Source organism: Malaclemys terrapin, chromosome 1 (genome assembly GCF_027887155.1).
Source record: "Malaclemys terrapin pileata isolate rMalTer1 chromosome 1, rMalTer1.hap1, whole genome shotgun sequence".
Taxonomy (NCBI): domain Eukaryota; kingdom Metazoa; phylum Chordata; order Testudines; family Emydidae; genus Malaclemys; species Malaclemys terrapin.
In genome coordinates this window covers 4,461,620-4,532,162 of record NC_071505.1, presented here as the reverse complement: position 1 = coordinate 4,532,162, position 70,543 = coordinate 4,461,620, and the positions used below count along the sequence as shown (strand labels likewise).

At 49.4% G+C, this 70,543-nt stretch overlaps 2 protein-coding genes and 1 non-coding gene across 4 annotated transcripts; 2 read left to right on the top strand and 1 right to left on the bottom strand.

Moving 5' to 3' along the window:
- The first annotated feature begins 4,058 nt into the window (after window positions 1-4,058).
- On the top strand, window positions 4,059-4,130 carry TRNAP-AGG (transfer RNA proline (anticodon AGG)). The gene has a single exon. It is a non-coding gene; the product is annotated as a tRNA-Pro (tRNA).
- A 1,225-nt stretch (window positions 4,131-5,355) lies between these two features.
- On the top strand, window positions 5,356-12,450 carry OPN1SW (opsin 1, short wave sensitive). The gene is made up of 5 exons (XM_054011285.1): window positions 5,356-5,701; window positions 7,319-7,487; window positions 8,192-8,357; window positions 9,868-10,107; window positions 12,169-12,450. Exons 1-5 carry the CDS (start codon window positions 5,356-5,358, stop codon window positions 12,289-12,291), a joined length of 1,044 nt encoding a protein of 347 aa, XP_053867260.1. The 3' UTR covers window positions 12,292-12,450.
- Window positions 12,451-20,305: 7,855 nt separating this feature from the next.
- Window positions 20,306-55,228, bottom strand: CALU (calumenin). 2 transcript variants are annotated; one of them, XM_054011117.1, is made up of 7 exons: window positions 55,154-55,228; window positions 44,192-44,429; window positions 37,018-37,211; window positions 29,497-29,663; window positions 25,112-25,172; window positions 23,946-24,145; window positions 20,306-23,107 (listed from the first exon to the last, which is right to left on the bottom strand). In XM_054011117.1, exons 2-7 carry the CDS (start codon window positions 44,410-44,412, stop codon window positions 23,003-23,005), a joined length of 948 nt encoding a protein of 315 aa, XP_053867092.1. In that variant the 5' UTR covers window positions 44,413-44,429; window positions 55,154-55,228; the 3' UTR covers window positions 20,306-23,002. The 2 variants fall into 2 exon arrangements, with proteins under 2 accessions (XP_053867092.1, XP_053867164.1); XM_054011189.1 differs by lacking the exon at window positions 37,018-37,211 and adding an exon at window positions 36,754-36,947.
- Between the last annotated feature and the right edge of the window lie 15,315 nt (window positions 55,229-70,543).

Here is a 70,543-nt window from a genome sequence, read left to right as displayed (position 1 = left end):
TTGGCCTGGAACACAGTCAATATCCTCGCACCAAAGGCGTCATTTACATCAAAAACCTGCAGCCGTGTGGGGAGAGGGAGACTAACTGGCTGTTGAAAGCAACATTTCTCATAGCCTAGTAGATAGTAAAGGCTAAAGAGTAGATCTGAAGTCTCCCTAGCTTGGTAAGCCATAGCCCGGAGCTGGAGAAAGGAGACTTTTGTGCTCTGGCAGACCAGGTACCAGCTCCTGCCGACGTTCTCATGTGAACACTGACACACACATGGCTAGGACCAGTCTGGCTCAATGAGAGATTCATAGACGTTAAGGTTAGAAGGGACCATCATAGTCATCTAGTCGGACCTCCTGCACCTCGCAGACCACAGAACCTCCCCCACCCACTCCTGTAACAGACCCCTCACCTCTGGCTGAGTTCCTGACGTCCTCAAATCATGGTTTAAAGGCTTCAAGTTACAGGGAATCCCCCATTTACACTGGTTTAAACCTGCAGTGACCCGTGCCCCATGCGGCAGAGGTATTAGAGTTATGAGAATGTGCTGAGACGTTATGGCAGGCCTGTGAGTTGCTGCCAGCATTAATCTCACCTGTAACATCTGTCTCCCGTATCGTCAGGTCATCTTTGAGCGTTTGCATTGTGAGCCTCTGTGCCAGCGTAACTCAGCAGAGGAGAGAGGCGTTAACCCATGTGAAATGCTGGTCTCCAGCAGACGGTGTTCTGCCCTGCCCCACGAGGAGACCCAGCGACGCCAGACAGATGATAGTGGAACGTTAAAGAGGACGAAAGATTGTGTTGTTTACTCTGCTCCCTCCCCCCATGAAGAGGAGACGTGTAAGTGAATCCCTCCCCTCAGCTGAGTTTGCAACGCGAAGTAGCATGGGGGGAAGGGAATAAAAACCCCTAACAAGGAGGAACTGGAGCTCATTGCTGCTTGGGCTCCTCTGGAGCTCAGGTTTCTAGGCATAAGCAAGGGATCCCCAGCTGCTTAGGCTGGGTTTGCCCTCAAGGACATACAGAGCTCGCTTATTACAGAAGCTTCTAGTACTCTGTGAAACTTCAGACTGGAACTCATTTGTGTATCTACCTGCTTTAACCTTGTAAATCACTTTCCTGTTTCCTTTCCCTAATTAATAAATCTCAAGACCATTTACTGTAGGATTGGCTACAAGCATTGTCTTTGGTGTGAGATCTGAGGTGCCACTGACCTGGGGCGAGCGACTGGGAGTAACCCAAATATTGCTGTGATCTTTGATGTAAGGGATCATCTATCACAAAAAGAAGCTCACTGGGGTGGCCAGACAGATCAGCATACCCCCAGGGACTGTCTGTGACCCTACGTGAGGGAGTTTACACTTGATAATTGGTGAAACCGAAGTATAGAACTCACCACCAAATTGGGGTTTGTGGGCTGGTTCTTAACAGTCTGCGCTGAGGTTGGGACTCGTGCCCTTGAGCCATTATGGGACATTTTGACAACTTTAATTATAGGCTCCATATACACAGAGAATAATTTGTGCTTTTGGTTTCCAGCGATGTTCAGAGCTTGTTGGTGTAGGGATGTGATTCTTGCTTACGGTGCCAGCAGGCTGCGTCTCTCTCCCTCCTGACCAGGGTTTTTCAGGCTGCAAAGTTCCACACTTACATTGTAATATCCCCAGCAAGCCAGACTGCCTGAAAGGCCGGTGTCTGCACTTTGCTCTCTCCCCAAAGGCTAGTGTATTGGCTGCGGTTATGTTACACCCGACTCTTCGAAGCAGCCCCATTTATTCTTAGGGTGAAAGCGTTACAGAGAAGTCTCATGGAGACAGACCCTGGAGAGACCTGGCCACTCCGCAGGGACCAATGCACCTCCCGAGCCTTCGCAGTGACTCACACGGCATTGTCACACCAGTCGGGGGCGTTAGGCAGCAGGCGCAGGGCACAGGGGCCTTCGGTTGGCATGGTTAGAGCATGGCCCAAGTCCATCTGGCCAGCCCAGAGCCCAGCCAAGCTGCGGTGAACGCCGTGGTCCAGCTCTGTCTGTCTCAGTCTGACCTCCTTGGGCAGGTCCCAGATGAGAGCCCCGTCTCCCTGCAGCCGCTGGCTCTTACCTGGCACCTCACCCCTTCCCAGGCCTTTGCGCTCCAGCTGGGGTCTTTGCTCAGCTCCCTGCTGAGGGGCTGGGAAATCCATCTTCCTTGGGAGCGCTGGCTGCCAGGGGCCAATGTCCTGCTAACTGGATTTGCCAGTGACTTCTCGGATCCTCCACTGATACAGGGTTGGCCTCGGACAGTCCTTTTTAATGAACCATCCCAGCTCAGACAGCTGGGCGACATGCACGCCTAGGCCTCGTAGCCTGCCCTGTGAGCAAACAGTCCTTCTGCCCCCCGCCCCCGTGCTGGGTAGTCAAGCACAATATAGGGGAAACCGAGGCACATATCGGCTTAATAACAATATTACAGTAAATTCCCACTTTGTCCCAACACCCGACCCACTGCCCGAAAACCTCCCATTGCCCCCAGCTGGGACCTGGTTAGTTGTCTAGGGGTCAGCACTGCTGCTGCCCCAGTGATCTTGCCCCGTCCGTGCAGTGAGCACATTGAGACGGATGAGGGAAGGTCACACCTCTTCCTACCCAACGCCGCTCCCTTACCAGCCGCTGCGAACCGAGGGGAACGTGGCAGCTGGGCACAAGCGCCAATATCTCTGAGATCTGGGTGTGTTCTGCTCTCGGGGTGGGCTGACCGGGAGCGGGGCTGCAATCCACCCCTGGGCACCTGGCTTCCCTCCCCCAGCTGTAGAATGGGCTCGTGTGCTGTACCCAGGGCACAATCCAGACCAAGGAGCAGCTGTGTCACCCCTGCCCTGTAACCTGGGGCGCTCTTTACACCGCGTTGCTGCTGTGGCCTCCAGTCCTGCACCGCTCCCGCATGCGAGTCACTCCCAGCGACGTCTGTGTGTGATCTGCAGCCAGTCACAGCCCGGCTCTTCCCAGCCTGGGTTATCCTGCAGGGTGACCCAACACACCCCCAGGCCTCAGATTTCCCCCAGAAATGTACGTCCTGCACTGCCAGCCCACGCCTGGGCAGTACAAGTATCTGAAGCCTATTATTACTGAAAGGGCCAATATCCCAGCTTTTAAATAGATATCCAGACAGTTCAGCGTAACACACTGGATTAGCTACAACAACAAACCAAGTGTATTAGCTACAAAGAGAGCGATTTTCAGTGAGGCCCAGCAAGGAGGGGTAAGAGTCAGACACGGTCGCAAGAAACATAAAGATAAAACAGTTACAGGTGCCCAACTTCACAAACTCTATTAGAGTCAAAGCAAAGTTGTCTGGCCAGGTGCCTCCAGCAGTCTCCCTGACCAACCCCTAGAGGTCAGGACGCCGCCTCCTGCAGAGTCCAGCAACCGCTTCCTTTGTCTTTTCCGGTGCAGAGAATGCGATGGGCGGGGGGAGAGAGAGGGGCGTCTGCCCCTCCTTTTCATAGTCCTGTCCCCCCAGCTCCAGCTGGGAGCCTGACGACAGGCCGCCCGTGAGGACGGGAACCCTACGCCGCTTCTTTCTGAGGGACTGGTCTGACCGCTCCCCAGACTTCTCTGGAAAACCTGCTTTTAGTCCTGATTTCTGCTTGTGTCTATAGCGTCACACGTCAGGCTGCTCCATGTACTTCGCCAGGATTTACTCATCAGCAAATGCTGAGTTTTTAAACGCCTCCCAAGGCATTCCTCAGGGTGTGAGCACAGGGTGTATTCTGTCACAGCTCCCCACTCGCAGCGTGGCCCATGGCAAACACAGCATTGTTCTAAAGGGAGACGCAAGCAACGGGCCCCTTATGCAGCCGGGGACTGGTTTTGTGGGGGCTCTGGTTTGCTTGAAGTGGCTTGACTCAGGGTCTAGGGGATATTGTGTCTGAGCCACCCACGGTGTAAACTGTAAGTGCTGTAAAGTCAGGGCCGAGGAGCCGGGGAAAGAACCGTTCCGCTGCTTGAACCTCAGAGGCCACATGGGCTTGTGGTTTCCAGCACTGCCGAGGTCTCCTCTAAGACAACATCTGGCAGAAACATTTCCCAGCTGGCTTGTTGGTCTAGGGGTATGATTCTCGCTTAGGGTGCGAGAGGTCCCGGGTTCAAATCCCGGACAAGCCCACTTTTGATGGCTGGGGGGATCTGCCAGAACGAAGCGATTTCCCCCAAGAAAGCTTGGTGAAAAGGGGGAAGTTTATTGCCTAAAATCCACGGCAGAGCCCAGCCTGGCTGCCAAGCCACATCCCAGCTGGACGCGTTCGATTAACATTCCCCCGTTGCACTTTCCTGATGCTCAATAGAGCCAAATGTTTTGGGGTCTCCTCCTGCCTGGCCAACCTTAGAGCAAAAGCCACGGGTGGCCCTTGGAGTCTCTCAGGGTCTCCCCCAAGCTCCTTCCCCCATGTTGCTCTGACACCCCACACTGCGGGCAGCTGGTTTCCATCGCCGGCTCCGCTACCGTTTCTATTCGGCTGCCAAAGCCGAGCTGATCTCCTGGGTGGGAATGTTTCAGCTGGTGCCAGTTAACACGCAAAGGAGAGGCGACCCCGTAAGCCGTGATGTGGCCTTGGAAGCCAGGTTTGGGCACTGCTGTGCTATCCCTGGGTATCATAAGGGCCCTGCCGCACCGGGCAGCTGCATGCCCCCGTCACGTCCCTGCCGCGCTGGGCAACCACATGCCCCCGTCACGTCCCTGCCGCGCTGTTCCTCTCCCCACACTCCGTTTTGGTGCCACACACAGTGTGGCCAAGCCTGCAGCGGTCTGGGCACGTGCCGAGCCCGGCGGGACGGGAGCGGAGGGGAAAGACGGCAACGGGAAATGTAGGCTCCAAATCTCTCCTGCCGCGAGACCCCGGCGGTGCCACAGACCCCAAAGGGAAGGGCTGGGACAGGGTCCGAGTGGGAACGCGCTGGGGTGCACGGGGCAGGACGCCCCTGCGGGGCTGCTCCGTCTCCTGGCGGAAAGGAGGGGGGCAGGTGACAGCCGCCCACTGGGATGCCTCTGGATTCACGGCCCCATGACCCACCACCCTGAGGCCCTTCCACCCAGCCCCACTGAACAGGAGCAGGCTGCCAGCCGCCCCCTGCCCTTTCACCCCCCGGAATCCCCTAGAGTCCACACAATCGGCTCTCAGCTGCGCGGCCAACAAGATTACCCTCTCAGGGGGCTTAGGGGACAGGAGGTAAGGGGCTTAGAGCCCCTAATCCCAAACTTTGTCCGTAGGAAGCTCAGGCTTAATGCCTGATCCCCCCATGAGCCCTTAAGTGGCTTGTCCCCCTGGGGATTGTATATTAGAAGGGGGGAGGGAGCCGGGGCAGGCTCCGTGCAGCGCTCCCGGCCGGCAGGATGTCGGGGGAAGAAGACTTTTACCTCTTTGAGAACGTCTCCTCGGTGGGGCCCTGGGACGGGCCCCAGTACCACATCGCCCCACTCTGGGCCTTCTACTTCCAGACGGCCTTCATGGGCTTCGTGTTCTTTGCCGGCGTGCCCCTCAACGTCATCGTCCTCGTGGTCACCATCAAGTACAAGAAGCTGCGGCAGCCGCTCAACTACATCCTGGTCAACATCTGCCTGGGGGGCTTCATCTTCTGTTCCTTCTCCGTCTTCATGGTCTTCATCTCCAGCTCCCAGGGCTACTTCATCTTCGGGCGGCAGGCCTGCGCCCTGGAGGCCTTCCTAGGCTCCGTCGCAGGTAACGCAGGGAGAGGGCCTCGTGGGCGAGCCGGGAGGGGGTCCCAGAAGCTGAGGGCTGTGGGGTGGGCTCAGAGGGGTTGCCGGGGGGGCACTGTGGGGCATCCGTGAAGCCAGAGCCGTTTGCACCAGCTGAGGATCTGCCTCTAGTTTTTATTTGTTTCCCTCCTTCCCCGGCCTGGGCCACAAAGGGGCCACGCTCCGCAGCGGGGGCTGCTCTGGGGACGAGGAAGATCCGAGCAGAGGCAGGAAGCGCTGGGCAGCCCAGGGGTGAAGATTCAAGCACACAGCTGCTCTGGGCTATCGGCACCCGTGATCACAAGCCTCTGACTGCCAGGAGCTGGGAATGGGCGACAGGGGATGGGTCACTTAATGATTCCCTGTTCTGTTCATTCCCTCTGGGGCACCTGGCACTGGCCGCTGTCGGCAGACAGGAGACTGGGCTGGATGGACCTTTGGTCTGACCCAGTCCAGACGTTCTTATGTACCTGTGAGCACAATTAGGTAGCTGATTTCTTTTAACGCTCAGGCCCGAGTAGAACAGAATGGGGGTGGGCCGTCCCCGGGGGAAATCAAGAGCAACAGTGAGGGACGTTGGCGGGAAGTGAGCGGGGATCGGGCCCCCAGGCTTAGAGTGTTGGGCCAACCTTCTGTGGTTCCCCTGGGATGCCCGCATGACCTGCGGCTACGGGTGGAGCTGGGAACTGGGAGCGGGGTAGGAGAAGAGAGCAGGCACCCCCATATTCCCAGGGAAGCCCCAGGGCGGGCAGGCCTCTTCAGCCATCCTGTCGCTGTCCTTTACTGCATCTTCTCTGGTCCCCTGCAGTGCCAGGCATCAGAGCGGGCGCAAGCTCCGGATGCATGGCAGTGTCATAGCTTCCGAAGGGCCCAGCACCCGCGAGGGGCGATTTCCCACTGCCTTCCCCGGCGGCTGGACAGAGCCAGTCCAGGGGGAGCCCTGGGCAGCCAGGCTGCAGCGCTGGGAGGGGCGCTGCGCTAGGCTGCAGAAGACCAGGTGACCGTGGCAGCCTCGCAGATCCAGTTGCAGGATCGGGGCCGGAGATTTTCACCTTCCTTCACAAACTGGTCCCTGGGGTGACCAGGCTGCTGTCACTGCTGGCTTCGCTCCGAAGCCAAACCCGGAGACTTTGCCGCGTTCCCCGGGTCTGGCGGATGCTCCACAATCCAGGGGGATGAGGCGAAGGGGGACAAAATGACTTTCTAGGCAGCCTCTGCTGCGACCCGTCCCCAGACAAACTCACCCGGCTCCCTAGCCCCGCTGAGAGGCGAGAGGAGTTTCCGTCAGCTGTTTCCCCGGGTTGCTCTGCCTGCAACAAATGCATGTGGAGAAAGGGCCGTTCCCCTGCCCCCCACCAGTGTCCAGAAGCGTCTCTGGCGGGGAAGCAGGGGGTCTGGCTAATGGGGAAACAAGAAACATGGGGCAGAGGTTCAACAGGCCAGCTCCACATCGGCTGAGCTGCTCTCAGCATCCCGCCCCAGGAACCCAGGACGCCAGCGAGGTGGGTTCGGGGGTCCCTGGGCGCAGGGCGGGGCTGAGGGCGCACAGGGATGCTGGGCTCTGGGGCTGTATGAGTTAATCTCCCTGTGCCTTCCCCAGGCCTGGTCACCGGGTGGTCCCTGGCCTTCCTGGCCTTTGAGCGCTACATCGTCATCTGCAAACCCTTCGGGAACTTCCGCTTCAGCTCCAAGCACGCCCTGATGGCGGTGGCGGCCACCTGGGTCATCGGCATCGGCGTCTCCATCCCGCCCTACTTCGGGTGGAGCCGGTAGGAGCCGGGGTGGGGGCTGGGGGCCGGGGCGTCCGAGAGGAGAGAGGGAGCTCCCCCCGCCAGCCGCCCCAGTGTGCCCTGGGCCTGCCTCTTTCCAGTCCCTTTGCCCAGCCTCGTGGCATCGCCTGGCAAACGCCCCTGCCAAGAGGGAGCAGATGTTTGGGGGCCTCCCTAGCCCCATGGCAGAGTGCCTGGCAGGCTGACCCACTAGCCAGCTCTGCAGGGAGCTGGTGGTGTGCAAAGCCTCTCGCTCTGAACGGGTTCAGAAGCAGCTTTGCCAACCGCCAGCTTGGCACCCCGATGCCAGCGTGGGGGCTGGGCTATTTGCTCTGATCTCTCGGCTCAAGCTCGGGCTGGGCAGGGCACGCGCCGGCCCCAGAAGCGTTCCTGACCTGAGAGGTCAGGAGCCGCCAGGCCTCAAAATCTCGTCATTCTGAGTCCTCTCTTGCTCGCACATGGCTGGAGTAGCCAGGCTCACGATCGGCCGGGGAGCAAGGAACCCTCTCCCACCTGCCGGTGCAATAGCTGTGCTGCCGAGAGCAGAGGGGCTGCTTTCTGCTGGGGAACGAGCCACGCCAAACGGGGCGGGGGGTGGTTGGCCCTGCCTATAACCCCGGCCCTGGCCAGCGGAGGTGTTGGGCTGTGCCGGCTGCACAAGGCCGAGCGAGCTCTGGGGAAGTGCTGTGCCCTCCGTCTTGCAGGTTCATCCCCGAAGGCCTGCAGTGCTCGTGCGGCCCGGACTGGTACACGGTGGGGACCAAGTACAGGAGCGAATATTACACCTGGTTCCTCTTCATCTTCTGCTTCATCGTGCCCTTCTCGCTCATCTGCTTCTCCTACTCCCAGCTGCTGGGCGCCCTCCGAGCCGTAAGTACCCGCTGCACAGAGACAGGACGTGGAGAGCCAGGTCATGCTGCCAGTTCCCAGGGCACCTGTCTGCTTGCAAGTGTGTGGTGTGCATGAGACTGGAGGGCTGCACACTGGTGAGTGTGCGGTGTGCGTGAGATGGGAGGATTGCACGCTGGTGAGTGTGCGGTGTGAGTGTGAGATGGGAGGGTTCACGCTGACGAGTGTGCAGTATGCATGTGACAGGAGGGTTGCACGCTGGCAAGTGTGCGTGTGAGACAGGAGGGTTGCACGCTGGCGAGTGTGCAGTGTGCGCATGAGATGGAAGGGTTGCATGCTGGCAAGTGTGCAGTGTGTGCGTGAGACGGAGGGGTGCACGCTGGTGAGTGTGCAGTGTGCGCGTGAGACGAGAGGGTTGCACGCTGGTGAGTGTGTGGTGTGCGTGAGACGGGAGGGTTGCACACTGGCGAGTGTGCGGTGTGTGCGTGAGATGGGAGGGTTGCACACTGGCGAGTGTGCGGTGTGTGTGTGTGTGAGACCGGAGGGTGGCACGCTGGTGAGTGTGCGGTGTGTGTGTGAGATGGGAAGGTTGCACGCTGGCGAGTGTGCGGTGTGTGTGAGAGACGGGAGGGTTGCACTCTGATGAGTGTGCGGTGTGTGTGTGTGAGACGGGAGGGTTGCACTCTGGTGAGTGTGCGGTGTGTGTGCGTGAGACGGGAGGGTTGCACGCTGGTGAGTGTGCGGTGTGTGTGTGAGATGGGAAGGTTGCACGCTGGTGAGTGTGCGGTGTGTGTGTGAGACGGGAGGGTTGCACGCTGGTGAGTGTGCGGTGTGTGTGTGAGACGGGAGGGTTGCACGCTGGCGAGTATGCAGTGTGTGTGTGTGAGACCGGAGGGTTGCACGCTGATGTGTGTGATTGCTTGGCAGCTCTGACAGTCTGAATGGGTTGATATTTTGCCTCTAGCTGTCTCTGATGTTAGAAAATGCTGGTCCGTCTAGTGAGGAGCGTGCCAAAGAGGCTCCCAGACAGACGGACGGAAGGGTGTCCTCTACAGAGCCCCCGCCACCGGGCCAGTTCAGAGTTGCTTGTCTAACACCCATGGCTGCAGGGACCGGTCCGTGGGCTTGGTCTGTAACATAGTCAGGGCCTGCTGCCCCCACAGGGAGAGCGGCTCATGCCAGTGGCTGCAAGCAGCCTGCTCTCAGGCTGGGGCTCGAAGGCAGGGCCCCATCCCAAGGACCCGAGGGAGCGTGCCTTTCTGGTAACTAAATCCAGGGTGGACGGGGCGCTGTGACTCCTGGAGGAATCCCCCGGGTACGACTTCTCCCCGTTGGAGTCGGAGCTGGGGCCAGGCGAGCGGCAGGGAGGGAAATCAGACCTGCCACGAGGGGGCGAGGGACCGTCCGGCAGATCCAACCCTGATTCAGCAGCCCCCGCTCTCCAGAGCTACCCCGATGGAGGAGGGGGCTAGGGAAGGGGTGCCTGGGAACCTGCCGCTCATGCCCGGGGCCCCTGGTGGGTTGCCTGCAGGTAGCGGCCCAGCAGCAAGAATCGGCCACCACCCAGAAGGCGGAGCGGGAGGTGTCCCGCATGGTGGTGGTGATGGTGGGCTCCTTCTGCGTCTGTTGGGTGCCCTACGCGGCCATGGCCATGTACATAGTGAACAACCGCAACCACGGCCTCGACTTGCGCCTCGTCACCGTCCCTGCCTTCTTCTCCAAGAGCTCCTGTGTCTATAACCCCATCATCTACTGCTTCATGAACAAACAGGTGAGCGTTCCCTTCCTTGGCGTGCGCCACGGACCAGGCCTGCCCCGGCCCAAGTCCCGTGGGGTCCCTGAGAGCGGGGTCTGGAGCAGCCCAAGTCCCTTCCCAGGCGCAGCCAGGATCGGAGCTGGAGAAGTGGGTGGTTGCCCGGAGAGGTGCATGGAGCCTGCCCTGGCAGTCACTGGGTCATGATATGAACCACGGGCCCGACCTCCGGCCTGGCTGAGAGCACGGGCAGGGCAATGGGGCTGTGCTGACGCCAGGTTCTGCTCGGGTCCCTGCTCTGAGTCCCCAGGAAATGGCTGGGGAGGGCTAGGGGGCAGAGGGCCTGGCCAGCACTGTGCCTGGGCGGAGAGCAGAGGGCAGGCAGAGGGTCTGCACCTAGGAGTCAGAGTTTAAGGCCAAAAGGGCCCGTTAGTTTATCTAGTGTGAGGCCATCACCAGCCCCCAGACGCCCTCCGGGGAGCCAACGACTTCAGTCCTCAGGTGACTCAACTGTCGTGAGCCACGGGCAGAAAACAGGGGAGACTGAGGCCTGGTCTACATGACAAAGTGAGGTCGGCTTAGCCACGTTGCTCAGGGCTGTGAAAAATGCCATGCCTTGTGCGAGGTAACTAAGCCGGTGTCAGCCCTGGTGTAGACAGTGCTAGGCCGCCGGTAGAAATTCCTCCATCAACCTAGCTGCCACCTCTCAGAGAGGTGGATTTACCCAAGCTGATTAGGCGTGAGCTGCCCAGGCGATGCCAGCAGGAGACCCCGCCCCCTGCTGCTGAGGAAGGTGAGCCCCCCCCCCCCCACACACACACAGGTCCCTGCCAATCTGTGGGGAAATTCCTTCCCCATCCCAACTCTGGGGTCAGCTGAGGATTAGCCAGACCCACCGGGCGGGCACTGAGAGAGAGGGTTCTCGGCAGCACGGGCCTACCCTGCCCGGTCTGCTGCTGGCAATGCAAAGACTCCCCAGGGGTCCATGCGTGTGGGCACTTCCTTGTGGAGCCCGCGAGCCGAGGCCAGAGGGCTAGCAGCAGCCGCCTGGCCTGGATGGAGGGCAGCGCAGCAGAACCCAGCCCCCCTTCAGGATGCTCCAACCCACAGCCAGGAGCAAGTGCTCTACAAAACGGCGTCCCTGTGGGGTGGGAGGGGGGAGGAAGGGGCCTGCGAAGTCCTGCTGCGACCCTTTGATGCTGTGACGGTGCTGCCCGTGGGAGCCGGCTGAGGTCACTCAATCAGGGTGAACTGCAAACAAAACAGGGCAGACCAACCCCAAACGCTGGTGGATATTCCAATATTAGATTTACCTGCACAAAACAGCTCCTGTAGTACCTCACTGGTTACTCAGAGTCCAAACAACGCAGTTCCCTTAAAGTGCCCAGCCTCAGGCCTCCGTCCAGACACACGTCAGATATGATGATTATTGAAAATCTTATCTCATCATATAAAAGAAAAGGTTCTTCCAACCCCAAAGGATCAGCCACATACCCAGGTCCAATTATAACTTAGATCTTACCCAAAATACACACTAATAACCAATTCTTATTAACGAAACTAACATTTATTAAAAAAGAAAAGAGAGAGAGAGTTGGTTAAAAGATCAATATACAGACAGACTTGAATTCAATTCTTGAGGTTTAGATACAGCAGAGATGCATTTGTAGTTGTCAAAAATCCTTTTAGAAATAGTCCAGAGGTTATAGTCCAATGTCCACGTTCAGGGTGACTCCAGTCAGTGACTGGGGATCTCAATCCATATTGTTCAGGGTTCCCCCTCTTGAAACCCAAAGCAGATCTGAGATGCAGCAGGATCGTGTCCCAGGGTCTTTATACATTTCCTGCAGCCTCTTGGCCTGAGAAAACAATAGGCTCAACTTTCCGTCTCCCAAACATCCTGGCAATTAGCACAGGGTAATTTATCCACGCATAACGTCACAGGAGCAGGTCTGCTGGGGGGGGGGGGGGGGCAGATGTGATTGGGGGGGCTGGACGGAAGCATCCTGCGGGCAGATGCAGCCCGGGGGGCTCCAGCCGGTCTGACGGTGCAGGGGGGTGGCGCTCTCTCCCCTACAGTTCCGCGCCTGCATCATGGAGACGGTGTGTGGGAAACCCATCACAGATGAGTCCGACGTGTCCAGCTCCGCCCAGAAAACCGAGGTCTCGTCCGTGTCCACCAGCCAGGTCAGCCCCAGCTGAGGAGACTGCGGCATCTCACGGAGCCCTTCCCAAGGGGAGCAGGCACCGGGCTCCAGCGCGGGCTCCGAGAGGAAGCCCTGAGGCCTCACAGCCCAGCCCCATGGCTGCGCCTCCGACACTGAACTATAAATTTCAATTGGTGAGCAGGCCTACGCTCACCGACCCCTGATGGGAGGACGGATCCAACCGGCTGGTGAAAGCAACCCCACGCTGCCCCTGGGGGCGCCATGCAGCCCCCCATTGACCCTCCACAGCTGCTGCCCCCCAGGCTGAGTCTGCCCCTGGCACCGGCAGCACAGGGGCAGGCTGAGTGGTGAGAGGGGGGCAGGGCAGCTTTGCCTTCTCCTATCTTCCCCCCGTCGGGTCTGCTGACCGGCCGTCACCGCTCCTTCGTCCAAGCATGGCCCGGGACTGCTGACCCAAAGGAGACAGCCCCAGCTGGGAACCAGCACCCAGTGCTTGGGAGGGGGAGTGGGGCAGAGGAAGGGTAGAGAGGCAGCGTGTGTCAGTGGTTAGAGCTGGGGTGGGCTGTGCATCAGGACTCCTGGGTTCTATCCCCGGCTCTACAAGGTGAGTGGGGTACACAAGAGGAGTGGGGTTTAGTGGTTAGAGCAGGGGGGGCTGGGAGCCAGGACTCCTGGGTTCTATCCCCAGCTCTGGGAGGGGAGTAGGGTCTAGTGGTTTATGGGGAGGGGAGGTTGGGTGTCAGGACTCCTGGGTTCTATCCCCGGTTCTGCCACTGACTGACTGTGTGAAAGTCCCTTGCACTTTCTGGGGCTCAGCTGAGAAATGGGCGGATGGAGCCGACACCCCTCACATTGGTGAGGTCACCCCCTGGCTGTCAGGTGCTTTGAAATCCCTCGCTGAGCGGTGCTAGCGTTGAGCAAGGCACCAGCGGTGCTGTGAGGGCAGCCGAGAGGGTACCTTGCAGTGGCAATTTCCTGCTCCCCTTCAGGAGCCAAGCCCGTGATTCCAGGGACAGGCAGCATCCTCTGGCCAGCGCTCTAGGGCCCATTCCACCACTGCACCCCCTTTCCCCCCTCTCCCTATGGAAATCAGAGCAATGTGGGGCTGGAAGGGCCCTCGAGAGGTCACCTAGTCCAGCCCCCTGCACGGAGGCAGGACCAGGTAATCCGAGATCGTCCCTGACAGGTGTTTGTCCAACCAGTTCTTAGAAACATCCAGTGACAAGGAACCCACAACCTCCCTTCCAGAGCTGAACTACCTAGGGAGGTGGTGGAATCTCCTTCCTTAGAGGTTTTTAAGGCCCGGCTTGACAAAGCCCTGGCTGGGATGATTTAGTTGGGGTTGGTCCTGCTTTGAGCAGGGGGTTGGACTAGATGATCTCCTGAGGTCCCTTCCAACACGAATCTTCTAGGATTCTATGAACACCCTGAAAGTTAGGAAGTTTCTCCTAATATCTAACCTGAATCTCCCTTGCTGCCGATTAAGCCCATTACATCTTGTCCTGCCATCAGCAGACACAGAGAACAACAATCCCCATCCTCTTTATAACAGCCCTCATAGCTGAAGTCTGTACCAGGTCCCCCATCAGCCATGGGCAATGCTTCCCCAGGCTTCCCCTGCCATGTGGTCCCAGGTCTGCAGAGCCATCCCCTCTGCTCTCCCAAAAACTCAACAGAAAGGGGCTCCAGGAGCAGGGTCCGGGCGCCATGTCCCTCCCGGCCTTCCCCAGCCCTTTGTCAGCATCCTCCCATTCCAATAGAAAAGGCAGATGAGAAAGTGAAAGAAGTAGATCCAACCTCTTGTTCTAGCCCAAAAAGCCCAGAGGCCAAAAGGGTGGGATTGACATAGTCTTCCGCCCCCTCCCCTAGGCGCCTGGGACACCAGCGTGAGCCCCCCCCCGGGCTCCCTTCGACTGAGAATCATCCCCACTTCCTGAGTTGCCCCTGAATTTGTCCTGCTCAGCCTGAGTGCCAGAGAATTGAGGGCCCCGTCTTACCCCACTGAATTCAGCGGGGCTTGCAACAGGCTTGGAGGGCTGGGATCTGCCCCTCAGCCCGGGTTAATTCATTTGCATGCTAAGGAGCCAGAAGACAGGAGTGTAGCAAAAAAACTCATCTGAGCGGAGGTCGGAAGTCCAAGCTGCCACCTCTTTGCTGTGACTGACCCCTTCGAGGTGGCTGTGAAGGTCTGAGCACCCCGCCCCCATTAGTGGATTTCCCCTCACCAACTCCCTGAGAGGTGGGGCGGTCCCTGCACAGGTGGGAACAGCCCCAGAGCGACTCGGCCAAGGTCACGCAGGGCATGGGTAGCAGAGCCGGGTCTCGAACCCAGCTCTGGCATCCCAGCGCAGTGCCTTAACCACAAGCTCCGCCCCCAACACAACCCCCCTCCCAGGTGGCGAGGGGTGTCAGCAGGCGTAAGGGAGTGTCAGGCGCCCAGAGACCACAGTGAGGGGCACAGCATGGGAAAAGAGGCTAGACAGACACAGACCTTCCAGCCGCGCCGAGACTGGCCCCGGAGCTGTGTTCGGGGCAGTATTTATACCCCCTGCTGGGAGGTGGGGAGAGAGGATGGAGGAGGCTACACCCAGGCACGGTCTAGGAGAGAGTGAGACAAGCTAGGCTCGGGAGGGAGCTAACCCTCAGGGGATAGAGAGGGTACCATGGGGCTGGCGGGGAGCCCTGGCTCGCTCTCTCTGTGTCTCTGTTGTACTCCCCGAGGCAGCTCTGGGGCAGGCGGGACTCAGCCCCCCAACACCCCTGGGCAGTGCATCCATTTCAATAGCTCGACCACTGCCCCCAGATCAGTTGCAATCACTAGATCTCCCCACACCCCGGTCCTTCTAACTCACTGGACACAGACATGGGGAGAGGGGTTTTCTAAAAACCCCAGGCCCAAGCCCACCTCCTTCCAGAGGCCCATTGGTCCTGTCTGTTCTCGGGGGACGTTCCGCACCCCCCAGCACTTCTGGGGAGGCGTGTGCCATCCTGAGCTAGGCTCGCAGTGCCTCTCCCTGCAGTCCAGCAGGGCTGGGCGCATGTGGTTTATAAAACACCTGGGGACCCCGGGCAATCAAAAGCCCTGCGTGCACGGGAGGGCAGCTTCTCGGCTCCATTCCCTCCTGCCGTTGGTGGGGTCAACACCAGTAGCTTCCCCACCTGGCCCTCTGCGAGACTCCGCCAAAGCACGAACCTCTCGGCAGTCCCACTCATTACACGGAGGAACATCCATTATCTTACAACGCTGGGGTCTGGGCTCTGAAATCCAAAGTATTTCCTTCTACAACGAGCGATTAACCTCAAGCCCTGGACGCTGCGGGCTTGGGGACAGTCCCAGAGCAGTCCTCCCAACATACGTTTGTATTTAAATGTACAGAGCATGCGCAATCCCTGCAAAAACCTGCATCACAACTTGTACATTTGCCTTGTATTCATCCTTGTAGCGCAGGGTAATACTCCAGCGGCCCGACGTAGGAGTGGTTCTGACAATAAAATAATGCGAATGGGCTGAACGCAACCCGGTGGTGGTGAGCCGTTTTGTACCCGCAGTAACTGGGAGGGCGCTCCCAGGGCTACCTGTTCCCATGCGATGGACCGGTGGTGACTCCCAGACCAGGATTAGGTGGGCCTGGCCCCGTTTCCAATGGCTTCGGTCTGGGCAGCCTGCTCACTTGCAGACCTGCACCTGTGTGTACAGTTAAATCCACGAACTTCTCCATTAACGCACCATCAGGTTAAAAAAGGCAAATGATCCTTCCCCAAGAACGCGTGTGGCTTCAGCACGATCTCGCATTCCTGTGTTCGCAGATCACAGCACACTTAAGGTCTGGCCTGCAGCCGGAGCCAACGGTCAGCCCCAAACAAAATCCAAGCCTGTGATGGCTTCGGTATTTGCCTCGTGCAATCGCTGCTTTCAAGGGCGCTCACCTTAACCAGAGGGCTGCCTGCCCCTCTTGGCAGCCATATGCTTTGCGTTTCCTGGGGGTAACAAACCTTCACACGTTAACAGAGCCCGGGGCAGGGCCTGTTACTTCTTCAACCTCGCTAACGTTGCTACAAATCATCCCAGCAATGCCATTTGGACTACCAGGGTTCCAGGGCCAGCCCTAACCCACGGCTGGGCCGGCTCCCTACGGAAGAATTACAGAAGTTCAAACCCCCTAAGGCCAAACGCTTCCTTTCCCCCAGAGCTGAGCAGAACGTGAAGCCGAGCCCCAGATTTAAAGAGACGGGGAGGTGGAATTATAAAACGCCTGCATTTACCTAGCGTTCTATCTAGGCACTTATAAGCCTTTCTTCACCGTCGTGTCTGACCTCCTCACAAGCGCTAATGGATTTTGTCCTCACCCCCACCCCCTCCCTGAAGTAGGGAGGCATTATCCCCAATTTAAAGATGGGGAACTGAGGCACAGGGTGGGTGAAGTGACTTCTCCAAACTCAGGTTCAGAAGCCAGGAACTGAACTCATCCCAGTGCAGTGCCCTGATCACTAGACCCTCCTTCCTAGCATCAGGCAGGACAAACGCTACCTTTCAAAAGAGCAGGGAAAGGATATGACAGCGCCCAGGGTTCCAGCCAGCTGTGTGAAAGGGCTGCTAACGAGGAGGCATGCAGACCAACTCGTTAACAGCGACTGCGGCTTCCAGTTTAATTGGCTCACACTTCCTCTGTTGGTGGGACATCAGATCAGTGTGGACGTCAGATCCCACTCGGGCCTTTTCGATGAGTTTGGATCCAGTTAGCGACACGGTCGGGTCTAAATCAAGTTTGGGCTCAAAACCCATGCTCAATACTCGGCTAGTAACCATAGCGATTTACCACATCAGCCTTGGTCTTCCTCAGAGACGAGACGCCTCTTCTGAGTGTGGGCTGGGCTCCTTAGCCAGGCTGACCGGGCCTTCCCGCCATGTTCGCTGGGGGCAGGGCATCACGGTTGGCATGTCCTCTGTGCCCTGCCGAGGCCCTGCTTTCCCAGCAGCACCGAATGTCTGGCTGCACAAACGTAGCTGAGGCCTGTTTTCAGCGGTGATGTAAAACACGCCTTGCCCCCAAGCTGAGTTGGTGTAAAGGACTCGGATGAGGGCATCTCAAAGAAGTTACCTTAAGTCCTCAGCCCGGAGGAATCCTATGGAGCTGGGACATATAGACCCTTCCCCCAGGGAAATACGTACATTACACCAGGGCACCATATCGAGAGAACGTCAAGCATTCATACATAACAGCCATACTGGGTCACAGCAATGGTCCATCTAGCCCAGGAACCTCTCACCAGTACCAGGTGCTTCAGAGGGAATTAACAGACCTAGGCAATTGAATGGTCCATCATCCCCTGTTGTCCACTCCCAGCTTCTGGCTGTCAGAGGCTTAGGAACACCCAGAACATGGGGTTGCATCCCTGCCCAGCCTGGCTAATAGCCATTGCTGGACCTGTCCTCCAGCATTCATAATGGCCTTTGCAACATCCCCTAGCAACCAGTTCCAAAGACTGACTGTGTTGTGGAAATAAGTTATTTTGTTTGTTTTAAACCTGCTGCCTATTCATTTCATTTAGTGACCCTTAGTTCTTCTATCAGGAGCAAATAACACTTTCTTATTCACTTTCTCCACACCAGGCAGGATTTTATAGACCTCGATCATATCCCCCCTTAGTCGTCTGTTTTCCAAGCTTAACAGTCAGAGTCTTTTAAATCTCTCCTCCCACGGAAGCTGTTCCAGCCCCCTAAGCATTTTTGTTCCTTTTCCATTTCTAAAATATCTTATCTTTTTGGAGATGGGGCAACCAGAGCTGCACACAGTATTCAAGGTGTAGGCGTACCATGGATTTATATAGTGACATCATGATATTTTCTAATTCTCTCTCCCTTTCCTAATGATTCCTAACAGCGTCAGCTTTTTTGACCGCTGCTGCACATTAAGCGGATGTTTTCAGAGAACTATCCGCACATTTGCAATTTCCGATGGGCCCCGTTCAGGACGTTGCCGGCTGAGGCTAATACTTTGGGGGAAGAAAGGGAAGTCCAGTGGACGCAGGAGGCAGCAGGTAACTGAACGCTTTCCCTCTTCTCTTTGGACACACATGGACGATGGCGCAAGCCCAACCTGCAGGCAGCCTTGCCGACACGAGGGAATTTGGACAAGACTCCTTCCATTCCGCTAATAGCCGTAACACGGGGAACCCTGCTGTTGTAATCCTCTGAGTAGTGTGTATGAATGGAACGGTGGGGAACGCCTGACCTGTAGAGCAGTGGGATGGACAGTCATCCCTCTTGGAACATGCTGGCTCCCTTTCCCTGCCTCCCGTTAAAACTGGCCTGCAGCAGCAGCGTCCGTCAATGAAAGTCCCCAGCATGGAACAGTAGCCAGGTACCGGAGGGCGAGGGCTGAAACGCAGGCATCATAGATCAGGGCCGGGGAGCGAAAGGGGCTGGGGGAGGCAGTTAAGTGCCAAATCACCCTCCATACTGAAATAGGAGAGATTGGTACCTAAGCCAGGAGGTTTCCATCACCGCGATGAGAAGGCACAAACGTCCTAGAGCCTTTGGGTTTCTTTCCCCAGGAGAGGCCGGTGTAGCCATCCTCGGGGACTTTACCTATTTTCCTCCCTCCAGCACATTTTAAAATCCCTGCATTGCAGCCGGGGTGGGGTGCTAAGATCCCTCTGGACCCTCAACCAGAGTGGATGCACAGCAGGTGCTTGTTAAAATAAGGCTAGTTTAATAAGGATCAGTTGCAGCCCCAGCTCTCGTGGTATCACGACCCCTCTGGTCCTCCGGCAAGAACAGGAGAGACAAACGCTGCTATTTGAAGCACAAACACAGGCAGAAAGGACTTTTAACAAGAGTTTCAGGCCTTTACACAGCAGGGGTGGGAAGGGGAGACCTTCTTCCTTTGCAGGTCACCTCAAACAATACGAGTACAGAACAAAGTCAGCAGAGCGGCACAGGGACGTCAGAGGCATAAGTAGTAGAGATCTGAAATGGGATGGGGAGTTGCTGAGGCAGAGACATGGGGAGATGATGCCAGCTGGCAGCGAACGCAGTGGAGGTGTTTGCATCAACAGGAGTCGTTTGTTCTCGAACAGGCACAAAGGTGGCCAGTGGCAACTGAGCACAGAGGGGAAAGGGCGACAAAGGCCCTGGCATAAACTGAAGCAGGTCTCGGGAGCAGTTTTTATAGCCAGGGTCTGACCAAGGAGCAGAGTGTGGAGCTGGACCCCCACACAAAAGCGAAGGTAGCGGAAAGGTTTGAGAATGGGAGCGACGTGCCATGGCTGCTACGGACATGCTAGTCCTAGCCTGGGAATCCTCTTCCTTTCCCAGCACAATGAAACCTCCATTAGTTCAGATCTCTCATCCCCCCCTTGGGTGTGGGCATATTAAGTCCCTAAAGTAGTGGGTGAAATATGGGGACCTATACAGGGGAAATCCTGCAGCCAAACTTAGGGCAGGGATCAGGTCTTTGTCTAGGTCTAAAGCCCTGAACACACCAGCACTTCTGCAGACCACATGCAGGAAACCAAGCCCCAGCACTGTGCACAGGCTCTGTTCTGGAGATGTGGCGAGAGGGAAGGAAGCTGCAAGAGTTCGGACAGGCCATCCAAAGAGAGCAGAAAGATCAGTGTAGCCCAGGCAGACACACACATGCACAATGCTGCAGAAGCAGCAATATGCAGTGTCTAACCACAGGAGATGGAGGAGTGTGTGCTCTGGGTGTCCCTACACCTCCAACTGCTAGAAGCTGGGAGTGGCCGACAGGGGATGGGTCGCTCGATAGTTGCCCTGTTCTGTTCATTCCCGCTGAAGCGCCCGGCAGTGGTCACTGTCAGAGGATGGGAGACTGGGCTCGATGGACCACTGGCCTGAGCCAGTCTGGCCGTTCTCATTGTCTTAGTCCATTCGGGATGCAAGTCCATAGACTGAGCACGGTGCAGTTTTAGGTAAGTGCACGGTTTCTTAGTGATGACAGACCACAGACCATTCCAATACAACCAGTAGATCATTCCGAGTCTGAGTTGCGGAGTGATAACACACCACACGTTTGGAGCCACAGTGAATGTAAACAGTTTTATTGAGACAGATTTACGTCTGACATACGTTATAAAAATCTGTTTACACTCTACAAAAAAACCTAGAGGATTAGCATTCATGGGAACAGACACCTTGGGTGTGCAATCTGTTTTTCACCAGCTTTACATGTGCTTTGACAACATACAGTAGAAGTAGGAACACACTGAGATTAAAAGGACGTGCATCGCAGAGCACTGAATATGGCCAAACCTCTGCTGATGCTGAACATATGAACTAGGTTTTACTTTACTGGTGAAAGAATTGTAGTGTTTATAAAGTGTCTGCACCAGTTGTTAGTGCTGACACCAGCTGTGCAAACTTCCACCACATAGCTCTGTAAATGCATCTCAATTGTGACTTCGAACAGCACTAGCCCATTTCAAAGTCCTGAGCCTCACACGCAAAGACGCCCAACTGTGTCAAGACCACATGGAGCTTTTGTGATGGGACGAATGGAGGTCAGGAGAAAATGGAATTAATTTTAAATGTGAGACCCAAAAGCAACTTGGGTCACCAGAAATGTGAGGGTAAGGCCTTCCTGTAGTGAGCCCTATCTGGCCTTCATCCCCTCCAGATTCCTTTGCTATGCGTAAGTTTTGTTTATTAGAGTAGGATTCTTCCTGGCTTTATCCCAAAACCATAAAGCACATCCAAGGGTCAGAACATCCATACTGCAGGGGTGAACACTAAAGGCACGTATACCATACAAATCTCATATACAATGCTTGATTATGATGTGATTCATAGTCTCAAGTTATATCGAAAGTGTGTTATTTGTAGAAAGTTACATGAAATAATAGGAGTACACATACTTAATGTTTCAAGCCTTTAACGCTTGAAACAAACCAATTTAAAGAAAAAGAGGCCCAAGTTTATTAGTTAAGGGGCCAGAAGAGGCTGGCATTAGTGTTTACAGGACAATAGAGTGAAGGAAATGACCTATGTTTGCAAACACAGTGATTGCTTTAGACTAATTTCAACTCCCCCCACTAGGCCCCACACATGAGAAGTGCAAGTGACCCACTAAGCTGTGCAAATTGGCACTCCAAGGAAGAGTCCCCAGCTAAAGTAGAGAAGTCAGCTCTTGGCAATCACTTATCTCTGGCTCTCTAACAGCAGTTCTCCCTGCTTAAAGAAAAAAGCATAAGGAAATACCTCAGGATACAACAAAGTAAGTGGTTTGCCTTCTGAGGTAAAAAAAATCCCTGGTAAAATAGGCAGCATATGGTTAAAAATTCACAAGACGGTAAGAACACTGCTGCAAAGATTTCTACTAATACTGCTGTTTAACCACTGCACAGGAGCAGAACACACAAAGGGTAATTTCAATCTTCAGAGTCTTTACTCTCTGGTTTGCTGTAGCCTCGTTGTTTTCTTAGTTATCCTCTTTTGGCGCATTTCATCTTGAGGTTCCTAAACTGACAACCTAGCCCTGGTTTGTTTTTGTTTTGGTAGGTAAAGGCACTTCAATGATGTATGATTTGCAGAAGTCTAATGGCTGAAAAAAAAAAAAGGGAGCCCCTCCCATTTCCATCCCTAACCCCATGGAGCAAGCTGCACTCATCCACTGTTCCTTGCCTTAAGGGACCAAGTTAGGATCAGTCACTTTTCCTGGTTGATTTCCCTGTATAACATACAGAGGTCACATCACATCAGTTTCTTGCCTCATCTAGTCAGGTCACATGGCTTTGATTATGTACAAGGAAGCTAGATGGATTCAAAAGAATGTAATGCACAAGTAATTCGCATTTACAGAGACCCTGCGGCAAACACAAAACTCAGGCTGAGGATTTTAGCAGCATCTGCAAGACGGCCCCACCTCCCACCTATTTCTGGATTGAAAGCTCCGGATCACACTTGCTGTAGATTAGTTCAAATTACTGGAGCTCCGAGAACAGCAAAGGCCTCACGAAGGAATGCTCTGGAGAAGAGCAAGCACAGGTTTGTCTTGCTGCTGCCATACACCATGGTGCCTATTTTGAAGGGGTTTGCAAAGCAGGAATGGCCAAACGGCAGTCTTCACTCAAACAGAATCCCCAAATTCTACAGAGCAGTCCAGACAGACAGCTCCCAGCATGCAATGTTCTTGACTTCACGGGACAAGATACAGCGTTGCATTTGGGGAGAATGTCTTTTATACTGAAGATGACTGCAAAGGGCTCAGTTGTGGCAAATTGCGTGTTGCCCTTGGGCTCTGAACAAGCTGCCTTTGTGGCCCTCAGGCTGAATTTGCATGCTCCAGTCTAAAGAAACATTATATAGCCTTGTTGCTTGGCCTCATTGTTCCGTGGCTTGTAAAAAATTCTGTAGCTATGTCTAGATAACAGTAAGGGGGAGAGAGGGAGGTGGGGCACTGGGGAAGAAACTAACATTGCTCTGCAGCTAACTTTTCAGGATATGCATTCTTCATTTCACACAGAACCCAAACAAATACAAAAATAAACAGAACTTGTTAGACATAAAACAAAGTGGAAATCTAAAAACCACAAGTGTTCTCATTACAGAGTCACTTTTCAGAACACCATGTCCCCATCCCCTTGGAAAAGGGAAAGAGGACAGGACAGGATTTTTCACCTTGTAGCCTGAAATAACAGTCTCAGTAGCGAAAACGTTTCTCATGTTAATCCAGAAACTGTAAAAAATAAATTACTTTTAAGAAACAGGTTTCTCTGTACAGGTGTTAAAACTCATCATGTCGTACTAAGGCTTCCCCGAAGTCTGTGGCCTGGCTCCCCACGAACAAGTCATACTTGTCAACGATCTCCTCTTTGGTGAGTTTGCCATCCTAAAATTAGAAAGAATAGGTTAGTCAAGTTTATTATAGTGGTGGCTAAGGAGCAGCCAAGCATTCATCCCCCATTGTGCTAGGTGCTGGACAAACACAGCAGAGGAGACTATCCCCACCCCAGAACAGACCAGACAGACACAGGGTTGGAACACACAAGTAGAGTGAACAATGTGATGGTGGGTAAATGTCATGGTAGTGCCACAAGTTGTGTGTTGTGGGTTTTTTTGGGTGGGATTTCCTTACGAGGGGAATGGGAAGGGAAGGGGGTAAGAGGGACCGGTGTTCAGTGAAGCTGGAGTAAAAGGGGGGGGCGGGGAGGAGAGGGGAGGGCTGGATCAAGCAACCAATCACTGCAGGGCCCTAGTTTCCCCAGAGCGTGTGCGCACGTCTTCCCTGCCCAGTTCAGTGAGCTCAGATTCACACAGCAGCCACGACATATGCCCTTCCTCTTAGATAAATGGAGACAATTGTAGAGACCACTGCATGTTTTCGCCCTAGGCATTTTGGGGTGGGTGGGGGGAAGAGAAGGGCTGATGTTTTGTTCTCCAACATGGCAGAGAAAAGGGGAATCTAATCAGATTGCTCAATAAGAGCACTTGCCACACTTTTTAAATCGTCAGTGCTAGCTCCAGGAAAAAAGGGCCCCACAGCTGTTAAGTTTACTGAGGTAAGCCCCCAAATCACTACTGAAAGGGAGCACATCAGTGGAGCTGCTCACAGTAACTCAGGCTTCTTGCCAAAATTACAAAGTGATCCTCAGAGACAATTCTGAAGTGGCTTTCGAAGCCTCCATCCTGCACAGGCAAGACACTGAAGGGGACCAAGCGCCTCTCACCTTGTTCTGATCAGACTCGTAGACAAGGTGCCGCGCTTCTGCCTCAGCGTGGTCGTAGTCCGAGGGGAGGATCCAATCTTTTGTCTCCTCCTTGTCCATCTTCCCATCTCGATTCTTGTCTCTAAACTCCACAAACTGCTCCCGCTCGGTCTTCACCCACTCTGGCTCATCAGCATCGCCATCATGACTGTACATATCCCCTGAACAAGAACACAAGGCAGCTGCTGATGCAAGAACACCCCCTCACCTCTTTGTTCCACTTGGGACTGTGCAAGCAAATCGTAAAGCAAGGTGGTTACACCTAAGTTAAGTAGAGAAATTGCAGCAGTCATCCTCATCTTCAGTACAGAGACACAGCCAGTGGAAACTGCAGATCCCCACATGCAGTACTACAGCCTTCCTAAAACATTTGCTGCAGGGTTCAGCCCTCTATTACATAGGACAGCGACCACAGGCCACAGCACAGATCTAGGGGGCTGCAGATTTTCCACCCATGAGATAACGTCCGAGTGGCCACCTAGCTTGGATCTCGTTACTTTAGCGAGATTAGCCCAGACATTTAGGTTTAAAAAAGGTTACTTTAAATATGTTTAGAGAAATGTGCAGAGGGTCTATATTGGCATATATTTTAGAGTCAGATGCATTTATCATCACACTTATTCAATGCCAATGCTTTCCATTAAAAAAATAAGAGCTAAAATGACAGCTGCTCTGTTACTTACTACTGCCAATTGGCAGGCCCCATCATATATCAGAGAGCAGCCTATGGATTTAGAGCAGATGTTGCCTTCTGCCTAGGGTTCTGTGATTATACCTGCATTTTGTCCAGTTACACACACACACACACACACACCCCTCCAAGCAAATTGTGTGTGTCATTTTGGTTATGCAGTTAATTTGGAATTACATAGCAAAGACTGACAAGGGAAAAAAATATCAAACTCAGTTTCAAAGTTAGGGAGCAAAGAGGGACCCATTAGAAAAACCCCAGAGAGTAAGAAAGGAAGAAGAGATTAAAGAGCACAGCTGCTTTGGCACAAATACTAGTCACAAGAGGCTGCAATGTAATTTCTTTTGGGAATATCTTTTTACAAAGCAGTGATGGGAAGTGAACACATTATCATCAGACTCAAGGAGGAAAAAATGGAGTTGAGCAAGTTGCTTACCGATGTATTCTTCCAAGTCAATGACGCCATCCCTATTCTTGTCGATATCTTCCATCGTTTCCTATTTAAAAAAAAGGACTAGGTTAGCCTCAAAGTTCATGGACAAAAAAGATCTTTTTATGGCTCTCTACCACTTAGAGGGGAAAACATGAGACAGCAAACGTATTTACTAGTAAACTGAGTTATCGCTGTATTATTAGACTCAGGGGTGACTTGCTCACAGCCTAACATACCTACATGGGGAACAAATATTTAATAAAGAGCTCTTCAATCTAACAGACAAAAGTATAACACGATCCCATGGCTGGAAGTTGAAGCTACACAAATTCAGACTGGAAATAAGGTGTATATTATTAATGGTGTAATCAACAATTGGAACAATTTACCATGGTGGATTCTCCATCACTGACTATTTTAAAATCAAGATTGGATGTTTTCTAAAAGATATGATCTAGGCATTATTTTGGGGCAGTTCTGTGGCCTTGTAATACAGGGGGTCAGCCTAGATGATCACAATGGTCCCTTCTGGTCTTAGAATCTGTGAATCTATTGTCTCTCCACGTCTACTTGGCGGAGGTGAGTACCATGCCTGGGTCACCACTCTAAGAGGAAGGATCTGCAGAGGCCATTTCACAAAGAGTTTCAGAAGACCTCAACCTCTTTCTATTATTAAGGAAGTGTCAGTTGTGACTTCATACTGTAAAGGCTATAACCAGGCTTCCATTAGAGACCTTCTTTTAAACCTCCCTCTAGCTTTTGACAGGAAAAGTGGTAGCTTCAAAATCTGTGTGATAATTGGTTCCAATTGAGAACTCGAGTTTTTGCTTTTACTGCAAGTAAATATATTTGAAGATTTAACAATTTAAAAGAGGACATCTTTTTGAGGTGTGTGTGTGTGTGTATGTGTGTTCAAGTTTTTTGCCCCCTATTACTGAAAGAAATGCAGAATGTTCTTTTGTTTGTGTTAATTACTGTAAAAACTGAAATGCTACGCTTTTTGGTAACTACGCCTATTATGACTTTTCAGATCTGAAATTTTGTTACAGTGTATGACGCTTAAGGGAACTAGAATCTAGCTATATTCCCATACTAGTCAAGGTTTAGCTTTATTAACTGTAACAGAAGTATGGTTTGATTTTGGGTAAGATTTGCTTACTGTAGCAAGAGAAAGTGTTTTGCTGAGACAGATTATGTTCAGTTTAATGCCTTCTCATTTCTGTGCAGCCAAGCACATAAATACTACTTTTGGTGCCAAACATGAGCGCCAGAAAAAAAAGCCATCATGAATTATGCAGCATCAAATAGTGAACTTAACTGAATGCTATCTTAGTATAGTAACTCTTCACTTAAAGTCATCCCGGTTAACATTGTTACGTTGCTGATCAGAGAACATGCTCGTTTAAAGTTGCCCAATGCTCCCTTATAACATTGTTTGGCAGCTGCCTGCTTTGTCCACTGCTTGCAGGAAGAGCAGCCCGTTGGAGCTGGCTGGTGGGGGCTTGGAACCAGGGTGGACCGGCAGCCCCCCTATCAGCTCCCCGCTCCCCTAAGTTCCCTGTGCGGCAGCCACCCAGCAGGCTATCAATTGCTGGGCAGTTCAGGTGTCCCTCCTCCCACTGCCATGTGCTGCTCCTGCCCTCTACCTTGGAGCTGCTTCCGGGAGCCTCCTGCTTGCGGTGCAGAGGGCAGGGGAAGAGGGGTGCTAATGTCAGGGTGTCCCCCTCCCCCAGCTCCTGTACCTTATCTCCACAGAGCTGCAGGGGAACATGATAGGGTCTTGTTGGCAGCAGCTGCTGTCTCAACTTACTGATCTACTTAAAAAGGCAATGTACTTAGAGTGGGGTCAGTGTACTTAAACGAGCAATGCGTCTCTCTCTCACACACACACACACACACACACAGTGTGTCTCTGTCTCTCTCTGCCATGCTGTCTCCTCTCCCTCCATTCGTGCTGCCTTGTACAGTGTGAGGCTACATTAACAACAATGTTTTAATCATAAGAACGGCAGTACCAGGTCAGACCAAAGGTCCATCTAGCCCAGTATCCTGTCTACCGACAGTGGCCAATGCCAGGTGCCCCAGAGGCAGTGGACCAACAGGCAATGATCAGGTGATCTCTCTCCTGCCATCCATCTCCAACTTCTGACAAACAGAGGCTAGGGACACCATTCCTTACCCATCCTGGCTAATAGCCATTAATGGACTTAACCACCATGAATTTATCCAGTTCTCTTTTAAACGCTGTTATAGTCCTAGCCTTCACAACCTCCTCAGGTAAGGAGTTCCACAAGTTGACTGTGCGCTGAGTGAAGAAGAACTTCCTTGTATTTGTTTTAAACCTGCTGCCTATTAATTTCATTTGGTGGCCCCTAGTTCTTGTATTATGGGAATAAGTAAATAACTTTTCCTTATTCACTTTCTCCACATCACTCATCATTTTATATACCTCTATCATATCCCCCCTTAGTCTCCTCTTTTCCACGCTGAAGAGTCCTAGCCTCTTTAATCTCTCCTCATATGGGACCCGTTCCAAACCCCCTAATCATTTTAGTTGCCCTTTTCTGAACCTTTTCTAATGCCAGTATATCTTTTTTTAAGATGAGGAGACCACGTCTGTACACAGTATTCGAGATGTGGGCGTACCATCGATTTATATAAGGGCAATAATATATTCTTAGTCTTATTCTCTATCCCCTTTTTAATGATTCCTAACATCCTGTTTGCTTTTTTGACCACCTCTGCTCACTGCGCAGACATCTTCAGAGAACTATCCACGATGACTCCAAGATCTTTTTCCTGACTTCTTGTAGCTAAATTAGCCCCCATCATATTGTATGTATAGTTGGGGTTATTTTTTCCAATGTGCATTACTTTACATTTATCCACATTAAATTTCATTTGCCATTTTGTTGCCCAATCACTTAGTTTTGTGAGATCTTTTTGAAGTTCTTCACAGTCTGCTTTGGTCTTAACTATCTTGAGCAGTTTAGTATCATCTGCAAACTTTGCCACCTCACTGTTTACCCCTTTCTCCAGATCATTTATGAATAAGTTGAATAGGATTGGTCCGAGGACTGACCCTTGGGGAACACCACTAGTTACCCTCTCCATTCTGAGAATTTACCATTTATTCCTACCCTTTGTTCCCCGTCTTTTAACCGGTTCTCAACCCATGAAAGGACCTTCCCTTTTATCCCATGACAACTTACTTTACTTAAGAGCCTTTGGTGAGGGACCTTGTCAAAGGCTTTCTGGAAATCTAAGTACACTATGTCCACCGGATTCCCCTTGTCCACGTTTGTTGACCTCTTCAAAGAACTCTAATAGATTAGTAAGACACGATTTCCCTTTACAGAAACCATGTTGACTATTGCTCAACAGTTTATGTTTTTCTATGTGTCTGACAATTTTATTCTTAAACCTTAATCCTTGAGGGCTCAGCCGCGTGCTAGTTCATTAATTTAGCAGTAAGGCATTCCCCTTGAAATATCTCACCCTCTTCCACCCTCTGACTCCACCACCTCAGCCAACCTTCACAATCATCATTGCCATGTACAGAATTCAATTGTTTGTTTAAAACTTATATTGTGTGTGTGTCTGTCTGTTTTATCTGGCGAAAAAAATTTCCCTGGAACCTAACCCCCCCATTTACATTAATTTTTATGGGGAAATTGGATTCGCTTAACATCGTTTTGCTTAAAGTAGCATTTTTCAGGAACAGGACTACAACGTTAAGCGAGGAGTTACTGTGCATACTTTATTTCTAGAAGGATTAGCTGACACACCTGAACTTCAGAAAACAGCAATTGCTAAATGGAAAAATCTCCAAAAGCAGCCACCAAAAGCAGATGTGTATGGAAGGTCTGCTCTGGTGCACAGCACAAGACAGACTGACTGACAAAGGAGTTTAAATGTGCTCTGAAAGTGGAACATAATTCCGCCCCCTTCAGCAACGTGTGCTCCATGCCAAGTGAAGAGGAGCCACTCAGCATGTGAATAGAAGCATCTTTTCTTCTCTTAGTTCTTGCAAAGCCCAACAATGCTATGCCTTGATGTCCCATCAGGGCATTCATCAGGTTTGCAACACTATCCATCACAGAACTGGTTGCTGCCTGGAACTGCTGCTTATGGGGAGTAGGGTTCAGTCAAGATTTTTTTAAACATTTGGAATAGTGTATAAAAACTTCAAAACTTTAGGATAAAAAAGTGAAACCTTATAAAAAGCTGTGCCCACCGGTAAGTAAACCTTTACACAGGACTCCCCCGCACCCAACAGGCCAACTATGTGCTCCTGGGAGATCACTGGTAACTGGGAGGTCCAGACTCTTACTAGCCTGAGATAGCAAGTATAAAAACTCTATCATCTCAACCTAAATGGCACCCACCTGTACTACTATATCTTTCATGTAGTCATATTCTTCTGGATGCAGAAAGGCAGTGAATTCTTCCTTGGTAGCAATCAAGTCTCCATCCTTGTCAGCCATTTTGAACCTTCGTTCATCCCTCATCATCATCTGTTTGTAGTTGAACCCATCATCAGGGTCTGGATCATCTGGGCAGAAACAGACAAGTTATACCCATTTTAGACTCCAAAGCTCATCCACAAAACAATTGCACCAGTATTGCATGTCAAATTTTCCTTTTGCTGTTGACTAGGGAAAATTCACAATGCGTGTCAGGAGAGCCCAAACTTTGCACATCCAAGGGTTACAGTGAAAACTCATTAGGATTCCAGAGACTGCACCTATTTTGCATGGAGTGGAAAAGCTCTCCACTGGTTCTACATTTTAACAGAGGGGCATCTTGAAGAGAGAAGCGGCAACATGAAATGCTCCCAAGCTTATCTCAGCTGAGGACACTTTGATTAAGATAAACATTGTATTCGGACAGCTATAATCTCATTGGGCTGCAGTCTTCTCTTTTGGCTACTCCTGGAATAGAATAGGTCATGGGATAATGCTCTCCCACTGAGGTGCAACAGGCATTTTCAAAGCAAGAGCAACACTGCTGACTGTCCAAATCTAGATACTTATACGCTCCCCCAAAGTATCGGAGAGCCTATTAGGGTGATTAAATTTAAGCAGACTTCAGTAATTTCAAATAAAAATTATATATCTATTTATGAGGCCCCTGTTTGTAGTAAGGTATTTTAACTAACAGTGAATACTTGAGGACCAAGTACATTTAATAACTAAAATAGAAATAACATACAGGTGCCCCTTTGTCAGAGTAATAATCATATCCTGGGCTAACAAAAGCCCAGTTTAGAGTTTATTTAGTCCAGAATGCGGTTACCATCTTGTGAACATGAAACATTAAATTAAATAACGACACTAAAATTCTGATATTAGGCAAATATTAAAAAGAAAACAGTAAAAGGATTTTTGATCCGGTGAATGCATGTTCAGTTGTGACAGTTGGGGGGCTATACTATTATTGTCCATTTATCTGCTAAAGCAAAAACTCTGTATCTCTGTGGGTAAGTTAGCACCCCAAGCTATACAATGGGCTGATTCACCCGCCATTTGCTACAACTGCTGCAAATGGCACCTTCAATTCAAGTTGTGAGGTCACCAGTCTCACGTTCATTTTTACATGGAGCAGAAGGAAGAAATCCATTTTAAGTGTAATTTAAAAGACAAGGATAACTGCTTAGAGAAACACACGTAACAACCATGTGAATTAATTAAGGGTAAATTAAAGGAAGCAAATAACGAGCTTGCTCTTTTTTTTGGCTGTGTCCTCATGTCATGCTAGGATAAACTAAGTGCTTTAGTAAAATACCTGCACATGTTGGCAGAAAAATTCCTATGCTTGTTTACAAAAGATTAAGACTCTCCAAACAATTGGCGTTAAAGAGCTATGAACCAAGCCAAGACTTAGCCCTGGTCTACACCACAAGTTTAGGTCGAATTTAGCAGCGTTAGATCTTAAAATCGATTTCTGTACTCCACCCCGACGAGGGGGATTAGTGCTGAAATCAACATTGCCGGGTCGAATTTGGGGGTAGTGTGGACACAATTAGACGGTATTGGCCTCTGGGAGATATCCTAGAGTGCTCCATTGTGACCACTCTGGACAGCGCTCTCAACTCAGATGCACCGGCCAGGTAGACAGGAAAAGCCCCACGAACTTTTGAATTTTATTTCCTGTTTGGCCAGCGTGGCAAGCTGATCAGCACAGGTGACCATGGAGTCCCTAATTGCAAAACAGCTTCAGCATGGACCGAACAGGAGGTACTGGATCTGATCGCTGTATGGGGAGATGAATCCGTGCTATCAGAACTCCGTTCCAAAAGACGAAATGTCAAAATATTTGAAAAAAAATCTCCAAGGGCATGATGGACAGAGGCTATAACAGGGATCTGCAGCAGTGCTGCGTGAAACTTAAGGAGCTCAGGCAAGCCTACCAAAAAACCAGAGGCAAACGGTCGCTCCGGGTCAGACCCCCAGACTTGCCCTTTCTATTATGAGCTGCATGTAATTCTAGGGCCTGTCCCTACAACTACCCCACCCCTGTACGTGGACTCCTGCAAGGGAGTCTCACGCAACAGGGATGAGGATTTTGGGGACGAGGAAGATGTTGAAGATAATGCACAGCAGGCAAGCGGCGAAATCTTTCTCCCCAACAGCCAGGAACTGTTTATCACCCTGGAGACACGGAGAAGGCACCTCTGGTGAGTGTACCTTTGTAAATATAATACATGGTTTAAAAACAAGCATGTTTAATGATTAATTTGCCCTGAAGACTTGGGATGTATTCGCGGCCAGTAAAGCTACTGGAATGCAGTCAAGCAACATCCGTTCTTTATCTCTCGGTTATCCTCAGGAGAGTGATATTATTCATGGTCACCTGGTTGAAATAGGGGAATTTTATTAAGGGGACATTCAGAGGTGGCTGTTCGTGCTGGGCTGTTTGCCTGTGGCTGAAAAGAAATCATCCCCGCTGTTAGCCACGCAGTGCGGGGAGGGGTGAAGCGATCATCCCAGAGAATTGGGTGTGAAGGGGGGTTTAGTTGGGTTTATGCTGCTCGTTGATCTGAAAACTGCAGCCCCTCCTTTTAAATGGCCAACCCATTTTAAATGGTCAACACAAATCTCCCTTATTTCCCTCCCAGGCTACCTTGGCAGTTATCCCCCCATTTCTGTGACTAATTAATAAAGAATGCATGAATTTGAAACAAAAAATGACTTTATTGCCTCTGCAAGTGTTGATTGAAGGGGGGGAGGGGAGGGCGGTTGGCTTACAGGGAAGTAGAGTGAACCAAGGAGGCAGGTTTTCATCAAGGAGAAACAAACAGAACTTTCACACCGTAGCCTGGCCAGTCATGAAACTGGTTTTCAAAGCTTCTCTGATGTGCAGTGTGCCCTGCTGTGCTCTTCTAACAGCCCTGGTGTCGGGCTGCGCGTAATCAGCAGCCAGGTAATTTGCCTCAACCTCCCCCCCCCCCTCAAAAAAAAGTCTCCCCCTTACTCTCACAGATATTGTGGAGCACACAGCAAGCAGTAATAACGATGGAAATATTGGTTTCACTGAGGTCTGAGTCAGTAAACTGCACCAGCGCACTTTTAAACGTCCAAATGCACATTCCACCACCATTCTGCACTTGCTCAGCCTGTAGTTGAACAGCTCCTGACTACTGTCCAGGCTGCCTGTGTATGGTTCATGAGCCATGGCATTAAGGGGTAGGCTGGGTCCCCAAGGATAACTATAGGCATTTCAACATCCCCAACGGTTATTTTCTGGTCTGGAAAGTAAGTCCCTTGCTGCAGCCGTTCAGACAGACCACAGTTCCTGAAGATGCGAGCACCATGTACCTTTCCTGGCCATCCCACGTTGATGTTGATGAAATGTCCCTTGTGATACACCGGTGCTTGCAGCACCATTGAAAAGTACCCCTTTTGGGTTATGTACTGGCTGCCTTGATGCTCCAGTGCCAAGATAGGGATATGCGTTCCGTCTATCGCCCCACCACAGTTAGGGAATCCTATTGCAGCAAAGCCATCCACTATGACCTGCACATTTTCCAGAGTCTACCCTTGATAGCAGCAGCTCAGTGATTGTATTGGTTACTTGGATCACAGCAGCCCACACAGTAGATTTGCCCACTCCAAATTGATTCCGGACTGACTGGTAGCTGTCTGGCATTGCAAGCTTCCAGAGGGCTATTGCCACTCACTTGTGAACTGTGAGGGCTGCTCTCATCTTGGTATTCTTGTGGTTCAGGGCAGGGGAAAGCAAGTCAAAAAGTTCCAAGAAAGTGCCCTTACGCATGCAAAAGTTTCGCAGCCACTGGGAGTCATCCCAGACCCGCAACACTATGAGGTCCCACTAGTCTGTGCTTGTTTCCCAGGCCCAGAATTGGCGTTCCACGGCATGAACCTGCCCCATTACCACTATGATGTCCAAATTGCCAGGGCCCGTGCTTTGAGAGAAGTCTGTGTCCATGTTCTCATCACTCTCGTCATCATGCTGCCGTCGCCTCCTCGCCTGCTTTTGCAGGTTCTGGTGCTGCATATACTGCAGGATATTGCACAAGGTGTTTACAGTGCTCATAACTGCCACAGTGATCTGAGTGGGCTCCATGCTTGCTGTGGTATGGCATCTGCAGGAGAGCAGAGTGGCAGCGGAAGCGTGACAATAGTTTGCAGCCCTACTGCACCGTCTGCTGCCAGCAGCACCCAGGACAACACCGGCGGCTGAGCGGGCTGCATGCTTGTCGTGATATGGCGTCTGCGTGGAAAAAAGGCACCAAATGATTGTCTGCTGTTGCTCTCACGGAGGGAGGGGCGACTGACGACATGTACCCAAAACCACCCACAACAATGTTTTTGCCCCATCAGGCAGTGGGAGCTCAACCCAGAATTCCAATGCGTGGAGGAGACTGCGGGAACTGTGGGACAGCTACCCACAGTGCAACGCTCCGGAAGTCGACGCTAGCCTCCGTACTGCGGACGCACTCCACCGCCTAAATGCCCTTAGTGGGGACACACACAATCGACTATATAAAACTGCTTCCTAAAAAAATCAACTTCTATAAATTCGACCTAATTTCATAGTGTAGACACACCCGTAGCGATTTGCAGTTAATGGCTTCAACTGCACAGCTCGTTAGAACTTGGCAGAGCAAGGCCACGACAGAAACAGATGTAGAAAACACTCACTAAAATTCAGGTCAATTAGTGGCACTGTTAACACTGCGGCAGCAGCATCCAGGGTTGCTCTTGAGCCGGCCAGATGAAGTACTAAAGAGCGCTTACATCTAACAACCCTGGCTCACCACAGCATGGAGTACTTGAGAGTGTATATGGGAAAATTCAGAAAGCTGTCCTCGGGCATAAAGAGCCACAGATGGAAGAGAATGCAGATCCAGAGTATTAAAACAAAAAAATCACTGTTTATGAACAACATGCCAGCAAAGCCAGGTTCCAGGTTCTGAAGCCTGCATATGAAGTTGGTGCCATTTAGAGCCGATATTAAACATAAGCAAAGAATATAATGGCTTTGTTCTTTAACAAGGACATCAGATCATAATCTAAGCAAATCTTCCACAGAGAGCTATGCCTGCTTATTGTATCGTGCACAGCTTGGGTCCACAGAAATTCCTTTTGCATTCTGGGGAGGTACTCCGAGGCTTACACACTCTATTCAAATGCAGCAGTGAAGTGACCAGCATGGTCTTGGCGCTTACTAATGTGCTGTTTCATTAGGATCACAAAAATCTAATTTTAAAAATACTACCGGTACATACAACAGCCAAAAGAGCTGCAGTGAAAGAGGATGGTGTCTCAGCTCCTGCAGTATGGAAGATGTATGTTCTCCATTAGGTAAAGGGATCTGTTAGCTTCCTGGCTGTGCGTCAAACATTTCAGAGGCATTTCCAAATTTGTTCATGCCAGAGAAAGGGAAAACAGCTTTTCACAACAGACATGAAGATCTTTCACCAGAAATGTATTATGGAAAAGTATTTACTTTTTAACACAAGTGGAAAGCCAAGCCATTACACATAGATGGCTTTGTCAGGGACAGATCAGCATTGTTGTTATGAAAGGAAGACCGGAGTATATATTAACTATTCAGTAGAAAAATAGATCTGTTATACACAATTTATAAATACAAAGTGAGTAAAAGGTGGTGCAAGTGCATTCTGAAGGTTTTATCAGCATTAGCCCAGGGGATTGGTGAGTAATGCCCATCCCGAACTCCTGGGATTGAGATCTTTATGGCATACCACCCGCTCATGGGCGCTACATATGCCATATATGTTACAAAAAACCACTTGAGAAATATTTTGAGTATATTACTTTTTCTTCATTAGGACATTTTAAAAATATACCTGAAGAGACAGGTGTCCGATCCAACTGCATGGGTTTCAGAGAAAGCCATAAAAACCCTCGAGATGACCCAAGATAGTTTTCTATACTTAACATTGTCAAATTGTGAAGATCAGATAGCTTGGGACGTCCCAGGGCTAGAAACAAGTGCTGGTATTTTCCCTTTCTAGTTCATGGTATAAGACTTGTTTCTAGTTCTACAGGGTCACGGGATCTTTGTTCTTAACCAGTCATTGGTGCTGGACTGAAGATTGCCGGTCTTGAGTTTTAACAGGTTATTTAAAGGGGGTGGAGGGGAAGCCCCAGACCTCAGAGCTGTCTAAAACTGCTCAGCAGAGTGAAGTGATAGAAACGGTCCTGGAGGGACACGGATTAGCCAGAAGAGAGCAGACAAGATGCAGCATACGTTTTGAAAGCATGTAATAAATTTATGATGTAGATCCACAAATAGTCACACTGCTCTGCAAAATTTATTCCATCATACCACACCTGTATGCAATCAGGTTACAAGTCCCTTTGCTAGTCTTCGTTCTCCCCCACCCTTACACAAAATAGCTCCTCCCCCACCAACTCTCCCCCCTTCAAAGGTCTCCACAGCTACTGCCAGTCTCTACTTCTTGGTAAACCAGCTCTCGGCCCTATGTCATAGGGGCATGGCTAAAAAAAAGGGCGGGCCCCCACTGGACGTGGGGGTGGAGTAGAGAGGATAAGACACACATTTTATTCTTTTCATCCTAAGTTTAAGAAAAGACAGTCGATGTTGTTGTTCAAGAGCTTCAAATTCCAGACGTGTAGCTGCTGTTAAAAGCCAAGTGACCCACACTTTATACAAACAGAGACAACATACCGTACCTTGCTACAGCATGGCTGCATTTCCACAGCCACATATATATTTCTGCAGATGCTGAAGACCACCAGTGGATAAATATTGCTAGGGAAAAGCTTTGGAGCTTCAAGTGGGATATTACAAGCAATGGAGAGTTAAACTAAGTATTAAACAAAGGGTTTGCCCAGAAGCCTTGAATAAAACTGTCAAGATTACTGTTCAGATTCAATTTTAATTTTTTCAATTTTAGATTTTTAAATTAAAATGAATCAATAAAGCAGAGTTACAAAGCTGCATCTTCATACAAACTTTAGCTTTTAAGATTTTTCTGCGTACTTGCCAATTTCACATGGATTTCTTACTAATATGAAGGAAAAGACTGTTCCCAGTTGAAAGAGCTCTCCATGCTCTGTGTTACACAACACTTCTGCTTTATTGATTAGAGACTACCGTGTCTGCAGGTTTGACATCTCGCCCCTTACCCAGGTAAGTGCCATATGTCACGTTTCTGTACTCATCCCAGGAGATTAATCCATCTTGATTCATGTCAAACTCCTGCCACTGGCGTTCGACATTGTCATACACGTACTTCTTCTGGGCCTTCTTAATCCAGGCTTTCAGCTCCCCCTCCGTCACAAACCCATCCTTATCCGTGTCTATTTTATCTACAATCATTCTACAAGACAAAACAGCAAGTTTCAAGGTGCCAGCTCCACAAAGCTTTTACCCCAAGAATAAAGACCTACCTAAGATGTAGCCGTAGGTGGCATTTTTATACTCTTCCCAGGAAATGAGGCCGTCCTCATTGAGGTCGTGCCCCTTCCACTGGCGCTCTACATCCTCGTAAATCCAGCGTTTTTGTGCAAATTTAATCCAGTCTCTGAGCTCCTCCACAGTTACAAACCCGTCCTTGTCTTCATCTATTTTACTTACAATCTTTCTGTAGAAAATGCAGAGAAATGCAGGAAAAGTTAAGGGAAATAAGCGCATTTTAACTGGCGGCACACTGCACCTTTAGGCAGGAGTGAACAAGTCAATTCCAAACTGTAACCCAGCAAGCTACCAAAAACTGCTTTCCAGCTGGTGTCATCCAATACTCTTGCCAGTCACACAATTTTAGAAAGTGATTTACCAGACTGATGTAGCGAACACTTGATTCAAAATGGATGGTGCACAGTTCCGCCTCAGAATGTCACGTTACTGGACTACTGACTTGTTCATTCCTAAGACGTTCCGTTTTTGTATTCTTCATGAAGTGTACGTCTTCTACTACTGAAGCATCCGTCATTTGTCTAGAACAAACCTGGCTGCACGTTTTAGCAAAATTATAATTTGCAAAGCTGTTAAGCAACAACTTGTGTGTATTTAAAACAAAATGAAAAGACTCCACTGCTGAAGAAATACAAAAAACCACTATACCCAGTCCTAGCTCATTTACATGCTCAAGCCAATCAACGTAATAAAGATCCTACAGCCACCGAATGATGAAAAACTACCACACAGAGGTCACTGATCAGAACATCTGAGTGTGATGTTCACCACTCTATAAAGCAAGAAATTAAAGATGTGTGGTTTATAAAACATGCTTTGAGACGGCATACTTTTTTCAATGACAGCTGTGAAGAAAAGCCATTGAAGGAATGCAAATATACATTCACAAATGTATGTATTTCCCCTAGATGGAATTTGAAGATTAATGTCTGTACAGCACTTTGCTATGTAAATGCAAATTGCTGTACAGAAACTGGAAATTGCTATGTAAGTGCAAATACCCCTCTACCCCGATATAACACGACCCGATTTAACACGAATTCGGATAGAACGCGGTAAAGCAGCGCTCTGGGAGGCGGGGCTGCCTTACTGCGTTCTATCCGGCAGCAGGGCTCGGGTGGAGATTGAAAGGGCCTGGGGCTCCATGCAGCGGCCGAAGCCTGGGGTTCTTTAAATCACCGCTGGAGCCCTGCGCTGCTGCTATCCTGGGGCTCCGGCAGCAGGGCTCGGGCGGCCCTTTAAATCACTGTCGGAGCCCTGCCGCCGCCCCGATATAACACAGTTTCACCTATAATGCAGTAAGATTTTTTGGCTCCCGAGGACCGTGTTATATTGGGGGTAGAGGTGTACATTAATTACAATGTTATTAATGCAAAGAGAAGTTATGAAAACAGAGCAAGAGTTAAATCTGGAGTGGTTCAATATGATCAGAATCCTTTCCCCTTTCCACCCCTCCAAGATAAGCTCTAGCCTTCTGAGCAGTACCCATTCTTAATAGCACGTACATAGCTGATGAACCATTTGTTGTTAATATTATTCACCAGAATTATAAATCAAATGAAAATGTCCCCACCTTCCTGCCGTTCTCCCAAGCAGTGGCACCTAGCTAGTTTTTAAACAAAGCCAAGATACAGCACATTCTTCTTGAGAAGAGAGCTTTGTTTTCAAAACCTCCCTTGGAATCCATGCAGTCGTGTCTTTTGTTACTGCTTCACTTGCAACTGGTTGTACTAGAATTTAAGGTAGTGTTTTTAAAACTAAGTTATTTATTGCAGAACTTCTTGTGTTTTAAAAACAGAAAAAAAGTCTGATGGTTTAGAACAAAGTACGGGGCTTTTCTATTCCCAGGATTGCCCCAAATCAGTGTTTTACTTTAATAAAGGGACACACGTTTAACAAAAAGGTAACAAAGTATAGTTTAAGATAGCCACTTTGAAGTAATGACATTTAAATTTCATATATTAAAAGCTACTATAATATCTGAGTGTAATAATACCTCCAGCAAGACACTGTTTACTGTCTGTGGGAGGGGGTGACAACTGAATTCCATTATAACATTTCTATTCTTTCATGCAGACAGTCTTGTGCAGACAGCATGGTACAATCCTAAATGTTCTCAGCCATTTCATTTATAAACATCACATCAACTCCACTCTCTACAGGTGTAATCAGTATCAGCGGTCTAGAAAGTATATAGATAACAGGCCCATAAACACTGACATAGCTGTGAAGAAGTATGAGACACAAACTTCTGTGATAACACTTTCCAATGATAATGAACATGTTGCAAGCGACTGACTTCCCCTCCCCAAAGAGGCATAAATTGGATAAACAACACACTAGTGTTTTATGAACAATATGTGGATTCAGTGTCAATACAAAACATACTAGTAGATTTGCTCTGTCGCTGGTCTAAAACTAGCAACGCTGCACCCATTGTTTAACCTCGTAAGTCATACAACACTCAGCACATCATCTACTATATTCCTTCTGGCAATTATGAACATTAGTCTTCATAAGCTTTTGGCTAGAGGGGATATTAAGGGCCTAATTCAGCTCTTAGTGGGAGACTTTCCACCTGCTTTAATGGAAGTCAAACGAACTTACCAGAATAGCTTTGTATCAGTGACTCATTTTTGTAGATGAAGCTGTCGAACAGCTTACAGTGCAATTTAGCCAAGAGGGGGTGGGACTCAGCTCTAAACTTTGGAGCGTCTAACTGTCAGGTTTGTGCCATTTGGTTGGTTCCTAGAATTCCAGCAATATTGGTCCAGCCTAGAATCATTTTTTAATCATCCTGTCAGGGGCACTCAGCCTTAAGGAGTCTGAGAATGAAGTCACTGAAGGAAGTTGCGGAGAGCTGTAAAACAGCAGCTGCATAATGCCCTGATGTTCTACTTGCCTAAGGATGTTGCATCATCACTAGGGCTAGTGGTTTGCGATAGGATATGCCAAGTCACAGGATTGTCAGGACAAAAGGTAAAAAGCATGGTTTTACAGAAAAAGTCAGACACATCTGATACAATATTTGAATCAAAATCTTACTTTTTCAGTAATAGTTTACAACCATTTTACTAATAGTTTTAGTTCATCCCCACTGGAGTCCATGACAAGTCAGTCGCCCTAGTTTACAAGAGTTGTGCTCTGAGCCTCCCCAGTAGAATAAGTTTTAACTCGGGCAGCTATTAAGGCTTTGGGAAAAGATGGTTCCATTATTTGATACCACATCCAGTTACCTACGGGCAAGACTCCCAAATCAGAAGTCATGGATATTTTAAAAACATGAGTCATGGAACTCTTCATAGCCATAAGGAAAATGCAGCTTCATCACATATTGATGCACAATGCAATGCATCACAGCACAATTAAGACACGATGCTTCAGTTCTTTTGTGATTCCTTACAACTCTGATACATTCCTTTCTTTCCCACTCTAACGCCCTGCCTGCTGGGAAGGACAGGCCTCATCAGGGTCCCATTTCCTCAGCACTCCCCTCATCGCCTCATGTCTGGCAGCTTATGGAATGCTCCTGGAGTCAACACTCCATTCACTTTCCGCTCAGGCAGAGCACAAGGACCTGTTCCAAATGCATCCGTGGAGTCTCTAAGAACAGCATGTTAGACCTCATGTGGCCCTCATCACAGGGTGAATGCCAGTTCAGTTGACAATGTGAGGATCACCAGAAAGACAGTGACTTCAGGGAACAGCCAAAAGCAGTGCTGTAAAAGCTCTGGAGCAAGAACCTTCTCGACTCCGAAGGCTGTGCTCTTTCAACAGCAGAGACACACAAACATGCCAGCCACAAGGATCAGTTTTAGTAGTGTGTTAGGACTGACCAAGCACAATCCCAGTTCAGATTCAAGAAAAGCGACGAAAGCGCCATTCACATGTAAAACAAGGGGAAATGGCGTGTCAGAGGGAGGGGTGGGTTCCAATTCCCATTCGGACATTTTTACCCTCGTCCCCACTCTTCCCATCGCCGGCTTTTTCTAGCCAATAACTTAGCAGAACTGTGCGATTAAAATGCAAAGCAACGATGAAACCTAAAGGTGAGCAAAGCAAAGCAACTTGAGAAGAGGAGCTCTTGCATCTCTCTGCATTCTGTAACCCGTTTTCTGAGCCGCCCATTTCTCTCGCACATGCTCATGCACCTCTTGATCTGTCCCACTAGAACACTTTCTTCACAAAAGCAATTCAAACAAGCTGGTTTAATTTTACAACTGACAGCCCAAGAAAAGCTTGTTACACAAGCATGAAGAGCAACTTGCATTCTGAAAAAAAAAAAACAGTCATTCACTGCCTCCGCAGCACTGGGAGCCAAGCACTTTGGAAGTTATGAAAAAGTGTTGGTTGGCACAGTGAACACCCAGGTGTGATTTCCAAGGCAGTCTCTTGCTCCTTGGGCTGAGTGCCACAGAGAGGAAACGTATGAATTCCAGACAGGAGGCAATCATTTTCTCATGTCAAACAAAGGCAACCCCTGATCCCTCCTTCAATAGGGATCAGGCGTTGCCTTTGAGTTAAGTGTTTCAATAATCTTCTAATCTAATCTTCCTCAGCCTGAAAGAGTATGATTGTAACAAGCACTTGAGGTTGTGGGTGTATATTTTAAAGTTAGGAAAAACTTACTCCATAGACATGCTACTATATAACTGTCAATTTTTAAGAAAACATACCTTCATCTGAAGCATATGGTATTGGTGACAGGGACACAAAACTAGACTAAAATGGATCATTGAATGCCTCGTAATTGTCAGGCCCAGGAAATTAGAGAGAAGTTGGCCCAACAACAGATATTACCTCACCCACCTTGTCTCTCTAAATGGACCATTGGCTGATACAATATGACCATGCCTATGTTCCTACCATCAGGATTCCTTTAGGAACCTGGAGGAACTGAGATGGAGAACAGAAGAAAAATACAATGAAGGTGACCTAATGTGCAATAACGTCATACTAGGATTTTAAAAACAAGGAAACTTACAAAAAGGGTGCTAAGTATTAGTTTTTCCAAACAAAAATGGCACCAGTTCAAAGAACTAAAACAAGTATTTTACATAGACACACTCAGGTAGTTTATTCTTGAAATTCAGGCTTTTATAAAAAGGAAGTCTTTGCAAAGTCTTACAGAAAAGTTTTTTTTTTTTTAAAATGCCAATCACTAGTTTAATTTGGACTTAAATCTTTCTCCAGTCAGTCCCTGCAACATGAACATTCCATCTTTGTGCAAAGCATAGGGCACATATCGTCACCTCAGTAATGTCTCAAAAACCAATTGTCCTGCATTTGCTTTTGTGTGTGTCACTTAGAAGCATTTTGGGGCAGGAGGCCTGTCTTGTCTGTTTACAGAGCACCTTCTTACATTTATGATGCAAGAATTGTGCATGAGAATTAAAAAGTGAAATTGATTAGCCTAATTTAATTGCCAAGCTGAGGGAAAAAACACAAAGTGAAAACTAAATTGCAAAAAGCAGTTTATGTTGTAATAATTTTAGTGTTAATACCATAAAGACATTTATGTAAGTTTTACAGTTTTTAACTTGATATAGTCCCTAAAATAAAGCTGAAAAATGTTATATTAGAGCATCTGGCAAGTTAGGAAGGCTGTGTGTGGAGGTGTCATAGGTGGGGCACTCACAAGAGCCACTTCAACAACAGCTTTTAGTGCTGGGTAGGCTTCTGCTTCAAAGTGTAAACCCAAATATAAGCCACAGTGGTGAGAGGTGCAGCTATGTGACACTTGGACAGAAGGGAGTGCCCTGCTATGCCCCAGCTCTTACTGTATCCTTCTCAAGGTCATATTCTGGCGTTATCAATGGGAGCCAATTCGAGTGAAAGTAGTAAGACAAATGTTAATTAACAAGTATGCTATTTTCACTAGCTTGTGCCAATGGGTGTGTTTTTTGTGCAGCAGTTGCCTCCTAGATGGGAATTAATATGGCTAGAGAGCCCAGCCGCTGCCAGCGGGTTTTAGTTTTCCCTTAAGATAGAAGCCAAGCTTTGTTCAAATAATGACAGCTTGCCAGCACCCAGTTACCTTCAACTGTATGGAGTTGAGCAAACAGCAAAGATATTGATTTTGATTTAGACATTGTACCGATCTGTAGCTCACTAGGCTCTTGGATATTATAAGCCCAGCATCAGCGTTCCCTCCAATTCTTCCCCACAGGCGTGCGGAATGAATTTTGTTATGTAAACCAATATGGAGGTGATGCATGTGACACACCACCTCCATACTGGGGCACATAACAAAATTCATGTGGCGGGGGTGGGCCCGAGGGGGTCGGAATGTGGGAGGAGGCTCAGGGCTGGGGCAGAGGGTTGCGGTGCGGGCAGGTGAGGACTCCGGCTGGAGGTGAGAGCTCTGGGGTGGGGCCAGGGATGAGGGCTGGGACAGAGGGTTGGAGTGGGAGGGGGGGGTGAGGGCTCTGGCTGGGGTGCGGGCTCTGGGGTAGGGCCAGGGATGAGGGGTTTGGGGTGCAGGCTGCGCCAGGGAGAGAGGACTCCCCCAGTTCCCTCTCCCTGCAGCAGCACCTGGGGGGAAAGGGGGGAGGCACCTCTCCCCGCTGCAGCAGTTCCGGGGCTGGGGCCATGGGACAGATGCCTCTCCTCCGGCTGTAGCAGGTCTGGGTTGGGGATCAGGGCAGGGGTGCCTCTCCCCACTGGCCGTGGCAGGTCTGGGGCTGGGCTGGGAGCTGGGGAAGGGGCGCCTCTCCCGCCAGCCACAGCAGGTCTGGGGTTGGGGAGAGGCATCTTAATAGCTGCTGCGTGGCCACACAACTTAGAGGGAACTTAGCCCAGCATGCAATGTTTTAACTGGATATGTGAGGCGAGACCATATTGCATGATGAGACCTATAAAGAAACAGCTCCATATTAAAGATGAGAAGTGCTGTAGACAACCTATAACTTCGCAAGGCTACATTTGGCTTGCGAGTCACATTTGAGCCACTACTGACTTTTGAACCCCATTTATAGTTTTAAATTTAGAACATTTGTACCAGTCAACTGCTACAGAAGAAATATCAATATACTTGAGTTTTAGGATTACACTTCAAAGAATGGGAAAACTATTTTGCAAAATTCCAGATGAGTAAAAGTGTGAGGTAGTTCCTCTCACATGAAGTAAAAAGCTAGTTAATTTCCTTACCCAAGTCTCTCCTTGCTCTCCTCTGGTGTCAGCTGGTCAAAGGTTTTGGCCTCATCTGCACCAAGGAAAGCATCATGGTCGTACTCAAAGTTCTGTGCATCATCATGGACTTTGTCACTGAGTTGCGGGTCATGGTGAACACGGTCCTTCTTGTCCGTGGGTTTGGTCAGGACACAGACCGCACAAAGGGATAGGTACACAAGAAACTGCTGAATGGTCATGACGATTCAAGATGAACCTTTGGTATATTAACAGAAAAGTCATTTAGGGGTTTGCTTCTCCCAAGATACTCATTCAGATTCAATTTTCTGTGTTTAATAATGAAGAATGGATGAATCCAGACACCCGGAATTTCTGCCCAACTTTTCATTTTGTTCTGCCTTACTCACCCACAGATTACAAGCAGCCACTGCATTTCAATATGGCCCCCTCTGAAGCTCTCAACAACACCCTGCAGATCTGCCTTCAGCAAGGCTCTTCCAAGACCTTTGTTGTCAAGTCCACAACTAGTATCTTCACATGCTTTAAAAAATACAACTGAATCTGTTTGAAGTTATGGGAGTCTGAAAATTGCATACTGAACATGCACAATTTTTTGCTGTTTCCAGGTGCACACAAGTGTGTTATGCATGCACACACCACAAATTAAGTCTGCAATCTTCAAAACTGATTTGCTCATATCAATTGTCCATGCCTTTTAAATTACAGCCAATTTCTTATAAGCTTGTCTTATTTTGTAGCTCACAATAAGACCTAAACAATTTGAGCCAAGTTTGAAGTCAGTTGGGTCAATAATTGTAAAGTTATTAATATTTAAAATTAACAAGTCTTGGTTAACAGTTATCTCATACAGGTTTGTTCGGTTTTGTTTAAGTTTTTATATCATGCCCATCAGCAGGATATACAATTGTCTTGCAGACATAAGGAATCCCACTGAAGTCAATGGGTCTAAATATTAGTGGATCCCATTTAAGGATTGGGTCCTTCGCCTACCAGACAAACAGACATATTAAGCCTTTGGTAAATGGTTGCTTTTTAAGTATATGTTCTACACTACAAGTGTTATAGTGGCACAACTGCAGCACAGACACTTACTACAGCAACAGAAGAATTATTTTCGGTCACTGTAGTAAATCCACCCTTCCCAGAGGCAATAGCTAGGTTGATGGAAGAACTATTCCGTAGACCTCTTGGTACTTACACCAGAGCTTAGGTCGATAGAACTACATCTCGGGAGGAGGGAGGGAGGGGGGGGGGTTGTGAATTTTTCACATCCCTGAGGAACATAGTTTGATTGATCTAAGTTTTAGGTGTTGCTGAGCCATAAATCTACAAATGCATAGTGCACTAATGACAGAGAGGCAACAGCTGGCCTTTGTCACCTGGGTCCTGTCGGTCACAGAACTAGGATATTCTCCCCATCATTTTTCCCCCTTAATAAATCCTGGGGGACCAGCAGCAAAAATCTACATTACTACCTTAAAGTTGCAGTGTTAAGGACTAAATCAAAACACAATCAAGTTATACTATCTAATCCTATGATTCACCATATTTAACGCCTATTAAAAAGATGCTCTATTTCTTTCAAATGTGAGGAATTATATTAGTATCACCTCTATCGGAGGTGCAGCAATATTGAATAAAAACAAAACCCCAAAGATGTACAGCCCTCCAGACAAACACTTAGTTCACCACTGTCAAACTCATTCTGTGCAGAGGGCTGAATTTCACTTTAAATTGTTTTCTGTGGTTTTGGGAAATCTTTAAGACTACATACTCTTCTTGATCTACAACAGAATTCCTACTGATGTCAATGTAAAGTCTGCACAAAGATTAATGGTAGAATGTAGTGTTAATACAGAAAACTAACATTTTTTGTTCAGTAACTTCTTGTATTCAGCATCACTCAATGGGAAAACTCTCACTTTTAGGAGCATTGTTCCCCAAACCCCACCTCCTTTCTCTAATTCTCTCCCACTTCCTGGGTTTTTATATTGCTTCTCCTTTCTTCCTTCTGCATTTCCTTCACTGAAGTAACTCCCAAATCCACCCACTATGGTTTCACTCCTACTCTTTCCCTATGTCATCTGCAATGATCAGAAACAAATTAGTTAATGATGACATTTAAAATTGTATCAATAAGCTTTAGAGTTAACACACCAGTTAGATTAATAGGGACAGGGAGGGACACCTGAGCACAATTGTTTCAGGCAATCGGCAGACTCAGGAAGACAACCTGGCTATTCACAAAGCAAATTTGGCAACCACGAGAGCTAGAAACTGTTTTTCAAACAAAATTCTGCAGAATCTAGGATTTTAACATTCCATGTAAGACACATCCTGCCCACACAGCCTTATGGTTTGACACCATTGATCTAGATCAGGGATCGGCAACCTTTGGCACGCAGCCCACCAGGAAAAGCCCCTGGCAGGCCGGGTCTGTTTGTTTACCTGCAGCGTCTGCAGGTTTGGCCCAGCGCAGCTCCCACTGGCCATGGCTCGCTTTCCCAGGCCAACGGGGACTGCAGGAAGGGCGGCCAGCACATCCCTCGGCCTGCACCGCTTCCCGCAGCCCCCGTTGGCCTGGGACGGTGAACTGCGATCGGCCGAACCTGCAGACGCTGCAGGGAAACAAACCAGCCCAGCCCGCCAGAGGCTTTCCCTGACAGGCCGCGTGCCAAAAGTTGCCGATCCCTGACCGCGATGCTACTTTACTGCCTCCAAATTAAACATAGGTGCTATTTCCAAAAGTGATCAAGTTGAAGGTTGCAGTCAAATTAGAAATTATACATTGCAGACAGCAACAGAGGGTCCTGTGGCACCTTTAAGACTAACAGATGTATTGGAGCATAAGCTTTCGTGGGTGAATGCCCACTTCATCAGATGCATGTAATGGCGATTTCCATTCCAGCCGTGTTAGCAACAGAGGGTCCTGTGGCACAGGCTTTTTACAGATCCAGACTAACACGGCTACCCCTCTGACACTTGACACCATGCAAGGCACTGCATTTAGCCGTGTGGAATGGAAATCCCATTACATGCATCTGACGAAGTGGGCATTCACCCACGAAAGCTTATGCTCCACTACATCTGTTAGTCTCTAAGGTGCCACAGGACCCTCTGTTGCTTTTTACAGTTCCAGACTAACACGGCTACCCCTCTGATACATTGCAGACAGGTACTACAACGATGCCCAGCCTGGATTAAAAGACAACGAATGGCTTGTGAGTTGTGCAAATACACATTAAAGGCTAATGTTTAACTTGGTACAGTTCAAATATTCAAGTTTGATTTATTAGATTCATGCAGTAAGAAGATTCAACTTTTTACAGCCATCATAGTCCTAATTGTCCTTAGCCCAACACATCCAATACAAATAGGTAACAGCAACTGTAGACTATTTATTTTGAATTCTGATCAGTTAGTTCAGTAGTCTTCAAACCCTAGAATCGGATTACAAATGCACATCTCTTCCCCGCACCCCAAATCTTTCAGATATTATGTAAAAGTGGACTCATGAAGGGTAAACTATTCTAGTTTCCCCAGATAAGCAATTGTCTCTCCCATCTCCCACACAAATATTTCCTTTGATTATCTGATTGAATTAGTCATAACTTGTATTTAGAAGTATGAGTAGGTAACATGCATATACCCAATATGCACTCACATTCACGCACTATGGTACAAGTGGAGACGTTTACATAAAGAGTAAAGTCCCGCAAGAAGAGCTTTATAAAACTAAGTTCTATTTCATAGAAATAGCAATCATAAAAAAAGCCTCCCACATTAGTTTAAACTACTTCAAGGGGTTAAAAAGCCAACAACAACAAGGAAAGTTTGCCATCCTTTAAAAGCAAGTGAAACAAGTATGAAAAGTTAAATAGATAAATACTTGAACAGTCTTCTTGTAACGTCACAGTATTTCTGTTGTTTAAGTGGAGCATAACCACATTACAAATATTAGTTTAAGCTGATGTAAACAACACAGTAAGGAATAATAGCCAATGGATTTGTGCAGTCTGTTTGCCACATGGATCACCGTGAAGTTGTTAGTATGAGATTCAATGCCACATTCAACACAGATGTAGGTTTCCCAGGCCGTGGAAGAGATTAAAGGTTATTATGACAGAAGAAAGAATCAGATGAAGATAATCCTGCTATGTAACGAATATTCACACCCAGAGGATATGAAGTTAAAACAGGTGGAACAAGCAGCCCTGACAAAGAGCTCCACCATTCATATTAAGCAAGAGCTCTGTATTTGGAGTTGCCAGTCTCAAAGCAGATCGCATTATAACTTGTGATACTGAGGCTAGACGTACAGTGGTTATAAATTACAACACCTATATATCAATCATGGTATGTCTTCATATTCTGGTTCTTATTTATGAGAAGATTTAGAAGAATCAGGAGGTACTCAGAGTGCCAGAATAAAATAAAGGTATAGTGAGACTTCAAAGATTTGGACTGTTTTGCTTAGAGAGATGTATAAAAAGAATATTACAGAGGACATACAGCTTAATGCATGGTAAAGAGAAAGCAAAAGAGGAGCCCATATTTAATTACTCATAATACAGGAACAAAGGGACATTAAATGAAATCTAAAGGCTACAAATAACTAATTGTGCCCTCGCATACACACACAATTCATAATTAATCTGACTTCATTATCACAAGGTATCATTGAGCCTGGGGATTTAGGAAGGTTTACAAGAGAATTAGATATTTGTGGATAATACGACCATCTACAGTTATGTTACCAGAACAGACTGATTTAAACCAAAGTGATCTGAGTGACTGATTTTAATCATGATTTAAATCAGCAAGCAGAAAACCTTGATTTAAATAATTAGTTTTAATCGTTTATTTGTACTTCAATTATTTTCTTAAAGAAAGTTTGATTTTACTGGTAAGTAACCATTAAAATATGTTGATTTGCAATTAAATATAGATTTTTATGCTAAATTTGGTGCTTCTTTTTGCTAACCAGAAGAATACACTACAGCTATACGTTTATTTAAGCAATTATATAGCTTAATTTACATTCAGATTCTTAATTTTTACATTTTTATGCTAGAAAATAGTGAATGATGTATTTCTTATTTACTGATTTCTTTACTTGTGATTTGTGTCAAGCTCAGCATTTTTTAATATTTAAGTACCTTAAATGTGCTGGATACATGAGAAAAGAATAATCAAAAATAATTTTAAATGCAAGACAACTGATTTATGAAACAAAGAAATATCTATAGGTAGTGAATTGAACTAATGGCTTCTGGTCACCATGTCCTTCAAAATTTCAGAACTAGTAGATCTCATCCTATCACACCTAGTTTTTATTCACAGATTGGAAGAAGAAAACAAGCTTTCCTGCTTTTTCAACTCTCAATTGGTTTCTTAATTTTGAAGGAACTAGTAGTAACTGAACTGAATTAGCTGAATAAACTGAAATGAAGAAAATATTCTCTCTGTACCTGTAGCAGAAGCTACTGCTGTCAGAAGCTGGTTTAGCACTTCAGCAAACTCTGGTTCCAGGTGCTTCAGCCATTGACTTCCATCAGTTCAGTGGTCTGACTTTCTTTAAAACTTGGCGGTAAACATGTACTGCTTAATACTATTTTTTGTGTTTAATTTAAATGATTTTAATATATGGTAAGTTTAAGCCTTAACATAGGCTGTCAATTGCAAATAGGTTTGTTTCTAAAAAATAAACCTGTATTTAATTTAAATTTTATAAAAATCCAATTTAAATAGAAAATAGGATTTTTTTAAACAAATCATCAATTTTTATCAACCCTGTATGCTACACAGCAAAAGGGTTGGGATTTTGCTTAATTAATGTAAACCCTTATGCTTAGGGCATTAAATCGAACACAAAATGAACAAGGTTAAGAAAGAAACTTTTATGAATAGGTTATTCCATAACTATTCATTGTAGGGTCTCTTTTACTTTCTGCTGAAGCATCTGGCTGTTGCCAGAGCCAAGTTACAGGATTTGATGGACCCCCGGTTGAATCCCATGTAGCAAATCTTGTGTTTCCTATAAATGCCTTAAACCAAGCCTGCTTAACAGAACAAGGAGCAGACAGAGAAAGAAGGTAAGATTTAGAAAGGCAACCAACCTACTTTCTGATCAAATTTAACTGCACTTCGTATGTCTGTATGGAAAACAAAATGCATAAAAGCATTTCCTTCCTCACCGCTAGACGATCAAACATGAAAATTATGATGGGTAGGCAACTGTTCTGTTTGATTTAATTTAGGGACCATGCTGCAATTGCAACATTATTGTTCGTTATTTCAAGTTTTGATATTTTAATCAAGGAACATAACTGTACTACTTTAAACAAAAAAAGTTCTGCCTGTAAATATCTCAAAATGCCTTACAAATACTAATTCAGGTTTCACAACATAAGCTGTTGACCTCAGTATCTTGTTGTTCAGTTCATTCCATGGATTAACTAAGCATCACATGAAAAAGCATTTCCTTTTATAAGGTTTAAATGTGTCGCTTTTTGTTTGCTGTATGTCCCTGTGTTCTTGTATTATGAGAATGATTAAGCAGGAACAGCCAAATGACTTTCTCTATGCTACGTCATTTTTATATTTCTCTGTTTTATGCCATGATTTTTTCTACTCTCTAAATTAAGTTGTCCTAACCTTTTTAATTGCTCCTCATGTAAAAGTCTTTCCATGCTTCTAGTCAATTTTATAGCCCTTCTCTGAACCTTATGAGCTGGGATGACCAGAACCAAACACAGTATTCAGGTGGAGAGTAACCATCATATTAAGGTGTCTCCATATTACAATTATGTTTTGAAACCAGTTTGTAATGGTTTCATATAACCCTGTTACAATGACGGAAGCAGAATTGTGTCCACTGAAGTTTTTCTGCCTTAGAGATGCCAGAATCATCTATGAGTCCACCCCTCAGATGCAGCCTACCCTATATTAATCAGGTTTCAGAGTAGCAGCCGTGTTAGTCTGTATCCGCAAAAAGAAGAACAGGAGTACTTGTGGCACCTTAGAGACTAACAAATTTATTAGAGCATAAGCTTTCGTGGACTACAGCCCACTTCTTCGGATGCATATAGAATGGAATATGCATCCGAAGAAGTGGGCTGTAGTCCACGAAAGCTTATGCTCTAATAAATTTGTTAGTCTCTAAGGTGCCACAAGTACTCCTGTTCTTCTTTTTATATTAATCAGCATTTTCTGGGAAAACTCAGAGCACTCCAATGACATGCACACAGAACATTTCACGTAGATAATACTCCCAGCTCTCTGTGTTAGGACATACCAGAGTGTAAAGGGAAACCTGCAAAACCAAACACTGTCCTATCCACACCAGAAAAAAAACCGCAAAAACCACAGGTTTGCAAAACTGGTTACAGGAAGACAACCACGTGTCAGACTAGTCTTCTGGTAGGGAGGATGCTGCTAGATGCCAAAATTGCAGAGTTTCATCCATGCTGTATGTGGACACAAACGACATTCTGAAACAGTTAGTTGGTTCTAACCTGTAAAGTTGTAGCATGGACAGGACCGTAATCATTTTAGGGTGGATAAAAATCAATGATTTTTTTTAAATAAAAAAATTGATTTTATTTAAATTGATTTTTTTATAAAATGCTTTTTGAGGAAAAACCTACCTAAAGATGTTTTAATTAAGATTAATTATAGCTGAAAGATATCTCATCATGGAATAAGGATTATAAATTCTAATTCTATAGTATGAGACAATATATTCATCATGTCATGTTTAAGAAAAGTTTTATAAATGTGTTCCAATAGTTCATGGATTAGGGACCCAATTTTATGGGGTTCCAGGGGCTTCTGTATAGATTATTTAGGTTAATCTTTCTATCTATCCAATGGGACTCAGTGCTCAGTCTAGAAGAGACCATCAGAGATGCTTAGTTTTGCAGTTCTCAAACTGTGGATTTGGGTCTCCAGAGGTAACATGTTTGTTGACAGCAAAAATGTTTTTAAATAAATAAATAATATATAGAGGTGAGAAATAACAGACCTCAACTCTATTGTCCCTCTGCCAATTTGCGTACACAGCCTCAATCCCTTACCGGTCTCTAAAAGTGCAAAGTTTCAAAAAGTTCAATGAACAGAAGATTGTTGGGGGCGGAATAGATCTGGACAAGGGGAAGAAGACTGGAGATAAATGTGAGAAGTGAGGGACATAATATTTTAACAAAACCTGGATTTTTTTTTCAACAGCAAAAATATCCTTAATACTTAATGTTGTTTTAATTAAATAAAACAATTTAAATGTCTGTCTGGTGATGTTTTCCTCCTAATACAGCATATCAAGAAAATTCTCCAAATATTAATGATTAACCTGTTAAATTGGAGATATTTATGAAGTCACTGGGAGGTGAACTATCTGCTTCAATTACCTTTGGTAAATGAAATAACCAAACAATCGCTCATTTTTCTGATATAGCTATAAAACTAATCTGAAAAGTTTTCAAAATAAATCACTGTTTAAAAATGTATAGGGTGTACCTTCTACAAATGAAATCTACATCTCCGAGTTGTGAAGAATATATATTAAGGTTATAACAACCAAAAGAATGTACTTTTATGTAGAAAACCATGATTAAATCAAGTCTTCCTGACTAGTGATTTAAATCAATTTGATTTAAATCAAATCCACCCTGAATCATTTTCACACTATCCAAATATTAGACTCTCTGACACAATCTCATACCCACGATCAGAGATTTTGTTCCAATGCAATGTTGTAAACAAGAGAAAAATCTTTAGGTCAAGTTATTACTAACGAGAAAGTTTTCTGCAAGTCATCAACAGTTCTGTTTATAGAATATGACAAAACTTTTGCAACATCTAAAGACCCTCTAACTTATGTTACAATCAATAGGAAAAGCAAGCCACCATTTACCTCACTGATGTAAGTTTTTTCCACTAAGTCACAATAAGCAAGCCATGAACTAACAGTATGTTTATAATCAACACCAGCCCACTCTCTGTTAAGCTACCTGCATAAATGGGTACTGGGGTTCATCACGGAGCACTAGGAAGTGGTAATTAATGGCTTGGAGTCGAGAGATCTGTACTTGCAACAACACAAGCTCATAGCAATTTTAACTTGTTTACAGCCTTCTGAATGCTGATTTCCTGTTATTCCTTTCTTGCAAATAAGCATTTGCAGCAAGAGGTCACTCACAACAGTGCAACACCTGAACGGCTCTTTGGCACCTAGTATAAGGGGGTCCTGGCCTCTGACTAGAACTCCTAGGTGCTACAGTAATACATTTAAAAAAAAAAACCCTCTTCCAGCACACAGAAAAAACATGGACACCACAGCTCAATAAACCTTGAAATTATGCTCAAGTTTGTCTTAATAATATTGACATGGAAACAGCCCATGACAGTCTTGTCACATAGAAACACTAGGTCTTTACTCATGATCCTGGTTGAAAATCAGGAGGTGCAGTACATACATACTCGGCTGGTGGTGGAGAGAGGGAATGCTTGACATTACTCAAACGACTGCTCTAGTCAAATACAAAAAAAATATTTACTGGCTTTGAAGTTTTCCATTTCAAAAGCTGGTGGTTACAGCAAAGGTCACTGCTGTATAGGCTGGGCAAGGGGGAAAGAATGCAGCAACCCTTAGCATGAGGCATGGAGAAACAGCTGTAGTATCCAACTGTTTTCATAGAGATGACTATTTTAGAGAGATTACTTCACATGCCCCCATGTAGCTAGTATGTTAATTCACAGATCCTCTGGGAGAAAGTATCATAGAAATGCAAAATTATTTATTTAAAGGCATTTATACAGGTTTTTTATCAACTCAGTATCTAAACTCTATTTAGTTTTAGTAAACATCAGTATGAGTAATGGTGAGAAACAGTACAGCAATTTACTGTGTATGAAAAAACATTCATTCACCCACACAGCTGACATTTCAACAGCTTGAAACCTTATTTAGCTCTTCTGTTAACATTCAGCGAACAATGAGACATGCTGTTTTTTTATGAAATAAGATTCAATTTTGAAGTGGCGCACCTCCTCTTAATCGCTCAAGGGGTGATGCAATAAATCAGCATGAATGACCAGCCAGTGAGCCAGGGGCCATTCCAGATACACGCACAGGGTCACATTCTAGGTCTAAAGAGCTTTTTTAAGTAGTGACAGACTTCAGGCCCTTTTAAGTCATACAAGCAGCACAAGTCAAGTCACAGGTAAGCGCCTGGTGGGCAGGGCTAATCTTAAGGGTGCCATAGAATATCAGGGTTGGAAGGGACCTCAAGAGGTCATCTGGTCCAACCCCCTGCTCAAGGCAGGACCAATTCCCAGCTAAATCATCCCAGCCAGGGCTTTGTCAAGCCGGGCCTTAAAAACCTCCAAGGAAGGAGATTTCCCCCCCTGTAGCCGATCCCTAAATCTGTCAGAAGTTGGGCCTGGACGACAGGGGAAGGACCACTCAATAACGGCCCTGTTCTGAGCCCCTGGCACCAGCTGTGGGAAGGCGGATACTGGGCTCGCTGGGCCCCTGGTCTGCCCCAGCTGGGCCGGTGCTGGGTTCTCCCTGCAGCGCCCGGGGCCGACACACAGAGGAGGTTTGTCGGTAATGGAGGCGCTTGTTGAATTAAGTCTCACGCCAGCAGCCCCCGCTCTCAGGGCCCCGAAAGCCCCTCCCCCACCGGCGGCCCTGGCGCTGTGGTTCTGAGGCCGCTGCCCCCCCCCGACCCGCGCCACGCAGGGGCAGCTCCACGGGGTCGGGGCCCGGACGGGCGGCCTGGGGGCGAGCCACGCCAGGGCCGGGCGGGGCGAGGCACAAGGGCGCGACCCCTCACTCAGCCCGAGGCCCCCCAGGCCGGCGTAGCGCGGCCCAGGGCGGTCACCTCCCTCCTCCCGTCGCGGGAGACAGGCCCCGGCGCCAGCGGGTGACGGAGCCCGACAAAGCCCCCCCGGTACCTTCTCCTGCCAGGCGCCGCTCCGGCTCCGCTCTCCCTCCGCTCGCCGCACTGACCGGAAACAGCGGCGCCAGCCCCGCCCACCAGGCCCGCCCAATCAGGAATCGCCCCCGCCTCCCTCGCCGCCACGCGCGGGGCGCGGATTGGCCGCCGCTTCCGCTTCCCCTCCCCTCCCGCCGCGCGGCGGCCCCGAAGCGCTGCGTCGACTGCGCCTGGATTGGCTGGAAAGCGCCACGTCCTCAGGCGCGCGCCGGCTCGCGGGTCCGCCCACTTCGGGACTTCCCTGGTCCCTCCGCCCGCGCGCCGGCGCCGGGGGGGGGGTGTCTCTTCTCTGCGCAAGCGTCGGCGCCGAGGCTGAGGGCTGGGGCTGCCACGAGCGCAGAGGGATGAGGGCGGCGCGAGGGCAGGGAGTGACCGTTAGAAAGGGCGGGAAGAGGAGGCCATGACCGTTGTCTGAGTGGGCGGGGCGCTCGTGTCAATGGGCAGCGAGGCCGCCCTGGGCTCTCAGGGCCTGTTCCATGGGGTCGCCTGCCTGCTCCCCTCCTGTGAATGACTCGCCTTAGGAGTGGAGTCGGGGCAATGCATATCTCTGTGGTGCCGCCCGTTTTCTGAGGCGAGCATCACCTCGGGCGTGGTGTCCCAGTGCCGCTGGGGAGCAGGCTGGTGGGCGTTCGGCCCCCTGAGCTGTGGCAGATAGATCGATGGTGGGGAGCCCCCGTAGTTTGACTACGGATTTGAGAATTCGGGATCCATCGCCCACGCGTGGGTTTGTGAGACATCCCTGCTTCGCAGAGCCATTGTTGTAGTCTGACGTCCAGGCGGCTGGGATGCCGAGATCTCGAAGTTACACTCAGAATCTCAGGGTGGGAAGGGACCTCAAGAGGTTCTAGTCCAACCCCCTGCTCAAAGCAGGACCAATTCCCAACTAAATCATCCCAGCCAGGGCTTTGTCAAGCCGGGCCTTAAAAACCTCCCTAGGTGACCCATTCCAGTGCTTCACCACCCTCCTAGCGAAAATATCCAACCTAGACCTCCCCCACTGCAACTTGAGACCATTGCTCCTTGTTCTGTCATCTGCCACCACTGAGAACAGCCGAGCTCCATCCTCTTTGGAACCCCGCTTCAGATAGTTGAAGGCTGCTATCAAATCCCCCCTCATTCTTCTCTTCTGCAGACTAAACAAGCCCAGTTCCCTCAGCCTCTCCTCATAAGTCATGTGCTCCAGACCCCTAATCATTTTTGTTGCCCTCCGCTGGACTCTTTCCAATTTTTCCACATCCTTCTTGTAGTGTGGGGCCCAAAACTGGACACAGTATTCCAGATGAGGCCTCACCAATGTCAAATAGAGGGGGATGATCACGTCCCTCGATCTGCTGGCAATGCCCCTACGAATACAGCCCAAAATGCCGTTAGCCTTCTTGGCAACAAGAGCACACTGTTGACTCATATCCAGCTTCTCGTCCACTGTGACCCCTAGGTCCTTTTCTGCAGAACTGCTACCTAGCCATTCGGTCCCTAGTCTGTAGCAGTGCATGGGATTCTTCCGTCCTAAGTGCAGGACTCTGCACTTGTCCTTGTTGAACCTCATCAGGTTTCTTTTGGCCCAATCCTCTAATTTGTCTAGGTCCCTCTGTATGCTATCGCTACCCTCCAGCGTATCTACCACTCCTCCCAGTTTAGTGTCATCACAGGCGACAACTTCCATTGGGGCTGGTGGGTGCTCACGCCCCCTGGCCCTGCCCCCGTCTCAGACCCCTCCCTATTGGACCCCTCCCCAAATCCCGGCCCTGTCTCTTCCCCGAGTGCCTCCCCTCCCCCCTCCCTCCCAGCATGTGCCTGGGGTGGGCCAGGGGGGCGGGAGGTGCATCCCGCCGGGAAGGAGCCACAGCCCTGGAGTGCAGTGCAGCCGAGAGCGGGAGGGAGAGGCGCGGGGCTCCCCAGCAGCAGCAGGGATTCGGCCCGCGCCGCCCACCCGGCCCCTGCCCTCTCCGCGCTGCCCCACGGGCTGCAGGGCTGGAGCAGCCTCTGCGCTGCGCTCCCGGCCCCAGGCCCTCTGTGTGCAGCGGCCCAGGGGCCGGGCAGGAGCCCTCTGGCACGGCGGGGGGCTCAGAGCTGAGCCCCCCCCCCGTCTCCCTCCCTTCCTTGCCAGCCTCTCTTTGCCTGCCCGCCCGGTACCCGGGTGCCGGAGCTGACTCACTAGTTCCAGGATCCAGCCGCCATGCAGCTGCAAGCCTGGGAGGAAGGAGGAATGCTGGGTGGTTGGGGAAGAGACAGGGCCAGAGCAGGGATTTGGGGAAGGAGCCAATGGGGGAAAGAGGAGACGGAGCGGGGGGGGGGGGGGTGAGAATCCCTCCGGGAGGACAAAATTTCTTGTTTGTCCAGTGTCCTGATCAAACATTGGTCGGGTCACGGGACAAAGAAGCAAATATTGGGACAGTCCTGATAAAATTGGGACGTCTGGTCACCCTACCATGGATGTTCTGATGGATCATGCTGCTGTGTCTGCAGAGTCAAGGGAGGCCTGGAGGACCATCCTGGTGATGAGAGACCCTTCAGAAATGTTTGCTGTATACTGTTCTTTTTTGTCATCTGGTAAATTTTCAATAAAAGTTGACATTTTGGAAAATGTGCGTATATTTGGCCAGCAGGGCAGCATATTTCACTATGTGGAACTGAAGCGTAGCTGAGGAATAAGCTTTCAGCCCGAAAAGGTCTAGCATTCCTTATCATATGGGGTCTGTGATGGATTGGACCACCCTTTTCGGGGTGCCACCAGATGTGCTGCGGTCCCACTGAGCCCTCCTGTCCCACCAGCCTGGGTTTCCCTCACTCTGTGCTGCTGTGACCGGCTCTCAAGCCCCTTTCCAGCACACGCACAGGTAGAGACACACCCAGCTATAGAATCACACAGAGCCTGCGATCAGCTCTCTCTGAGAGACTCAGCTAGGGGATTGCCCAGCACTCACGTGCTCACCTCCTTCGGGGTGTAAACCCAAATAATATTGTCTTGTGCTGTATAGAGAGTTCTGCACAGTGCAAACTCATAAAAATCGTAGGGAGTTATGCACAGCTTTTTGCCCCTCCCCTTCCCCCCAGTTATGAGTTGCACAAACTGGGTTTTGGTATAAATAAGAAAATAAGGTTAACTACAAAAAGTAAATTTTAAGTGATAATAAGGGATCGCAAACAGAACAAAGCAGATTACCTTAGTAAATATACAAAAACCGCAAACTCAGCTTAACACATTAGATAGGTAGGATATAAATTAGCAAATTCTCATCCTGAGTGATAAACAATCTAGCAGATTCTTAAGGCACAAGGTGCCTTAGTTTTCCCAGGTTTTCATACACAGGCTAAAGATCCTTCTAGCCTGGGACCATCACTTCCCCTTCCCACAGTTCAGTCTTTGTTCCTCAGGTGTTTCCAGGTGTGTTGTAGGGAGAGTGAGATCACCCCATAATGTAATTTTCCCTCATTTATATCTTCTCCCCACTTGCTGGAAAGCTCTTTTGCTGTGACCTGGGTCAAACAGTTCCCACTGTGTAGTGCTATCTCTGAGAGGTTTCTATTGTACACAGTACCTGGGGTAACCCTTGGGCTTGTGTGCATTGCCTCAATAAGCCATTAACATTGTTTGGCCTTTTTGCGGTCGTACCTGAAAGGCTGCTTGTGGGTGTTTTCAACCTTAGGACATGTTTCAGCAACACATACATAGACAAACTTCATAACTTCATATAGGATGATAGCACATACAATCCAATGAGATATTACTGTCTAGCAGATCAAGACTTTTAGAATGACACCTCAGAAGGCGTACTTTGTATAAGACATATCCTAATTACGTGACAGTCGTGAATATTGGAGTGTCAGGGTTTCACAGGGTTGTTCAGGACTGGTGGTATTTTCCCCTTTGATTGACCGCCTTTACCACTAAGGAGTTTGGTGCGGGGTATGTGAATAAGAATTCAGCTCCTTTTGCTGGCACATAATATTTTTTGTAGACCTCTTACACAAGGGTGGTGCAGTAGCTGGAGGCTGCCAGATTATTTTTGCAGGCTCCATAGTTGCATCATTTATCAGCAGGGTTATCTTTGCCGATGGGGATGCCTGGAGTACGTCCGTGAACTTATGTTGGAATTCTGATAGCTGTGCCACTGAAATGTCTAGGGATTCAGCAACCTGAAAGGATTTGAAATCATCCCCATAGTAGGGGGTGGTGGCATTATGGGTTCATCTGCGGACGAAGATGAGAGGTGAGTAGGCGGCGAAGTGTCATGCTTGGCTGTGTCCTCAGGTTCCTCAGTGTTTTCCTCTTGTGTTTCTGAGGGTGCCGGGACAGTTGGTTAAGGGGACCAGGCTGTTCTGGACCTACACAAGCTAGGGGGCCTGCGGTTTTGGGCCCTGTACATTGCCCATGGAGCCCAGTATGACCAGTTAGGTGGGAATGGTATGGGGGGGCGGTGCCCATACCATCCTCGTATATCCGCGGGTGGTGGGTGATGAGATGGTCCTGGCTTGGGTGGGGAGTGGCAAGGAGTGTATATTGCTGCATCATCCTCTTCTTTCTCATCCCTGGAGATAGTAGGGGCTGAGCTGCAGGGAGTAGTCAGCTGGCTTCTTATCGATCTGGATGGGGTGCCCTCAGTGCCATGTAGAGGAGATTCCGGCGTTGAAGCCACTATCAGGTGCGCATGCCTCATAAATTGTTGCAGTACCGTAAGGCTCGGTGCCAGAGATGGCATGGTGGATGACGCGGGAGCATGAGTTGAAACTGCTGGTGCCAAGCATTTATGGCTGTGTGGCACAAGTACAGCAGGTGGTGCCATTATACCACTTGGTGCTGAGATCTTCGGCTCCGTGGGTGCCGAGTTGGCAGGTTTCACTTCAGTGGGTGAACTGCCATTAGAGCTCACCTGCATAGGGTCTTTAGCTCATCGGGAACCCTCAGTGTCGGACATTCCTGGTGCCTCATGGTCCGGTGCTCTCGGTGCGGTCAGTACCAGGGCAGATCTTTCAGTAGGAGATCGCTTTCTTTTGGGCGATTCCTGGTGCAGGGATGTCTGCGACCGCTTTTTTGTAGCCTTGGAACAGGCTCCTTGGCAGCCGTTGTTGGAGCAGAGCCCATGTCAGAAGCTGCCACTGGCGACCGTTGGCCAGGGGGTGACCTGGACTCAGGGTCGGAGGCTGGCCTGGGGGATTTCTCCATTATGAGCCGCTTCAGTTGGATCCCTGGCTTTTCTTGTCCTGGCTGTTAGCTTTCTGCCACGTGGGCACTTTTAAGTAATGTGCTTCTCGCCGAGGCAGCGGACACACTGAGTATGTCCATCAGAGATCAGTATGGAGACTCTGCAGGTCAGGCAGCGTTTAAAACCAGGTGAGCCTGGCATGCCTGACAGAGTCGGTCCCTTAGAGAAAACATTGAGGCTAAGGCTGTATGCCTGTCAGACAGGCGGGGTGGGGAGTAGAAGGGAAAAAATTAGAGTCGGGCAAAGGGATAGGGAAGCTAATTACAACCAAGCTAACATTACCACTATGAATAATCCACTATCAATTTTTTCTGAAGTAAGAGAGGGCACTGCTGATTGCTCCGACTCAAGCCAAAGACGGTAGGGAAGGAACTGGGTGGACGGTTGGCTATGCACTGCTATGTAACCACTCGGAGTGGCGTGAGACGGCTACTGTGCGTGCGTGGCCCAACTGGGCTCTACTACCACAAATCACCAATTACAAGTGCAGGGTGTCAAGACACCTAAATTGGAGCACCCACAGGGACACTCCTAGAAGAAGAACAGGTGGATCCAGACAGATGGTGGAGTATAAAGAAATCATAGAAGATTAGGGTTGGAAGAGACCTTAGGAGGTCATCTAGTCCAACCCCCTGCTCAAAGCAGGACCAATCCCAACTAAATCATCCCAGCCAGGGCTTTGTCAAGCCGGGCCTTAAAAACCTCTAAGGATGGAGATTCCACAACCGCCCTAGGTAGCCCATTCAAGTGCTTCACCACCCTCCTAGTGTAACGATGTTGCCTCTGGTGGGATACAATTGAGAGTATCCATTCAGGACAAATTGCTTAGAGCAGTTTCAGAGTAACAGCCGTGTTAGTCTGTATCCGCAAAAAGAAGAACAGGAGTACTTGTGGCACCTTAGAGACTAACAAATTTATTAGAGCATAAGCTTTCGTGGACTACAGCCCACTTCTTCGGATGCAGGCAGTCTCAGCCCAAGCTGGTGGTTCTCCACTTCTAAAGCACCAAACCAGCCAAACAGAGAGGACTTCGGTCTCACTCCACTGGCTAACTGTAAGTCATACAACCAATTGCCTTAGACCAGGGGTTCTCAAACTGGGGGTTGGGACCCCTCAGGGGATTGCAAGGTTATTACATGGGGATCGCAAGCTGTCAGCCTCCACCCTAAACCCCACTTTGCCTCCAGCATTTATAATGGTGTTAAATATATTTTTAAAAGTGTTTTTAATTTATAAGGGGGGGTCGCACTCTGAGGCTTGCTATGTGAAAGGGGTCACCAGTACAAATGTTTGAGAACCACTGCTTTAGACACTCCAGTTTCCCAGGATCACCACCAGTGCCACTCGCTATGGGGACAAATGCTTATGAAAACCAATACCCCAGTAAAAGAAAAAAGGTTCTCCCAATCCCAAAGGACCATGCCCCAGACCCAGGTCAATATACAAGTGAGATCACCCACAAATCACACTGTTGCCAATCCTTTAGAATCTAAAATCTAAAGGTTTATTCATAAAAAGAAAGAAATATAGATGAGAGTTAGAATTGGTTAAATGGAATCAATTCCATACAGTAATGGCAAAGTTCTTGGTTCAGGCTTGCAGCAGCAATGGAATAAACTACAGGTTCAAATCAAGTCTCTGGAACATCCACACCTGGGATGGGTCAGTCAGTCCATTGTTCAGAGCTTCATTTTGTAGCACAGTTCCTCCAGAGGTAAGAAGCAGGATTGAAGACAAGATGGAGATGATGATGATGCCTTTTATAGTCCTTTTGCTGTGTGGCTTGTGCTTTCTTTATTTTAACCCTAACCTTAACCCTACATGCCTTGCTGAGTCACAAGAGGTATCTGCCTTCTCTCAATGGGTCAGTTGTGTAGCTGATGGTCCTTAATGGGCCATCAAGCAGGCTAGGCAGAGCTAACACCAACTTGTCTGGGGTGTCACCCAGAAGCAGAGCACCAGTTTGAAATACAGACAGTATAGAGCAGGGGTGGCCAACCTGAGCCTGAGAAGGAGCCAGAATTTACCAATGTACGTTGCCAAAGAGCCACAGTAATAAGTCAGCGGCCCCCCAGCAGCTCCCCCCACCCGCTCCCAGCGCTCCCACCCACCGGCAGCCTCACGGATCAGCACCTCCCCCTCCCTCCCCGCACCTCCTGAGGTGTTTCATGGCATGCAGGAGGCTCTGGGGGAGGAGTGAGGGCATGGCAAGCGCAGGGAAGGGGATGGGAAAGGGTGGAGTGGTGTCAGGGCAGGGCCTAGGGCAGAGCCAGGGGTTGAGCAGTGAGCACCCCCCAGCATATTGGAATGGTGGCGCCTGTAGCTCCAGCCCCAGAGTCGGTGCCTATACAAGGAGCCGCATATTAACTTCTCCACAGCCACAGATTGGCCACCCTGGTATAGAGCCAATATTTATAACTTTAAATACAAAAACGATACATGCACACAGCTAGCACAATCATAACCAGCAAATCATAACCTTGCCATAGACACCTTACTTGACCTCCTTTGTACAAGACTGGGTGCCACTACATGCCCTTGGTTGCAACAATGATCTATACGGTCACAGTTTATGTCAATAACATCACACCTAGTGAAATAAGAACAGGAGTACTTGTGGCACCTTAGAGACTAACAAGTGGGCTGTAGTCCACGAAAGCTTATGCTCTAATAATTTGTTAGTCTCTAAGGTGCCACAAGTACTCCTGTTCTTTTTGCGGATACAGACTAACACAGCTGCTACTCTGAAACCTAGTGAAATAGTTTTTCCTAATATCCAGCCTAGATCTCCCCCACTGCAACTCACCTTTTCTGTGATGCCTACAAAAATCTTGACAATGGTTAAGCTGCTGGTGTGGAGAGATCATGGCTTATCATGCTGACAAATACGGTATTATTTTATTGGGGACGTGGGTACAAATGATACTGCCAAGAATGACCTTGAGCGGGTCACTGCAGAGTATATGGCTCTGGGAAGAAGGATAAAGGAGTTTGAGGTGCAAGTCGTGTTCTCGTCCATCCTCCCTGTTGAAGGAAAAGGCCCAGGTAGGGACCATCGAATTATGGAGGTAAACGTGTGGTTATGCAGGTGGTGTCGGAGAGAGGGCTTTGGATTTTTCGACCATGCCTTATCTCAGGCAATATCATCATGTCTTGTCACAAGAAAGCCCCAGATTTTAGTATTATTTTTGTGTTAGCGTAGCGCCTCGGAGCCCCAGTTGCCGTATAAACACAGAAAAAAGTGTCCCAAAGTCAGAGGTGAAAGTAAGCCAGTCCAGTCCGGCCCGGCATACCAGCAAGAGCTGGTACACAGCTGACCATACCGGCAGGGGGCAGCTTCCCCAGGCGGGCAGTTTAAAAGGGCCCTGGGCTCCCAGCAGCAGCCGGAGCCCCTGGCCCTTTAAATTGCTGCCAGACCCCACTGCCGGAGCCCTGGGGTAGTGGTGGTGGCCAGGAGCCCCAGGGCTCCATCAGCAATTTAAAGGGCCCGGGGCTCCCAGCCACCGCTACTGAAGCCGGAGCCCCGGGCCCTTTAAATCGCTGACGTAGCGCCAGGGTAGCAACAGCGGCTGGGAGCCCCAGGGTTCCGGCAGCAATTTAAAGGTCCCTGGGCTCCCACTGCGGCCGGAGCTCTGAGCCCTTTAAATTCTGCTGCAGCCCTGTAGTAGCAGCAGCGATTTAAAGGGCCCAGGGATTAAAAGGCCCCGCCCCTTCTGCCCAAGGGACACGGCCCTCCTCCCCCGCCTGCTCAGGACTTCGTAGGGTGACCAGATCACCCAAGACAAATATCGGGACGCGGGGGGCGGGGCAAAAAAAAAAAAAAAAACCCTTCCTCCGCAAGCGCTGGAGGGAGGCCCGGGAGACGCAGGGGAAGCGCGGGGCCGGGGTGAGTAACAGTCCGGCCTGGCCCCGAGCAGGCAGGACTCAGTCGGGTGGTAGGGCGAGGAGGGGGCGGCCCGCAGGGCCAGGCGGCGGCTGTTCTCACCCCCAGGCAGCGGCACTCGGGAGCAGCCGCTTCTGCAGCTCCCACTGCCACGGGGCAGGAAGCGGGCATGGCGCTCCGCGGCTGCGGCTCTGGCGCCCCCGAACTCCCCGAGCCGGGGCCTGCTGCGGGGACCCAGCAGCGCGCACGCTGCACCCAGCCCCTGGCCAGCGTCTGGGCTGCTGCCCAGCTGGTGCAATTCCGCGGCGGCCCCAGGGTGGGGGCAGCAGGCCCCAGACCCCCGTCCCGCTCGGGTCCCGCAGGGGAACGAACGGGGCTGGGCTGCCGATGCCTCCGCCCCGGGGCCTCCGCGGGATAGCACCAGCTGGGCAGCAGCCCAGACGCGACTGGCCAGGGGCTGGGCCCAGCGTACGCGCTGCTGGGTCCCCGCAGCAGGCCCCGGCTCGGGGGGTTCGGGCCCAGGCGCCAGAGCCGCAGCCGCGGAGCGCCATGGCCACTTCCTCTCCCCATGGCAGTGGGAGCTGCAGCAGCGGCTGCTCCCGAGTCCCGCTGCCCGGGGGGGAGAACAGCCGCCGCCTGGCCCCGCGGGCCGCCCCCCTCCTCGCCCTACCGCCCGACTGAGTCCTGCCTGCTCGGGGCCAGGCCGGGCTCTCACTCACCCCGGCCCCGCGCTTCCCCTGAGTCTCCCGGGCCGCCCTCCGGCGCTTGCGGAGGAAGGGGGAATGGTGAGCCCGGGGAAGAGGCGGGGATTCGGGGAGGGAGCCAATCGGGGGAGGAGGGGGCGGAGTCGGGGCGGGGGGGGGGGTGCGAGCACTTCCGGGCTCTAGGCTCCGGGGCATTTCCTTGTTTGTCCAGTGTCCCGACCGCATGTCGGTCGGGACGCGGGACAAACAAGGAAATATCGGGACGGTCCCGATAAAATCGGGACGTCTGGTCACCCTAGGACTTCGGTGCTGTGTACCGGTAAGTCCCTTAAGTTACTTTCACCCCTGCCCAAAGTGCCAGATCCCAGATGTCCAGAAAGATCACTCTCCCCCTAGTTTCTCACAGAAATTAGAAGGTCTGCACACAGATGGCTCCCCTCCCCCCATATGTGAATCAACATGGGATGATCTAGGCCAGAGGTTCTCAAACTGGAGGGCGGATCCTCCTGGGAGGGCATGAGAAGATTTAGGAAAAAATTAAAAACTCACTGCGCTCATTTTACTCACAGCGATGAATAATTAGCAAAGCTGATTCCTCCAGACATATCAGGTCCTCAGAGGGTGCCGTGCATTTTGATGACAATCTGTTAAGCTTGCATAGCATTACACAAAGTCGTTGCCATCTGTACATGAATTCATTTGTTACAACACAATGTACATATTTAACTGTAAACATGGACCACAATCGTAGCTTTGCTTTTGTTCTTCTTACCTTGTGGAAACACCCTATAACCCCCATATTCCTCATTTTCATATAATCCTAATCTTACAAGCAGGCCTTGTAAGGTGTCGGGAAAGGTTGTGCTCTGCTGAAAGTCATTTCTCTATCCATGTATGTGTATCATTGATGCATATGACGTGATGAGAATTGTGTTGTATGGTTGTCAGTAAAACATGCTGTAAGATGGGGAATCAGACAGATATCAGCTCCCCAGAGGCAACAGCAGGCAAAGTAACCAACACCCGGGCAGGGTTTCAAACAACACGTCAAAAACCATTGTCCAGCAAGGGCGATACAATTCAATGGCTCACCTGTATGAGGCCACACCAGAGGAATTGCTCAGCCTGGCCTGGAGACTCAACAATGCCCCCAGACATGCCCGGACTTGTGCTCCCCAAGCACATGGACTGAGGGTCTAAAACAGACAGAGCGGGCACATACTGGGCCCTTCTCCTGACCCCACTTACTCTGCAAGCAACTAAGACACTGAGGTCTGGTCTATACTACCCGCCTGAATCGGCAGGTAGAAATCGACCTCTCGGGGATCGATTTATCGCGTCCCGTCGGGACGCGACAATCGATCCCCGAATCGGCGCTCTAACTCCACCAGCGGAGGTGGTAGTAAGCGCCGCCGACAAAAAGCGGCAGAAGTCGATTTTTCCGCCGTCCTCACAACGGGGTAAGTCGGCTGCAATACGTCGAATTCAGCTACGCTATTCACGTAGCTGAATTTGCGTATCTTAAATCGACTCCCCGCTGTAGTGTAGATGTACCCTGAGAAGAAGACTGAAGACTCCAGCAGGGGAGACTGGCCCAGGTTTAAGGGACAAACCTGTATGTAAGCAGAGTCAGGATGAGCTCTACCCTGACATCTGGTGGTGAATTATGGTGAGTGTGGAAAAGAACTTCAGGGGCTGATCTTGTTTGCATAGGCACACCCACTCGCCTGGCATGAGCCCACGGCAACTCCAAATGGTTACTTTGGCAGCTGTGGGATCCCCAGTTTCGCGTTATTGGGGCAGGAGGAATAAAGTGTTGTTACCCTGATTATGTGAATCAAGGACAATGAAACTGTTTATGTCAGAGGGTCTCTCCATCACCTAAGTAGCACTTGCTAGACAAGGGACATGGGTTCCAACTCCCAGTGAATGGAGAGAAGGTGGGGATAGGTATGTGTACCTGGTGGTATAGACTCCCTTTTGAGGGCCTGGAACAGCAATTGTGCCACCTTCTCTCTTTCCTGTTGAATAGCAGAGCTAATTTTGATTCCATTACAAGTCTAGCTAGAGACTGCAGAGCTGACTTCACTGTGGGCCAACGGTGCACCGGCGTGGGGGTTCCCCTACTACAAGCTGAAATCCCTAAAAGCTAAAATTACTGAGCTGAGATCACTGAATACTGTGTTAACTAGTGGGGGAGCCTGAAGATATAGTGCTAAGTGGCTGGCAGAGCGGAGCAGTTTGTGAGATGGTTGGAAGGGAACGTGGAGCTGAGCAGTTTGTGGGGACAGCTGGAGTGGTTCATGGGATGGCTGCCCCTCTGAATCACAACTCTCTGGCTGCCCAGCTCTGAAGGCGGCAGAGCAGACGTAAGGGTGGCATGGTATGGTATTGCCACCCTTACTTTTGTGCTGCTGCTGGCGGGGTGCTGCCTCCAAATTTCGTGGTGCTCTAGGCAGCTGCATGCTGCGTATGTGGCGCCGGCTCCAGCGGCCAGCCCCATCCTCCTGCCAGCCCCCCTGCTCTGCCCCCACCCTGCCCCATTCAACCCTTCCCCCCAAGCTCCCACCCCTGCTCTGCCCCGCCCCACCTCTTCCTGCCCCTGCTTGACCCCCACCCTGCCCCCATTCCACCCTTTCCCGCAAGCCCCCTCCCCCAAGCAACGCGGCCCGCGGGATTAGCGGGGGTTACTGGAGACGGGCAGAAGGGGTCGGGCCCACCCCCGCACTCACCAGTGGCAGTGGTGGGGAGCGGAGCGACCTGGCTCCAGTCCGCTCCCCCAGCTCCCAGCCACGTTGCTCCGCTTCCACCGCTGGTGAGTTTGGGGTGGGCCTGACCCCTTCCTCCAAGCCCCCTCCCCCAAGCGACAGGGCTGGGAGCTGGGGGAGCGGAGCAGAGCGGGATGGGGCTGGGTTGCTCTGCTTCCCGCTGCCACCGGTGAGTGCGGGGGTGGGGTGGGCCTGACTCCTATTGCCAGCACCAAGCCCCCCGCCTTTTCCCCGCTCTGCCCTGCTGCTGCCCCACACAGCTCCTGCCCCTGTGGCCCTGCAGCCCTTGAGCACAGCCCCCTAAAGATATGTAGGTGCCTAGTGGGATTTTCAGAAGTATTTAAGTGCCTAAACCCCATGACTGAATAGTGCAGGTGCCTAAACTCACTCAGCACCTGTCATGGAATGCTAATCTGTATTATATTATTAAGCCACTAGGTGGCATAGTGTGTAAAATACCCTACTTAAACTAACCTCAGCCATACCTGGCAGAGCGTTAAAGGATCTTATCCTGAACACGTCTGGAGTGTATAAGCAAGCTCCGTAGCCAGTCCAGCTCTGGTACCGAGGAACATGACATGGTGTCAGGAGTAAACGAACAGAAACAGAAGGAAAACACCAGCAAAGGTTGCAGACAGAAAGAACAGCACCAAAGATTGCAGGATCTCATCCACATGCCCTTCTTCAATGCCCCAGAGAACTTCAGCTTTGATAAACCTTCACAATGAAAAGACCAGAAGCAGGATTTTGCATTGCTACCAACCTGCACAAAGAAACTGGAGATATTCAGGTATTATCTTTAATTTATACTATGGGTAAGCAAGCATAGCATATCTTTAAATCCTTTGACTTTATTGAAGACAGTCATAAAGATGGCTATGAAAGGGTTCCACCTATGTTTGATGCATACTTTATACCTCAGAGCAATGTGCTGTATGAAAGAGCACGTTTTCACCAGAGAATTCAAGAACCATAGGAAAATGTTGAATGTTTTCTAAGAGTTCTGCATATATTGGCTGAAAAGTGTGATTTTTGGGAACGCAAATCATGAAAATATCAGGGACTGGCTGGTTATTGGGTTAACAGATGATAACTTTTCACAGCCAGGGTGGCAGGTTTGTAGAAGCCCAGAACCCACCCCCCAAACTCCGCCCCTACCTGCCTAAGGCTCTGGGAGGGAGTTTGGGTGGGGAGAGGAGGTCTGGGGTGCAGGCTCTGGGCTGGGGCAGGGGATTGGGGTGCAGGACGGGTGAAAGGTTGGGCACTGGGAGGGAGTTTGAGGGGGGAGAGGGTGGGAGGGGGTCTGGGGTGCAGGCTCTGGGATGGAGTTTGGGTGCTGGGTGCAGGTTCCAGACTGCAGCAGGAGGTGGGAGTGTAGGAGGGGTGCAGGCTCTGCGATGGAGTTTGGGTGTAGGCTCTGGGCTTGGGCAAGGGGTGGGGGTGCAGGAGGGGGTGCGGGTGCAGGCTTTGTGAGGGAGTTTGGGGGCAGGAGAGGGTGTGTGGGGAGGGAGTCTGGGGTGTAGGCTCTGGGACGGAGTTTGGGTGCTGGGTGCAGGCCGAAGGGGAGTGCAGGCTCTAGGAGGGAGTGGGGGGTGCGGTGCTTACCTGGGGCTACTAGGCAGGGCGGGCCGGGAGTCTCCATGTGCTGCTACCCCCAGGCCCTGCCCCTGCAGCTTCCCATTGGCCACAGCGAGGGGCCGGCAGCCACGTGGAGCAGCCAGGAAGCCGCTCAGCTCCGCTGTGCTGCCGATGGTGAGTGGGGCCCCCGGGCTGTTTTAAATGGCCCAGGGGACGCACACGGCAGGGGCACCCGGGGCGGAAGGCGGGGCTGAGGGAGAGACCCGGCCTCAGACAGCGCTGGAGCTGGGCCCGTGGTGCCCGGGCACCAGGAATATTCCTGGTGCCCAGGCACCACGGGCCCATAGAACTCGACGCCCATGTTCACAGCAGCTACAAATGAAGAGAGATTTACCCTAGTCACAGCTATACAGAGAGCAAAACAGTCAGAATTAGCCAAACAGAACAAAAGGCAGGAGCAATTTGAAAAGCCTGAAGCTAACTCAGAAGCTATAAACAGACACTTGAGTGTTAAAAGTCATGATCATAAAACCCCGGAGGCAAGGAGAGAGAACGCCCGGGCTAAGAGGGACAAATTCCAGCATGCACAAGGTGGGGAAAAGGTCCTATCCCAAGAGATGATGCATGTCCAGCCAGAGGCACATGGTGTAATAACTGCATGAAATATGGACATTCTGCAGCTGTTTGCCACACCAAAGCAGTCAGACAACTGACTCATATTACAGGCAACCAAGAGCCATTGTTTCTGGGATCTATCATGTGTGATGATATAGAGCCTGCCTGGAGAGTGAAACTGAATATTCCTGGCAATGTTGTTGTAACCATGACCGTCCTGGGGTATTAGACAGACAAGGCGGGTGAGGTAATAGCTTTTATTGGACCAACTTACGTTGGTGAGAGAGACGAGCTTTCAAGCTACACAGAGCTCTTCTTTACATCTGGGAAACGTACTCAGAGTGTCACTGCTAAGTACAAAGTGGAACAGACTGTTCCTTTAGCCGGGACACCCTGAATACATTTCCCAGACATGAAGAATTGCTCTGTGTAAGCTCGAAAACTTGTCTGTCTCACCAACTGAAGTTGGTCCAATAAAAGACATTACCTCACCCACTTTGTCTCTTGAATATTTCTGGCAAGACTATTTACTTTAAAATTGACTCTGGGGCTGACCTGACAATCATCTCAGAAGGGACTTACAATCACTTTCAACCT

Bases quoted from the DNA above. Each gene is read 5' to 3' on its own strand.
- OPN1SW (XM_054011285.1), top strand. From the start codon at position 5,356: ATGTCGGGGGAAGAAGACTTTTACCTCTTTGAGAACGTCTCCTCGGTG. The intron at 5,702-7,318 runs GTAACGCAGGGA...TGCCTTCCCCAG, and splicing joins CTTCCTAGGCTCCGTCGCAG to GCCTGGTCACCGGGTGGTCC. The intron at 10,108-12,168 runs GTGAGCGTTCCC...TCTCCCCTACAG, and splicing joins ACTGCTTCATGAACAAACAG to TTCCGCGCCTGCATCATGGA.
- CALU (XM_054011117.1), bottom strand. From the start codon at position 44,412: ATGACCATTCAGCAGTTTCTTGTGTACCTATCCCTTTGTGCGGTCTGT. The intron at 24,146-25,111 runs GTAAGCAACTTG...GTTCTTGTTCAG, and splicing joins TGACTTGGAAGAATACATCG to GGGATATGTACAGTCATGAT. The intron at 23,108-23,945 runs GTGAGAGGCGCT...TTCTAATTTTAG, and splicing joins ACGAGTCTGATCAGAACAAG to GATGGCAAACTCACCAAAGA.